Source organism: Silurus aristotelis (assembly GCF_946808225.1).
Source record: "Silurus aristotelis genome assembly, chromosome: 13".
Taxonomy (NCBI): Eukaryota; Metazoa; Chordata; class Actinopteri; order Siluriformes; family Siluridae; genus Silurus; species Silurus aristotelis.
Window position 1 is genome coordinate 19,418,146 of NC_139586.1, and position 72,089 is coordinate 19,490,234.

At 36.3% G+C, this 72,089-nt stretch overlaps 3 protein-coding genes across 4 annotated transcripts in view; 2 read left to right on the forward strand and 1 right to left on the reverse strand.

The window, feature by feature from the left end:
* Window positions 1-22,802: 22,802 nt before the first annotated feature.
* mrpl46 (mitochondrial ribosomal protein L46) lies at window positions 22,803-31,731 on the reverse strand. Its single transcript, XM_083559336.1, has 4 exons — window positions 31,420-31,731; window positions 30,261-30,462; window positions 26,677-26,847; window positions 22,803-23,414 (listed from the first exon to the last, which is right to left on the reverse strand). The coding sequence occupies exons 1-4, from the start codon at window positions 31,648-31,650 to the stop codon at window positions 23,167-23,169; spliced, it is 852 nt and encodes a 283-aa protein (XP_083415462.1). The 5' UTR covers window positions 31,651-31,731; the 3' UTR covers window positions 22,803-23,166.
* Window positions 31,732-32,067: 336 nt separating this feature from the next.
* mrps11 (mitochondrial ribosomal protein S11) lies at window positions 32,068-47,287 on the forward strand. Its single transcript, XM_083559462.1, has 6 exons — window positions 32,068-32,254; window positions 34,051-34,167; window positions 34,668-34,766; window positions 35,798-35,927; window positions 38,739-38,804; window positions 46,971-47,287. Exons 1-6 carry the CDS (start codon window positions 32,163-32,165, stop codon window positions 47,076-47,078), a joined length of 612 nt encoding a protein of 203 aa, XP_083415588.1. The 5' UTR covers window positions 32,068-32,162; the 3' UTR covers window positions 47,079-47,287.
* Window positions 47,288-67,475: 20,188 nt separating this feature from the next.
* The window catches only part of kif7 (kinesin family member 7), a 20,276-nt gene continuing 15,662 nt past the window's right edge, over window positions 67,476-72,089 (forward strand). For both annotated transcript variants that reach the window (XM_083559009.1, XM_083559010.1), the window contains exons 1-3: window positions 67,476-67,531; window positions 69,165-69,566; window positions 71,602-71,802. In XM_083559009.1, the coding sequence (XP_083415135.1) occupies window positions 69,236-69,566; window positions 71,602-71,802 (532 nt within the window). In that variant the 5' untranslated portion in view covers window positions 67,476-67,531; window positions 69,165-69,235. The remainder of the gene's footprint in view (window positions 67,532-69,164; window positions 69,567-71,601; window positions 71,803-72,089) is intronic.

Below are 72,089 nucleotides of genomic sequence, written 5' to 3' on the forward strand. Positions count from 1 at the left end.
AATATATGAGAGTAATAACAAATGTGACATAATCAATGGGGCACAGTCCTAAATACCACAGGGGATAAAACAAGAAGTAAGTAAGCTGTATGAGTTATATATATAAAAAAAATTAAATAAATCAGGGTGGGGTTAGAAAGGTAGGCTCTTTTAATTAGCAGTGTCTAGATTACCCCCAATTTTAAACCATTTAGATTTTTTATATTTCTGTGCTAAAATAACATTGCAAATGTTGGGGGTTGGGGGGGTCTTTGTCAAAATGAAAAATGCCGTTCCATTACTATGGTATAAAATTGCAGCCACCACTATTACTGTAGCTATAAAATAAACTTCTGCAATACAGTGTAATCCATAATTATCTTCCCAAAACACCAAAGAAGCTATACTTAACAGCAAAAACACACCTTAAATCTATTAAATCGGTTTGAACACATCATTTTATAGTAGAAATTAAATACACTTTTCCGTTTAAAAGCGGTTTCTATTTACTTAAGACTAATAAAGATTATTTTCAATAAAGGATAATTTGATGAATAATGTGTCATAATAAATCTCAAAACTAAATTAAGCTCCCTCTCCATTATCCTATTTTATTCTAATATTATTCTGCTATGTACTAAGTCTGAACTCCATTATTCAGCCCTTTAATCAGGATGTTTTCAATATGCAGGATAAAAGCATTATACAAATTCATCATTGTTATCGTGTTCCCTGCTTCATACACTCTGAGAAAAATATGGTATATCATGATAACCTAGTTAAATGTTTACAGCTTTTAAAAAAACATCATCCATAGCACTCCAGTGTAGACCTTTCATAGGTCAAACCAAAAAAGCCCATTACATTAAGAGCTCATTTTGACCTGTTACATTCCCCAAGAGTGTGTGTTTTAGTCTTGTCCTTTTATATTTCTTTATCCAGCACTTTCTGCTTTTAGTCATGTTTATATAATACCCAGTGTCACCATCCAGTAAAAAGTGTCTTGGGAGGGAGAAAATGTAACACAGAGGGGCCAAGTTAAATATTTCATTCTCATCAGAAATCATTCGCTTCTTATGTGGTCATTTTTTCCTTTATACACACTTCATAACGCTGCCTTTGAACATCACTTTGTCAGCACATTGGGGCAGATCTTTTACCTCCGTAGAATTTTGAGAGAGTCTGATGGTAGCTGGTGGTCTGGAGGCAGTAGTTTTAAAGATTTGTGTACTACCCATTATAGGCAATCCCTCAAATCTATTGATTCACAAAGCCTGTCTAATGAGTACAAGATTGGAGCGGGGAAGAGAGAGAAACAACAGTGGCAAATTCAATTGAGGACACAACAAGGAGAAAAGACAACGATTAGGTGTTAATTCTGCCCTAGAATTTACCCAGGGTGAACTCATTACTTCTACAACTACTACTACTAATGAAGTTGTAGCTCAGTGGTTAAGATGTTGGACTTCTGATCGTTATGAGTTCACTGCTTGGCCCTTGAACAAGGCCCTTTTTGCTCAATTGTATTATTGAGAAAATTGTAAGTAGCTTTGTATGAGGCATTTGTCTGCCAAATGCTATAAATGTAAATGTACTAGTACTACTACTAATAATATAAAAAATAATAATAATAGTCCTGACACTGTCCTTGAAAACGACCTTAACTACCATGTGTCATGACAAGTCTATAAGTCTAATAATGCAGTATATTATCCCACACCTTCAGAGCAGCAAAGTTCAATTTAGTCATCTTTGCCCACAGCCTCCAGTTTTGCATCATTAAAATGAATCCTCTCCCATGAAATATTGCAATATTGCACAGCTTAAGGTTAGAAACATTATGTGCTTTGATGTCTAATGATCCATGAAGTGCCCGTAATATCACCCTGCCCAGGAAAATGCATTAACATTTGTGAGCCTATGAAGGCTTTAAAGAAAAAAAAAACTTTTATTAATATCCACTGTCACACTGTTGATTATGTGATACCTTTGTTAATAGCCTACTCATTTGAACGGAGAATTAAATCATTATTTTATTCCTTTTTTTATCCTTTCTGAGGTTGTGAAAGACTGATGCTTGCCATAATGATTGTTTCTTCTCTTAAAAAACAAAAAAAAACAAAAAAAAAAAACAAAAAAAAGAGCATTTATTCGTTATACTGAGAAAGAACAAACAGATTGTGCTGACAGATGTGGGTATGTTTAATCAGTGCCATGGAGGAATGTTAAGAGGCAGAAGGAGAACCAGAGAAATGAAGGATTAGAGCTGAATCAGTCACAGCTCGAACCCACTGCCACTCAAACATAGAAGAATTTCTTTTAGTCAGATGCAAATAGAAGAGCAATATTTACTAGACTACTAGACTGTAGTGAACACTTATGCATCATCGATGGCAAAGTCGCATACATTTATAATTTTCATCTATATATATATATATATATATATATACAGTGAGGAAAATAAGTATTTAAACACCCTGCTATTTTGCAAGTTCTCCCACTTAGAAATCATGGAGGGGTCTGAAATTGTCATCGTAGGTGCATGTCCACTGTGTGAGACATAATCTAAAAAAAAAATCCAGAAATCACAATGTATATATTTTTAACTATTTATTTGTATGATACAGCTGCAAATAAGTATTTGAACACCTGTCTATCAGCTAGAATTCTGACCCTCAAAGACCTGTTAGTCTGCCTTTAAAATGTCCACCTCCACTACATTTATTATCCTAAATTAGATGCACCTGTTTAAGGTCGTTAGCTGCATAAAGACACCTGTCCACCCCATACAATCAGTAAGAATCCAACTACTAACATGGCCAAGACCAAAGAGCTGTCCAAAGACACTAGAGACAAAATTGTACACCTCCACAGGGCTGGAAAGGGCTACGGGGAAATTACCAAGCAGCTTGGTGAAAAAAGGTCCACTGTTGGAGCAATCATTAGAAAATGGAAGAAGCTAAACATGACTGTCAATCTCCCTCCGACTGGGGCTCCATGCAAGATCTCACCTCGTGGGGTCTCAATGATTCTAAGGAAGGTGAGAAATCAACCCAGAACTACACAGGAGGAGCTGGTCAATGACCTGAAAAGAGCTGGGACCACCGTTTTCAAGGTTACTGTTGGTAATACACTAAGACGTCATGGTTTGAAATCATGCATGGCACGGAAGGTTCCCCTGCTTAAACCAGCACATGTCCAGGCACGTCTTAAGTTTGCCATTGACCATTTGGATGATCCAGAGGAGTCATGGGAGAAAGTCATGTGGTCAGAGGAGACCAAAAAAGAACTTTTGGGTCATAATTCCACTAAACGTGTTTGGAGGAAGAAGAATGATGAGTACCATCCCAAGAACACCATCCCTACTGTGAAGCATGGGGGTGGTAGCATCATGCTTTGGGGGTGTTTTTCTGCACATGGGACAGGGCGACTGCACTGTATTAAGGAGAGGATGACCGGGGCCATGTATTGCAAGATTTTGGGGAACAACCTCCTTCCCTCAGTTAGAGCATTGAAGATGGGTCGAGGCTGGGTCTTCCAACATGACAATGACCCGAAGCACACAGCCAGGATAACCAAGGAGTGGCTCTGTAAGAAGCATATCAAGGTTCTGGTGTGGCCTAGCCAGTCTCCAGACCTAAACCCAATAGAGAGTCTTTGGAGGGAGCTCAAACTCCGTGTTTCTCAGCGACAGGCCAGAAACCTGACTGATCTAGAGAAGATCTGTGTGGAGGAGTGGGCCAAAATCCCTCCTGCAGTGTGTGCAAACCCGGTGAAAAAACTACAGGAAACGTTTGACCTCTGTAATTGCAAACAAAGGCTACTGTACCAAATATTAACATTGACTTTCTCAGGTGTTCAAATACTTATTTGCAGCTGTATCATACAAATAAATAGTTAAAAAATCATACATTGTGATTTCTGGATTTTCTTTTTTAGATTATGTCTCTCACAGTGGACATGCACCTACGATGACAATTTCAGACCACTCCATGATTTCTAAGTGGGAGAACTTGCAAAATAGAAGGGTGTTCAAATACTTATTTTCCTCACTGTATATATATATATATATATATATATATATATATATATATATATATATATATATATATATATATATATATGTATATATATATATATATATATATATATATATATATATATATATAGTTTTTGGCTGTATTTAATGATATATATGTTTTGCATATGTAGGGCTTCACATTTTGCAGTTTCTAAAAGGTTTTTTTATTTTTTATTTCTAATTAACTACAAGCAAAAGAAGAGACTGGTAAAGGAACAACAGTTTATAACTGCTATAATGTCGGGATCAGTTATTTTGTAGATGTTCTACATACAAGATTAAAAGTAAACACAAATAGTTAAAAACAGCATTTGCATTAATAAATAAAAAAAAAACTGTATCCTATAACACCAGTATGTGGTATTGGATACACTTCTAGGTGGCAACAGTAACACTTCCCTCATTTTACATTACAGAGTAATTATAGTTATATAATAGGACCTCCCTTAGAGCTTTATATCTAACATAAACAAATATAAAATTCCAATAAAGTAATGATGTATATATATAAACACAGTAGATTCAGTTTAATCAGACCAAGTGTGATGTAGCTTTTATACAAGGGTTTTATAAACAAAAATCAATATAATCAATATTAATAAGACCAAATGCTGTCAATCTTTGCTCCAAAATATCACATCTAGGAAAATGTGAATAGACCACAGTGTGTGCTTGCTGTGCTTCTGCTTCTTGCTTTCTGGCTAGCTTTCATATTGTAAGTGAAAAGTTATATTCATGAAAAATGTGTAGTGTTTGCAATTTCTGCTGATGTTGTCCTTAGCTCTAGTGTACTATAAGAATCGTTTCAGTTGGACTGTTGTAAGAACACATGTAGAGTGATGCACATAGTGAAGCCTCCCAGTGCACTTACTGTATATTAAATATCAGATTACTGAACCAGAACTAACTGTGGGGTAAAAAAAAAATATATATATTTTTTTTTAAATAGTCAATTTTTTTTTATTTGGCTAAATGTCCATTGTTTTCCATTAATTTCTATATTTTACAGTTATTAGATCATACTGTGTGTACTAAAACACACTATATTGACATATTGAAATATACTGTATTCCATATATTTGTTTGACCCAGACTAATAATTCTCAGTTAATTTAAGCACTTTGTGTTGGTAGAAAATTGTGTAGATTTTAATGTTCAGCAAATAATTTCTGTAAAACTGTAAAATATGACCTGTGTTTATGACGTGAACAGACTAGCGTCAGATAAACTATTATAAGAAAGTGTTTTGAATCAAACAATCTAATCCTATTTCAAACAATAGACCTTCAGACCTTTGTTCTCATCAATCATAATCCCACTGTAGTTCTTTGTGGCTGCCAGCTCAAAGATTGATGCCTAGACTCCCATCTTTCTGTGTTCACCAATAAAATCCGACCTCCCAGCACACTCTCAGGTCAGGTGGTCCTGGGGAAGGAGCTGCAAACAGGTGTGAATTTCACACACTATTTCATCTCCATGTTTTCAAGCATGGTGCGTGGTCCTCATTAATAATAACTGTCTCCATGGATGCTTGGCATCCCTCAGTTGGAGTGGCCCCGGGTGAGGAGATATACAGATGGCAGCAGGTGAAGAAGCCATGGATCATGAGGGATTCATGGCACAGTGCTGACATCTACATCAGTCACATCCCGATCCCACTCCCCACCGTGACTCACGCTGAGGACATTTTCTCACTGTCAGACGCTAAGGGAAGCGCAATGTATCATGCTTTTATATCAAGTAGCCTTTTGTTATGAAAAACAACATCCATGCTGGGCATAACACACATAAAACTAAACGTTATGTCCCTAATTGCCTACATTTTACACCAGAAAATTAAGGATTTGGGATGAGCGTCTCTCAAAGTTCTGTGCTATTTCTGGAATTAAAATTTGTAAAGGTCCAGTAACTTTAATTTTTCTGATTGATTTACTGTTTAGTGTCCAACAATATACACCTTATATACTGCGATAAATAAGACTGTTTAAACTTATGTGTAGGGATCATACCTTTGGACTACAATACTCAGCAGCCGCTGCACTTCCTTGTTTGTCACATGGCACTGATCACTCACACCTGTTCCTTGTCACCTTGATTAGAACTTGTTTATATAGCATCACCCATTCACAAGACTCATTGTCTCATGTTTTTTTTCTTTTTCTATGCTGATGTTTGTGCTCAGGTTTTTGGTTATTTTAGGTTTGTTTCTGTTGTATTTATGTTTTGGTGACGAAGATTTTGCACTTGCATCTGCCGAGCCTTGTGTTACATGACAGAATGTGAGACCCTATAAATTGGATGTAGCAGATTTTTTTTGCTAAACTGGAAACCCCTCCTTGAGAGGAACTACAGGCTTTAGGAGCTACAGGGAAGGGAAAGCATGAGTAAAGCCAGGAGGAGTGGCTCACTGCCATGCGGCTGCTCATGAATTATTTTTTTTTTTTTTGGGGGGGGGGGGGGGGGGGTTTACAGCTGACCCAGGTTTTTCTTTTTCAATACCATTTTAAAAAAATTTTGTTGTCAGTTTGCTAATCAAATTGCAGAAGTAAAATGGAAACCTTTTCTGACTAAAAGTGTCTACCCCCTTTTGTATCGTTTTAAGTCTGATGAGCTGCCTTTAGCAAAATAATTTGAATAAAAATGTGATCTTTTCAAATTGAAAATTATAATAATTTATTTTTCCATGCATTCATTGACTTGGCTAGAGAATTTTCCAAGTACTTCTTTCCTATCCTGTGAAATACTTTGCTGGGTCTGTATTCACAGTGCAGTCTGCTAGTTGATGACCCTTGCTCTAATAGTTGCAAAGGGATCAATGAAAGGGCGAGTGCTGTTGGGAACAAACAGTACATTCTCGCGAACAAAAAGGAGCATCCCCAAAGCCATTATAACTCATTGAAAACAGCTTTTCCAACACAGATCCTAAAACATGTCTAATTCCTCTTAGCCTCTACACCACTCAGAGATTTCAGCTTCTATGTAACCTGCTCCAGGTCAGCAAAGGGGCTCAGTCCCCTGGCCCCTCACCGTGGCACGCAATAAGTGTAATTATGATCGATGGGACAATTTCTGCTAGCCCTTTTTTTTGCCAAGCGCATCATACTCATCTTGCTTCCCTGCAGCTGTAATGGCTTTTTGATGGACTTTTTAACTCACAAAAGCACAGCAAGAGCAGAGAAGACCTGTGGGGCTTCTAATATAACAGGTAATAGCACCCAGTGACACTTCCAGCTTTGTCCTCAAGTAGTCAAGCCTGCTTTTGTTCGTATTTATTAATATATTTACTTCGAATGGTGCAACATGTTGCCTTAATGATTCTCTTTATAGCACTGACACCTTTGTGTAAGACAATAATATTGCTTCTGACATCAGTATACGAGCAGTACTGTCCTAATTATAGCTGTGCATAAAACAATAAAACCACAAGCTCACTTCTAAAACATAAAAAAAAAAACAAATGTGAAAATCAACCACGGGTTTTGTAAATATCTTACATGATGTGTGTAAAATAACTCTTCTTTGGATTCTAAGTATTAATGTTGTACAAACACTAGAAAACAATTGGACTTTAGAAATACAGATGCTGTGTAACATCCAAAAAAGGAAGAAAAGGGGGAAAAAATGAAAATGCACACCTTGACCACTGAAAGTCTGAGTTTGCAAAGTTATCATCTGTCTTCAGTACCCTTATGGTCTGTCTGATAGTCTCGCACTATTTGTAACCATAAATCCACAATAGAGACCAAACAAGTAATTCCACAAAGTCTTTGTTGAACGATCAGAAAAGCCTCATTGGGATAAAAGGGCAATGTTCTTAGACTGAGTCAATATATTTTTTAATATAGCACTCATTTGTCTTTTGGAAGAATTTCTAACCTTTAACAAAGGTTAACAATATGAAACTAGCACGTCTGTGCTAGTTTCCCTTTCCACATTTCCAGAGCTTTCATCAAATCCCTCTTTAGATGGCAGGTTGTCATTTCAACTAGTTGGTGCCATGTTGAAAGAAAAATATATATATAACAACCATGTGTTCCCAAATATCCTAGAGCTAAAAAGGTAAGGCTGAAAAATCTTTGCCTGAAACTTGTACAGCCTACTTCACAAGAGTTGTATATTTATTGACATATTAATGTAAGTGCAAATAATTCTGTAGCTGACTTTATTGAGGGAAAAAACATTATATGTTGCATTTTATCATACAATACTGAATTGTTTATAAAGCTATATAAGGATGAGTTAATCGAGACAGGTGTCAAGAACACAAAGCAATGAGCAATATTTTGAGTAAAGACACAAAATATTTTTCCGACACTACATAAGACCATAGCACTTTTCAATGACAATTTCCAAGAACAAAAAAATGTATATATGTGCATCTCTACATATAGAGTTATAGAGTTACATTTAGAGCACCTATACGGTTCAACTGAATATGTTTTAAAATACTCAGCAGGGGATCATGGTTCATGTTGTGTTTATAATCACATTGTTCTTAGACACAATTGCAATGAACGTAAGGATAAGTGTGGATTAGGTTACCAGTCAGCTAATTTCTGTAGTCTCTCAATAGCCCCCTTGATCTCATCCTGCTGATTTCAGCACCTGTGGTTTTAAAGTGCAGAATGGTGCATCCTCATAGCCCATTTATTACATTCCAGGCCCCATTTACTTTCCTCTTAAGACCTATAAGGCCTTGGTGTACCTCTCAATTATAACGTAAGCTTTCAGGGTTTATGTTTATGAGCTGAGGCTGTCATTGAATATAATTTGAAATGGGATTTAGGTCGAAGTACATAGTGCTTACATCTCTATCCCTGTACAGTTTTTGTCCACAGGGTGTTTTATATATATATATATATATATATATATATATATATATATATATATATATATATATATATATATATATATATATATATATATATATATATACAGTGGGTACGGAAAGTATTCAGACCCCCTTAAATTTTTCACTCTTTTTTATCTTGCAGCCATTTGCTAAAATCATTTAGGTTCATTTCTTTTCCTCATGAATGTACACACAGCACCCTATATTGACAGAAAAACACAGAATTGTTGACACTGTTGCAGATTTATTAAAAAAGAAAAACTAAAATATCACATGGTCCTAAGTATTCAGACCCTTTGCTCAGTATTTAGTAGAAGCCCCCTTTTGATCTAATACAGCCATGAGTCTTTTTGGGAAGGATGCAACAAGTTTTTCACACCTGGATTCAGGAAACCTCTGCCATTCCTCCTTGCAGATCCTCTCCAGTTCTGTCAGATTGGACGGTAAACGTTGGTGGACAGCTATTTTTAGGTCTCTCCAGGGATGCTCAATTGGGTTTAAGTCATTGCTCTGGCTGGGCCATTCCAGAACAGTCACAGAGTTGTTGTGAAGCCACTCCATCGTTATTTTAGCTGTGTGCTTAGGGTCATTGTCTTGTTGGAAGGTAAACCTTCAGCCCAGTCTGAGGTCCAAAGCACTCTGGAGAAGGTTTTCGTCCAGGATATACCTGTGCTTGGCCGCATTCATCTTTCCCTTGATTGCAACCAGTCGTCCTGTCCCTGCAGCTGAAAAACACCCCCACAGCATGATGCTGCCACCACCATGCTTCATTGTTGAGACTGTACTGGACAGGTGATGAGCAGTGCCTGGTTTTCTCCACACATACCGCTTAGAATTAAGGCCAAAAAGTTCTATCTTGGTCTCATCAGACCAGAGAATCTTATTTCTCACCTTCTTGGAGAACTCCATGCGGGTTTTCATGTGTCCTGCACTGAGGAGAGGCTTCCGTCGGGAAGCCTCTCCCATCTCCCGACTGCATCTCTGGAGCTCAGCCACAGTGATCTTTGGGTTCTTCTTTACCTCTTTCACCAAGGCTCTTCTCCCCCGATAGCTCAGTTTGGCCGGTCGGCCAGCTCTAGGAATGGTTCTGGTCGTCCCAAACGTCTTCCATTTGAGGATTATGGAGGCCACTGTGCTCTTAGGAACCTTAAGTGCAGCAAAAATTTTTTTGGAACCTTGGCCAGATCTGTGCCTTGCCACAATTCTGTCTCTGAGCTCTTCAGGCAGTTCCTTTGACCTTAATGATTCTCATTTGCTCTGACATGCATTGTGATCTGTAAGGTCTTATATAAACAGGTGTGTGGCTTTCCTAATCAAGTCCAATCAGTATAATCAAAAATTTCTGGACTCAAATGAAGGTGTAGAACCATCTCAAGGATGATCAGAAGAAATGGAGAGCACCTGAGTTAAATATATGAGTGTCACAGCAAAGGGTCTGAATACTTAGGACCATGTGATATTTCAGTTTTTCTTTTTTAATAAATCTGCAAAAAGGTCAACAATTCTGTGTTTTTCTGTCAGTATGGGGTGCTATGTGTACATTCATGAGGAAAAGAAATGAACTTAAATGATTTTAGCAAATGGCTGCAATATAACAAAGAGTGAAAAATTTAAAGGGGTCTGAATACTTTCCGTACCCACTGTATATATATATATATATATATATATATATATATATATATATATATATATATATATATATATATATATATATATATAAAACACACACACACACACACACACACACATTATATGGAAAAAAAAAGCATTGGAATACCTGACTTTTGGTTCCTTTCCAAACTGTTTGGAATGGGTTAAAAATTGTATCTCTCAGTTGAACTAGGAGACCCAAACCTGTTCTGGCATGACAGTGTCCCAGTGCAAAAAGCCAACTCCATAAAAATATGGTTTAAATGGAATTGAGTGAAAGTTAATGAGTGGCCTACTACATAGCTCTAAGCTTAACTCTATTGAACACCTGGGATGAATAAGAACCCCAGGCCTTCTCACTCTACATCAGTACCTGAATTTACAAACGCATTTGTGACTGAATGAACGCAAATCTCCACAACCATAAGATTTGTCATGTTTGAAATATATGCAAAGCTATTTTTGCATTTTGGAATACGTTTTGCTATATACAACTACGTATTAACAACTTGATTGATTTCATAGATTGATTTCATAGATCCACATTTGTAATTGACTGGCAGCCCATTAAAGGTGTATTTTCTTACAACTTAAACAGAGGGTTCCTGGGATATTCTTAAGATATTCTGTGCTGCTGATGTATATACAACATCTACTAAATTTACCTACAAAATTAGCTGTATGGTAACCCCAACCAGAACTAATTAGCTGGAAATTAAGTGTAATCTAGTTAATATCACTAAGTAATTCAATACTTTGAATTACACCAAATATGATTCTATCAAAGATCCTTACAAAGCATATAAGCACCACCAATAAATAGTGCATACCTTCCTAGGGCAGCAGTTTGTAAAGATAATAATCAATTGAAGAATTTATTTTAGTTGCATGCAAACCACAACAGAGATGCTTTGTCTCTACAAACCGAGAGGGGCCAGTCATAAACCTGCTGTGTGTAATGCTACAGCCATCTGTGACCAGGAAACCATGAGGGTACAGTTGGCTGTGGTCTTATTAGATGGAAAGGATGATTTCCTGTTGAGCAAAGACTGGACTGAGACATCCATTACTGGCCCAGTCTGGCCTATATAAAAGATATTGTTACCATTGTGTTTTTAAAGTGATATTTTGGTCAAGAAAAAAAAAATTATAACATTTTCCTTCAACAGAATCTGGCTGTTGATCCTCTTGGACATGAAGAATTTATTTTTTGCTATAGTTCTGACACTAATGTTGCTAGATTAAGGGAAGCTTACGTAAGCTATGAAAACAATTTCACTGACTAACAAAACAAGTTCATATTGAAATAAAATGTACAAATCAAATATAGAACCTAGATAATGTTGTTGGATTTTTACCCTATTTTCTCCAATTTTGACAGTTTTCATTTCACTGTTAGCTCTCCTCTATTACACAACAGATAACAAGGCGTGTGTGTGTGTGTGGGGGGGGGGGGGGGCTATGCTATGAACTAAGAGGCATGCTACATTACAGAACAGCTAAATACACTCAGAAGAAAGCTGTGACTGCCCGTTACTGCATATAATTGATCTCAAAGATCACATTTGACTTGTTTTGCTTTGTCAGGCAGGATATGGAACATAGCAAATTATAATTTGTGAACACCTGCCCATCACACATGTATGTGGATCTTCCACATACTGTTGCCACAATGTTAGGCACAAACGATTGCATAATATGTCTTTTTTATATGCTGTAACATTAAAAATTATGTCAGTTGGAAATAAGGCATCTAGTCCAAACATGTTCCAATGTGACAATACACAAAGAGGTGTAGAGATGGATGTTTACCATGGATAGAATGGAAGACTGTAATGGTTTGCACAGAGCTCTGACCTCAACCCCAGTGAAAATGTTTTGGATGAACTGGAATGCTAACTGCATCCTTGCCTGGTGTCAGTATCTGACTTTGCTTAATGCTCTTGTGGCTGAATAAGCACAAATCCCCACAACCACACTCCAGAATCTGGTGGAAAGCCTTACGATTAGATTTGACTTTATTACAACAAAAAAGGGGAACTAAATTTGGAACTAGAAAGCACATATAAGCGTGAAGTGTCCACAAACAGTGGCTATTACTATCACAGAAAAGAAACTATTTTATCCATGAAATTGCCATTTTGTGCACCACTATGTGAATAAAACCAGGAATGTTATATATATATATATATATATATATATATATATATATATATATATATATATATATATATATATATATATATATATATATATATATGATACAAACCACTTTATAGCTGGCTGTTCATCGAGTGTGGGTCTGATCTTAGGAAAAGATGAAGACAACCTCTGCAGTCAGTCACAGGGGTGTGGATTCAGTATCTTCTTTGAAGGCTAAAACTAAACCAAGGTTAAGGCTCTGACAGAATATTTTGCCTCTGTCCTAATGGGAGGTTACAGCCAAGTGTGAGGTGTTTTCAATCACCAAATCTCGCTTACATTATATGGATAGTGTACAAGACTAGCAGGCCATCCAGCCAGCTAGAGGGTAAAAAAAAAACAAGCAAATGCTTAGACCCTCAAGCAAGGACGAACTTTATTTACTTACAAATTATTGATGGAAACTTTCCTGTCACTGATGTTTGCTTTTTTTCCAATATAGCCACAATAAAGTCACAATTAAATACACATATCCACTATGTCAACTGGAGCACAAACTTGTTTGCTGAAATCCTTAAGCAAAAAATAAAAAATAATTATTGCAAATGTTTACACTGCAAAAGGTGAAAACTAAGTAAGATAAAATATTTAAAATTTAGGCAATATATACTTGAAAGTATATAAAGCTTGAAATATACTAATTTCAAGCTTTTATATCCTATATTATCTTGATAAGTTATTATCTGGTCAGTGAGATTTTATTACTAGTTCTGAGTATCTTAATGTTCGAAACAAGATTTAACATAATTATAAAGCTTTTTGATCAATAATGACAATTACAAAAACTGCTTTGTTTCTTATTTTAAGCATTTTCCTTTTCATCTCGTCACATATTAAAGACAGATGATCGCCAAACTGAATTAAAAACAGAACAAAGCAAAGCTGTGGCTTTAAAAACAGATGTTATGTGTTCAGGCTGGTAAATCTAAGCCTTTACAAATTTAAAGTAGGTAAACATTGTGTTAACATCTCGTTAGGAAATAAAGTTTGCCATTACATTTATCTGACCAGCACAATGTGGTAATAACTGTCATGATGTTGTACAAATGAATTCATAAATTTGATGTAATTTACATTTAAAAGCAACCTCAAAGAAATCGCATACAGACAGCCAAAAGAACCACCCAGTGCAATTACTAATGCACTACAAGCAAGTGCGGAACCAAATAATTCTACTACCCTGATTCTATCCTGAGTCGGCCCTTAACCAGCCAAAGGTTATAAGATTGCATTAAGAGCATTGACGCTAAAATGAAGAGGCCTATGAATATATTTGAATATATTTGTGTAACCTGATGAACTGAGGTACATTTTAAAATTATTATCAAATTATTATATGAATTGAATACCATCGCTCTCGTCAGTTAAACACATTTTTACAATGTTTATAACATGTACACCCCTCTTGGTGTAAATCTTACAATAGAAATTATCCGGGCATGGATCACGTATCAACTGGAGTTTTGAAAGGTAAGGTTAGTTTGTTTATACTGGTTTACTTTTCTCATTAGCAATTTAACTAGCAAATGTTAGCTAATATCAGTTTGAATTGGGAAGTTGGTATGCTAGTTTATTTAAACTAGTTTTAGCTAGCAAGGGGCAGGTTGATAGTATGTATGTTGTAGGTATGTAGTATGTTCATTACATCATCATAGTATTATGTTCATTTGTTGAAAAAAATTAATAAAATTTAAAATTTAAATAAATAGCTTTTTTTTGTTGTTGCCAGAAGTAGTGTTAATATGTAAATGTGCCCTTATGATTGCCATTGTCCATTAACTGATTCGATGTTTTGACATTGAGATAATGTTATATAACTAACATTTGCAATGCTTTTGGATAGCGAAACAAAAGAAATACCAAAAAAAGCAACCAACAGAGTAACATTTCTCAGGCAACAAGTTGTTTTACAATAGTTTACAGTTAAAAATGTTTCATTTTATTTATCACAATAAGTAACTCATATATTAGGTTAAGTGACTGTCTTAAAGCCGTGTTGAGCCAAGGGCAGATCGATTTAAAAAAGATAAATATTTTTATTTGTTATATATCAGTGGGCAGGTTTGTGGATTTGAAGGAAAGTACATTGCCTTGGAGTAGTGAGCAGAGGCAGAGGGGAACTGAGGAGCAGACTGTGTTAATATCAATATGACAATTTGTGAGTATAAACTGTTATTACTTGATAATTACTTAACTGTTTACCATATCGATTAATGTGTTTTTCAGCGAACCATTTGGAGACTTACTCATGAGGAAAATTAGGTAATGAAGGTTTGACGTTTGGGAGACATTTATTCTAACATTGCAGTGTTTTCTTTTATTAAAAAATAATTTCCTGGCTATCATACAATTAATTGGACAATTTAATTTTTCGGGGGGTGTTTTTGCCTTACACCTATTACTGAATATATGTACTTCATGTCTTAAACGGGGTCAAGAATCAGATCTGTGCAGACCTGGCACCTGCTCTGAAACCTGTGATTTCAACCCCACCCTCTTTTCTTCTTCCTCCAGCCCCCTCGCCTCTCTACCCACCCACCCCTCTCCATCTCCTGACCCTTTTCCAAACACAAGAGACCAACATAGTGCCACTAGGACCATACAGCTTGTCAGTTCACAGTATGTCATATACACAGACACAGAGTTAGAGCAATCAAGAACCTTTTTTTGAAAAACAGCATGCTGGACAAGAAGAAGTCTATATCCTTTCCAAGATCTTTGCTGTTGATCAATCAGAAATACAGTATACAAGCAAGCATGATTTCGATTAAACGAGCAGCAGAAGATGGCATCCAGTATGAACTTACAGTAATGGCACAGCATCTCATAGAGTACTACCCAATGCTGCCGGACAAATCTGCAGCCAATGTAGCTGAGTGGGTAAGTCACTAGTCAGGTATTCAATACATTTCCAAACACAGTACTGTTATTATGTTATATTGCAGCTAAGGTACAAACATCTAACACTCAGAATAGGAGAAATTAATCATCCAGATTAATTAAGGCAATGTGTCTGTTTGTATGATTTCATTTCTGGATCTAATTTAGTTTAATGTAATTAGTAACACAAACAATTCGTTGTGTGTCTTGTTAGGAATCTGTGAAAAAGCAGCTTTTGAAACGGTTTCAGAATGTGACAGCCCCAAAAAAGAAACAGGGCCCCTTCAAGGAAGAGGCCACAAAGCCATAGTTTTCAAAACATGCTGTAGACATCTACTGATGAGACTGATGAGTCCACTTCCTCAACTTTCATCTTGGAGAGATCACCACATTCTAGATGCAGTACCTCAGATGGTACAGAATCAAGTACAGAAATTCCAAAGGAAGATAGTGTTTATGTATAAATGTAGCTTTTGCTGCAACTCTAAAGTAGAGACTAGAAACAAAGTGACAGTTTCAACTGTTTCCTACAAAACGACAGGTTGCTAATGAGGGAATGATGTACATATCTCATCAGTCTCATCAGTTGCCATGGCTTGTTAATCAGAGATAAATACACATCGTTCACCTTAACTCTTAAATTCTGTAAAGCTGCTTTGAGACAATGTCCGTTGTGAAAGCGCTATAGAAATAAACTTGACTTGACTTGACATATCTGTCTCTTTAATAAGTTCACCAATATCATCATGCATTTTATTTATGTATTATTCATTTAACGCTTTGAAATTGGAAAAAAAAACACTTTAGAAGAGTAGTTTAGAAAAACATGTATATGTTTAATAATGCTTCAGGCAAAGTTTTTTTGTAGTGCCACAAAATTGTATGGAATTGTGTAAGTCCGATTTTTGGCATTTCTGCAAATATTTCACAATAAAAGTTTTGTTAGGAAATGAAATGCTAAAAGATGTTGAATTTAAAGAGTAGAAAAAGTTTTCAGTTTGTTTTAACGGTGCTGTGTTTGGATAGGTGGTCAGTACCTGATAAGTGACTTACCCATTCAACTCCGGTGGTTTTATCTTTCCCACCTAATGCTGTAACAAAACTTTACATCAAAATTACATCAGAAACTACTGAAAGACTACAGAATCAGGTGAGACATTCTAAAACTCTACAGAAAATGCACAAAACCAGAGCCAAGCGCAACAAGAAGGATGTTTTTAGCTCCTGGACCTTGAATTCAGAGCAAGACGGGCCTTCATTGACTCTGAAGCCAATAATGAGACAGGCCTACCAAGATGCTTCAAGCTTATCCCTCTTTCAGAGAACTAGATCATGTAAGAAAATATATTCATTTTAAGTATCCCTATGCCCAGTTAGTAATATATGGAATATCAAATGGGTCTCAGTATTAATGATTTATATATAAATGATGTCCAAAATGTTTTTGGGTTTTTTTTCTGCATAAAAATAAACATATAACGAGGTTCACAATGTAATAGAGATCCACAGAAAAATGTAAAATATAAATATATATATATATATATATATATATATATATATATATATATATATATATATATATATATATATATATATAAATATATATATATATATATATATATATATATATATATATATATATATATATATTTTTTTTTTTTTTTTTTTTTTTTTTTTTTGCAGTTTTCATTAAAAAAAAAAATACATTGACATTTATATACAGACTATTGAACCTACATTCACAAACAGCTTGTCATTTGTAAACTTCAGACTGCAGATATCCTTTTGTAAAAATGCTTTTTTAAATTACATTTTGTAAAGAAGAAGAAAAACATCAAACATCACACACAAATTCAGTGAAGGTCACATAGAAAATTCACAAAATCTATAACTCAAAAAGATGTACTTCTGTACTTATTCATAATATTGAGATTCATCTGAAACCAAATGAGTGTTAAAAGCCATAGCATCTACAAAGGTAAACTTCTATGGTTAAATGTAAAACAGTTGTGAGAATTCAGTCTCATATCAACCAGGATAATGCTTCCTAGGCCTCCAGCTAGGTTGTGTAAGATTTACAGACTCCATGATTGATGATGTCACTTTTCTGTTACCCCATTGCTCCTTTTCTCTGTTTCTCTCTCTCCTCTCTGGCTATCGGTATGTCTATTTTAGATCATAAATGAACTGCATCAGTTTCTTGATCGAGGGAACTCTCACTTCATACCTGACCTGATGACCCGCTGGGGGACCTTTTATGAGAATGCACAGTTTTATGAAGTGTTCAAATGGTCATGAAAGCACCACAGCAGGACAAAGGTAATTACTTGCTTTGTTGACAATAGAGAATCACATGAACATATTAATGTTTGTTTATATAACTCACTGCAAATTACATTCATTTTGTTTTTATCAGTGAAGCACTCAATTGCCTTGATAAAGGCTTCACCAAACATGTCCCCTTTACCTGTGGCTCCACCCAAGAAGTTAGGACATGCAAGTAACGCTACGCTATCATGTCCTTGAGGTGAATGCATTTGAGCATTAATGAGAAATATAATATTACTTACTTTACGATAAGATACAAGAAGTGTAAATTGTCTTTGTGGTAATATTTGTTTTTCTCTGGGTTTGTATCAGTCTGCAGAAGATCCAAACAGCTTTCTTCAGACGAGACCACTCTTCAGCCCTGTCGTGATTGTCTGCGAAACCAATTGCTTACTGGCTATTGGAACCATGCCTGTGGTGACCTTCCCGAAAGAGGACATCTATGCTAACGTGGCCAGAAATGACCTTGTGTTGTTTTGTTGCATTCTTTGTTTTGGCCATATGCAGCTCATGTAGGTCATAATAAAGAGGTGACAAAGATTTATTTACATTTATTAATTTATTTCTTTTTTATTATAAGCACAATATTTAGATTTTATTCGAAAGATTCTAGGTTATAAAGCTTTGTTTCAAGATAGTTGTAAACCATTTGATGATAAATATAGGCATATTTTTTTTACAAATTAAAAAAAAGTTATTGAAAACATTTCTTAGTATTTCGATTAATGTGCTTGTTTTAAGTCTAGCTTTACCGGTTTTAAAGATATAATTCCTACATGGTTCCTACATGCCTGAAGACTACAAGCATCATACCAGTGCCTAAGCATTCAGCTGTAGAATGCCTACAGCAAAATGATTTTTGCCCGGTTGCACTCACCCCTATTGTTATGAAGGGTGGCTGGGAATCTGCTCCTTCAATTGCAGATGGATTCTGGACTTTCTCTCTAACAGACCTTAGTCTGTTCATTCGGGCAAACAAACCCTCATTCTGAACACTGGCATCCCACAGGACTGTGTTCTGAACCCACTACTCTACTCAAGTTTAAAAAAATGTAACTCCTTGTTCACCCATAACTGTCTTCCTCTGCATAACTCCAACATCTTCATCGAGTATGCAGATGACACCACCGTGGATGGCCAGATCAGCAACAACGACGAATCGGCCTACAGGGAAGAGATCCAAAGACTGACAGCGTGGTGTGCCACTAACAACCTGACCCTCAACACCATGAAGACTAAAGAGCTCATTGTGGACTTTCGGAAATCTAACAGCAGGCGACACTTTCTTTATAATTAAACTTGCATGCCAGCCGTGTTCTGTATGCCTATGGAAAATACCTTTACTCTACAAGTCTTTGGCTAAAATCATGAGTTTTTGGTAGGAGTTATGAGTTCTTGTAGCTTGTTTAATGCCAATCATACCTGTAAATGTTTGATTAAATACAAAAATGCTGCAGTTTGGTAACTTATTTGGTGAATGACCAAGAAGGGAGATTAGCAGTTTAGGGTCCTTTTTAAAGCATCCAACAATTAAACTTAAAACCTCCCAGATGCTAGCACAGAACCATAATAGACTAGATATACTGTATACATGGGTGACAGATGAGTTCCTATTGGCTTAACATAGTAGACAATAGTGGGCCATCAGGAGCTTCACAAAAACTTCAGCTGATGATGTGCCTGACCTGTACCAGTCAATATTGACACTTTCACAGTGCTTAAATCCCCAGTCTTCTGATTAGTAACCCAGAGCCTCAATGTTTGAGCTAGCACTGCCCTTTTTAGTGAATGTAGTAATAGAATGCATTTTGGGAAGTACTAGCCAAACAAACTAGCAAACCTAACCTGTCTCCAGCTAACCACATGGGCAGAAAGATTTTTCCCTCACTGGCCACTGAGGCTGATTAAATTGGTGTTAAAGTGCACTGACATGGACAATTAGTGCTAGTGGTGTGGGACTCGCTATTGCAAAAACTGAGTGTGACAGTCAGCTTGGTGTGCCAAGGCCCCGGAGGGAAATCAAGTACAAAGTGAAACTGGAACATATCTTTTAAACTTTTGACATTTCACAAAGCCCAAGCCCTTAACGTCTGGGAAACAAAGTACCTTTAAACTCAACCTGGTGCTGGACATGCATAAAAAAGGAATAAATAAAAATAAATAAATAAATAAATAAAAAAAACATCATCTCAATTGTTTCACAGTGCTATTGGATTCAAGAAAAAAAAAAATTCTTATTTAATGTTACTGATAACAAAACACTTTGTACTACATGACTTTAAAGTCTACAATAGAAAAAGTGGAGAACCAAGGAAAAATAAATGCTTGCTTCTAGTGAGAAAGGAACAGATTTGTCCTAAACAAATGTTTAATATTGCATAGTGAATATTAAATTCCTGTAGAGAAACAAATGGCTAAAAGTATGAAAATGAATGAATGTGGTGAGTGAGTCATGGCTGCACATGGTGGTTATTTTTTGCTCTGGATTTAGAAAAACGCTGCGCAAATGTGCCAATAAAGCAGCAATTCATGCAAAATGCAGATGAGCCATCATTCACAAACATCTGCTAGATAAATGCTACCACATTCTGTTAATCTATAAATATATATAAAAGAAATTGGTTTAAGAATCGTGATCACTTCAAAGCCAAATAAATGTACTATTCCTATTTTTATCATGAATCGCTCAGCTCTCCCTACTCCTCATCCTCCTTCTCTTGAATTCTTATACTTGCCTGCAGTTGATTTTATTGAAGTAAGTCTTTGACCTTGGACTTTTTTTTATTTTATTTAATTCTTAAATATGGCTGCATTAAAGCCTGAGTGCACTCTGGTGTGTTTGTTTGCTGTCGACTATCGGCTCTGTAGTGGTTTTGGTAATTTATGAGTGGAAAACCTTGGTGGAAAATGGAGATATTGGAGTTGGGAATGATGTTTGTACACACAGGTGCTATATCAAACTTATCTGTCGCTTACACACGCGCACAAAAACACGCACATACGCAACAGCTGTCACAAATCATCTCCATACTGTTTTATTGTTTGTGTGTGGTTTTGAAAACATGCAGTTAATGTATACTAGAACGGCCTGTCCCGAAATGCAGAGTAAAATATGTCATGCTTCAATTTTCTGACACCTACACAATCGAATTGTCCAATAAGTCATAACTTCACTAATCCCCGTTTGTGCACATACAGCACAAAAGCCACCGGGTGTTTGATGCTTCGGAGTGAGCTATATTAAAAGTGCGTTCTCTGAGGTGTTTGATGACGGAGGAATTTACTGTCTGGCTGATAACCCATAATAGAATATCACTCATATGTCTGCAAACTACCGTTCCTCAATTCTGCAACTCACTACTGCCTCCCAGTGGAGTTTGGAGAATGATGTTGATGGCATGTTCATTTGGATGTCTTTCTTTGGTGTCTAGCTCAACCATTAGCAAAATGATAACATTTTAGATTCTGTTAAGCCCAGAAAATGAAAAGAGAAAATAACGCATTTAACGATTCTATACTGTCTATGGTGCAGGAGTGTTAATGACAATTTGACAGCCAGTATCTGATTTCCAACCAAATTGATTAGGCTTTTGCCTGGCAGATAGATAACTTGATCGATACTTTATTGTTTCCATGAGGGAAGTCGTTAAAGGTTTTCCATATCCAAGCTTTTTTAGTAACCTGGGGTCTGAGCACAGTTTCAGCCATGATACAAGGGAGCAGATAGGGTTAAAGCCCTTGCTCAAGTGCAGTTCAGAACCTCATTATCATAACCTAGAGCTTTAACCATGGGACCACCACTACTTTGGTCAGTGACTATTTTGCTGATTTTTTAAGCTGTCCGCCCAAATAAACTGGAGACCATGGTATGGTTTTTGGTGCTAGGTGTTGGTCTAAGGTATTTTTTTTTTTTATCTCCCAAGAATTTTCTCTCTGGTGTCTCAAGAGTTTACATAGAAATAGTCCCCCCAAAAAAAGACCCAACTGAGTTAGCGGTAAGGCTAAAGGAAATGTAACCTCTATTTACAACCATGCTGAACAGAAAAATAATCTCAATGCACCTTATATCAATAGGGACGGACAACAAAAGTAGAAGAGCATAGATTCCAGTCTGGTCAGTCAGGAACAGGAATCTGAGGTGGCAATCAACTCAACTGGGATCCTTGCAGGTCATTTAAAGTCTTTTACAGTTCCTGGCAATCTTCATAGACCTTGCTTTGCGATCAGGAGCATCGTCATGTAGGCACAGCAGTTCCAGCTAACAGAAATTGTAATGCTATACACCATACAAGTCAAACAATACAGTTGTGCGCGTTCACATTTTAGGTAATTTGGGAAAGCCTGATATATATGTGGGATGTCATGGTGTTTTTCACAAACATTATATATATTTTAAAATTTTACTAGAATTTCAACTACAGCGACATCAATCACGTTTAACAGGACAATTATTCAAGAAATCACATTTGCATTACAGAGGTGACGTTTAAAGTCAAAGTGGAACAAGGTGAAAAATGACAGTTATTTCAAGGAGATTGATTTGAGTCAGCATTACAGGACTTCTGTGTCCTATAATAGCATTAAAAGAACCTTGTCAAGCATGAAAGTGTTAAAGGGGCTCCATTTCCATCAGTATTATTAATACTGATGATCAGTGACAGAAAATGGCACAAGACATATTACTATAAAATATGAAATTATGGACTGTGTCATTCGTAGAGAACAACTCATGGTTGAGGGTCAACTTCATGTTTGGCTGTTTTTTAAAATGTGTTTTACTTTTCAAGACAAAGCAATACAACTGAAGAAAAATATGAAACACTAAAAATGTCCACATTAGTACGTTTAATGCACATGTACAATATAAACGGTTATTTGTGGTTGTGTAACTGGAACAGAATTCAATCAAGCTCACCATCCGACACACTCAGCTCATCACACCGGATTCATTTATTTAATCAACTCCTCTGGAAATCTGGATTTATTTTGTCATCTGTGTCACACTTGGTCACAGAGCCATAACTGATTATGGCGTGAAAATGGAGCACCCCCCCCCCAAATTGAACATTTTACTTCTGATCAGCAGAGACGAGGCATTTGATGTCTGACAATCCAACTACACAGAGTCAGAGAAAGTGTCTTACAGAAGTGTGTGTATATAACATTTCTACATGGGGTCCAGTGTCTCAGCATGTCACACATTCAAAATAAATCGCTTGACCTGTTTCAGGTATTCTGGTTTGAGATAATCCTGGAGCTCATCCTTTTTCACCCACACACAGGAGTTCTTCTCTAGTGGCAGACTGCCCCTACCAGAGAGCACAGCTTTGAAGAAAAACACCTTGGCTCCTATTCTGTTCTCGGTCCGGATGTTTTGGGGGAATTTGTATTTGTAAAATCCACAAGGAGCGTTCCCGAGGAAGGTCGCATCCAATTTTTCACCTAAGTGCAGAAACAAACAAAAACTTTAATATGTTGTATGTTTTTTTTTTCTAAATTTCCTATTATACTTACACAACTTATACTGCTAAACAATAAACACACACAATCGAATAACTCTGACAGGTAATTTGGACAGGTAAGCGCATGCTGCAGAATGAAGAATGGAGGAACGAGAAGAACACACAGAGGGGCGAGGAGAAGATTCAGGCCAAAGAAAACGCCCGAAAGTTTGGGATAATTTCAAACTAAATCATAGTAAACACCGAACAGTGCAGTTACTGTTTTTAAAGTGATTTAAATTGGTTTTTTATATTTTTCTTTATATACAGTACGGTCAAAATGTCTCTCTACAGTGGCCAGTAGTGTTATTGGAGCACGTTTATTTTAGCTGGAGATAAATACACAGATTTAGTTTGGGGAAAATTTCAAGCAGCTTTCTGGAGACAAGAAAACCTCATCACGATACTGTGCGAGATTTAATAAATAATAAATCAGTGAGAATAATTGAGTTTTTTTTTTAATGAAGTTTCCCATAACCTACCCTACGTGGCCACTGCAGAGAGACTTTTTGAAAGAAACAGCATTTGTATTTTGATGTAATATGGCCATTAAATACACTATATGGGTTTAATTTTCACTGATATTCTTGTATGCAATTACAGCAATAAAAATTAACATTTTTCTGAAAAGGAAACACATTAGAGTGGAACCCGGTTATGTCGATGTCCTAGGAAGTCGCCAAAAAGCATCGAGGTAACCGATGATCGAGATAAACGAAAATCAAAATGGCGGCAGTATATTAACGTTCTTGAAATTTCTTTATGTACATGATGTGCGTTAATAAATGAGAATGTGCATGCACGTGTTTTTGGAGTTTTTTTTTTCTTTTTTTACACAACAGCGTTGCCGCGATTTGTTTGATGAAGTCATGCTATAAAAATACATACAGTACATGTTTGTTAACTGTCAGGAATCCCCCTGCCACGCCCCCTTCGGCCCCCTTCAGCGTGTCAGGTGTTTTCTCGGCCGCTTTCTCTGAAGCTCCCGGCTTCAATCGCGCACATATGGTGCTCGTTTATCATCATCACCAGCTCCTATTTAAACTTCCACACTCTCACCGTCCGTTATTGTTGGTATATGTTGGTTCACGGCGGTCGTTGTTATCGCGCATGCGTATCCCGGTACGTGTCTTCCCACCGGCACTCTCTCAACGGCTGCTCTTTTCTTCCCAAAGCGCATCGCGGATTCCCCCCCGATCCTGCCGGTGTTCATTCTATGCTTTTGCTGCTCATCCCACGTTCCGCGCCGCCAAGCGCGGCTTTCGGCTCCCGTTCATCGCATAACATTTAACAACAAAAGGCATATGTGCACTAACTAACAGCAGAGATTCACCAGTATACAATACAACACCTGTAGCAGCTGTAAGGATTGATTTTTCCGCCACTTCCGCGAGTTCTTCTGCGGCTGCACCGCCCTGATCGAGAAAACTGACGTTAAATGGCAAATCCCCCCTGCTTAGAAAAAGCGAGAATTTGGCGGTTCCACTTCAAAAACGTCGACTTAATAGGGTTGTCGAGTTAACCGAGGGCGAGATAAGTGGGTTCCACTGTACTTGCTTATTTTAAGACACCAGTCTTATTTTCTCTCTCATTTAGTATTGTTCTTTTTTAAAGAACAAAAAAGAAAAGAAAAGAAAAAAAAAAAAGAAAAAAAAAATATATTCAAGAAAACAGAGGGAGAAAAAGAACGCTTGCCAGGCATGCATTTTGGAACCGAGACACGTAAGTCTTACTCTTCTCAAACACTTTTCCACTCTCTATCTATTCCTTAAGTCAGGGGCTACCTGTATGCATGCGTGCGTGCGTGTATATATATATATATATATATATATATATATATATATATATATATATATATATATATATATATATATATATATATATATATATATACATATATATATATATACACACACACACACATACATACATATATATATATATATATGTGTGTGTGTATATGTATATGTGTGTGTGTGTGTGTGTATATATATATATATATATATATATGTGTGTGTGTATATGTATATGTGTGTGTGTGTGTGTGTGTATATATATATATACACACACACACACACACACACACACACACACACACGCATGCATACAGGTAGCCCCTGACTTAAGGAATAGATAGAGAGTGGAAAAGTGTTTGAGAAGACATTGTTTAACCTTTATTTTTACAGGCATGTCATTAAGAACAGGTTCTTATTTACAATGGTGGCCTGACCTACCTGACATACACACCCACAGACACACCCACACGGTAAGGAGCATCATCAAGTCAGACTTCACGAGGAGAATTTGAATTACATAAATTATTACGGCCTGGGTCCAAATGGTTTAAAAAAAGAAAATCAGGGAAATATAAAGTGAATTCAGAATATAATTTTTTTTCCTCAAATCAACTATCTATTATTCTCTTATGTTAACCCTTAATTGTAGTTACAGGTTAACACACTGCACTAGTCCTTTGTCCATTTTTTATAACTTTAAAAAGAGCCACATAAATAAACTGAAACCTTTACATCTGTTTATCGCATGCTTGATAAACACATAGCAAAATAAAAACAGGAAAAAAAGAAGTAATAAATGAAATCAGGCATGTAATTAATTATCACACTAGTAAACGAAACAGTTTCCATGTGTAAGTGAATTTTCTCCTACACATCATCTGCTGCTGAGAGACAGACTACGGTTGGCCAACAGAAAGAAATTTACATAGCAGAAGAGTAAAATCCGCATATAAATATTGTGTAATTAGCAGGTAATTGTGCCAGTTATATAAAGCAACAGCACTGATTATTTTCTATAACCACATAATTTAGTCAGAATATATCCTGTGTGCATGGGAGTAAATTAACCTGGAAAATATGTAAATTGCTAAAGAAAATGTTAATAATTCATATATTACAAAATCAGAAAAAAACTGTTCTAGAACGTTTAAACCTCCAATCAGATCCCTTGTGCACCTCTTTAGTCTTCACAGTCATTATAAAGCAGCTGGAGTGCATCGGATTAACCCCCCCTTCTTTTCTTTAATCCAGCAGAAATGTTCATACTCTTGTCTGAATATTTTATCTGGATGTTCTTTCGCTCTTGGAATTAGTAAAATCCATTATAAAGTTCAAGTCAAAATGACAGGAGTTTAATCTTCCGCTTGGCGCGTGCACACATGGCGTAAAGGGAAGTGGGCACATTACCTGGCAGACTGGCGAGGGCACGCTCTGCGGTCTGCCTCAGCGTCTCTCCCGCCTCCCATGGCAACTGAGGCAGAAGCCAAACCTTCTGAGAGCCAACATCCTGCTTCACCAGCAGCACCACGCTGTCTCCCAGGCAGCGCTCAGCCGAGCTCACATCTGTGGTGTCAGAAGCTACAAAATGTTTGGAAATCACTGACTCAGTATGACACACTTAGCGAGAGTTAGTGTTCGCTAATATTTATCCTATGAATGGCTGCAGTGTGGGAAGATAAACAAAATCCATCTGTGGCCTGTGACATCACTGTTGTGTTTCGGATTATATCAAGAAGAAAACAATTACGCCACAGCTATTTTATCAAGAGACACGCTGTTCAAGTATTAAATAAGGCCTGGGCTGCACAGCAAGATGCTCCACAAATCTATTAATGGAGAAAAGCTGAACGAAAGCTTTTGCGATAGAATTTAATCGCCTCTGCATGATTTTAGACTGCAACATCATCAAAGTGATTATATTACCAGATCACCCAATCTTCATGCAATTTAATAGAAGCATCGCAATGTTACATCAAAGTGCACTGGTAAAAGTTATTATTAAGAAAAATACAAGTGTATTTCTTCTCTATAAAACAAAGTAAACATTAATCTGGATCGATTTGCACAAATACTACCACCTGGAAGCCCCACCACCTTCCTCTCAGCTCACATGATGGAGAGCAGTATTTTCTCCTCAGTAAAACTTGCGAGGCACCTGCACTTCCTGTCACTCACTATCTAACATATTGTCGACTTAAGTCAAGGACCTTGCATCAGTAAACTATTTTAACTTGGGGAAATAATATATATATCAAAAAAATTGTCATAAAAAGAAAAAAGGTTATACCACAACAAAGCGACTAAGTTATTGTTTTTAAGGGATTAAATACGCTATGTAAGATTCTTTTCTTTCAGAAAAATATATAAGCCTTATGGACATTAACTAATGTGTAAAAGGATTACACTGAAATGCAGATTACTTTAGAATCATCTAAAAAAATCCACCATCCAGCTGAGGTATTGGAACTGCCATCCAGTAATTCCTGACTTGTAATTGCTGGCCTGCAGCTAGTAAAATTCATCAAAAAGCAAGCCTCTATTTAAATCTAGAACACTGATTATAGTAATCACTGATTTAAAATCATTGTTTAAGTTATCGCTAATGTTTGCTGACTTTCTGGCTCACTACTGACTTCTGGATAGATTGTGTTAACATTATTTACTATTGTCCACTGTTGGTTCTATACAGCCAATTTTTTATCCAAAATGATGGCAAATGACATTGTCACAACCTGCAGACAATAGACAGTCAGGATCTCTTTGGGCCCAAAAAGATGAAACAGGCATACAGCTATGGTCCTGCGACAACCACATTGAAAATCATGGTCGTATGAACATGAGTTCATACGACCATGATTTGTAAATGGATTAATCTTAAAAATTAGGGGGTTTTATTTACACACTAATGAAGAATCCCTAAAAATCGACCATCCAGGCAAGTTTCTGTAAGTGTGTCATTTCCCAACCTCACAGCTGGCAATATTACATCTACCTTTACTCGTCTTACAACAGAAATAGTGGTAAAATAAAAAATTGGTCTGAAATTGTCTCCAGTCCAACACTGAAATATAAAAAAAAAATCTAACAAGTCCCTAATTAGCTTTAAAATATATTTAAATTAATTCCTTGTTAGGGTAAATCATGTCATGTTGGGCAAAAACGGGTTTGGACTGCTGGATAAGTATCTACTGCCAGATGAATGACAATTTTCTGTGTATATTAATTCAGTCAATCAGCCCAAAACTTCTTAGTTTTTGACCGGAATGATTTCTGATATTGTGGCATTCAACTAACTATACAAAGAGACAAATTTAAAGGTGGAATTTGATATACATGTTATTTATCCTATTGGTCTTTCAGCTTATGGTATTTTCTAAAATTGTTTCAGTACAAATCAAATTTGTGTGCCAAAAAACTCTTCTTTGTCACCAAAATAGTGTAATTATGTTCCCTAAGGCTGTTTAAAGTACAAAGTCACTTGCTGGCTATAAAGCCACCACTTGTATAAACACTTAATGAGCACTAAATCTACAAAAAAAAAAAAAGGTGTTGGGGGACTTGAATTGTACTCTACAATTTTTTAATAAAGGCCTTAACCAAACCCCGCAAGTGTACAATACAAAAAGAAATCAAACTTTAGACAAGAAAGTTCTTAGCTGTTCAAATATGTACAGAGTGAAAGGAACATTCAGTACTTTTTTATTTTGGGGCCAAATTGTTTTTTTAAGATCATCAGTAGCTGAAATAGAATAATAGTGTGCCTCAATTCATAGAAGGGGAGAAATCTCAAGAGGCTTGTGCTATTATTAAAGTAAGTAAGTAGATTAGTGTCAGATCTTGGCAGATATTTGCCATTATAGCAATCATTTCATTAAAAAAATGTAATCTATGCATGGTCCCCTCTTTTTCTTCCCCAGTACCTACTCTATTGGTAAAGTCATATCCACACAAGGGTTTTCCTACCACTGCTATGCTGATGACACTCAACTCATCTTTTCTTTCCCTCCCTCAGATACCACAGCTTCTGCTTGGATCTCGGCATGCTTAACAGAAATATCTTCATGGGTGAGTGCTCATCAATTAAAACTCAACTCCAGCAAAACAGGACTGCTGGTCATCCCAGGTGATTCATCTCCAGGTCAAGTTCTCCGAATAACACTTCATGACCCTCTGCTCTCCTCTTCAGCCACCTTGGAGTAAATATGGACAATCAACTGCCCTTCTCCTGACATGTTGCTAATGTGGTTCGTTCTTGTCCATTTCTTCTCTACAACATCTGAAGGATTTAACCATTTCTGTCCACACAGGCTGCCCAGGTGCTTGTTCAGTCTTTTGTCATTTCAAGACGGGACTACTGCAACTCTCTGCTGGCAGGTCTTCCTCTGAACGTTATAGGTCCACCGCAAATGATCCAAATTGCAGCTGCACGACTTGTGTTCAATCTGCCCAAGTTCTCCAACACCACCCCACTGCTGCGCTCCCTTCACTGGCTTCCAGTAGCTGCACGTAAGATTCAAAACACTGATGCTTGCCTACAAGACCTCAGAGGCCTCACCACACCTCGCACTGCACCATGCTGTCTGAGATCCTCCAGCACAGCTCGAATGGTACCACCTTCTCACAGAATTAGAGGTAAGTATACTTCATGGCTCTTCTCTGTTCTGGCACCGAGGTGGTGTAATGAACTTCCCCTAGATGTCCGTACAGAGTCTTTGACTATCTTCAAGCGACGATTGAAGACCAACCTTTACCTGAAACACTTAAATTAGCACTTCCCAAGTTTGCTTTGTAAGATTAAAGAGTTGTAGTCTGATTTATTTGAAGTGTGTAATCTGGCGTACCAGTGTAGATTTATTTATTGCTAGAGACTCAAAGCACTTTTGTACATCGCACTGGACAAGTGTGTCTGCTAAATGGCGCAAATGTAAATGTATCTCACTGCCACTCTGAATAAAATAAATCCCTTTCATTTCATTAGAGAGTTTCCGCACCTTTTGTTCTCGGAGCAGGTTGGAACAGCTTAAATTTCTGTTCCCATGTGTCCTCCAAATCATGTGCGGTGACAATCTCCTGACTTCCATAGGCTTCTTCGTCATCAGAGTCGTAATCGGCATCCTGTTTGCGGCTCATGCGCTCTGCGTCCTCCAGCAGCCGCAGCTCGTGGTCCGAGAGCATGCTCCTCTCCAGCTCCATCTACAAAAGCCACAGCACATGGTTAAAACTTTTTACAACAAAGAGCTACAAAGTCTGGACTATGAACTGCTACTGGAGGTCTCACTAACATGTATAAATACACACATGACAAATCTCTACATCAGGGGTCACCAACCTTTTAGAAACCAAGAGCTACTTCTTGGGTACCGATTAATGTGAAGGGCTACCAGTTTGATACACACAGTTTTCAGTTTGATCTGAAATAACAAATTTTCTCAATTTACCATTTATTATATGTTAATAATTAATTATATTCATCTACATGAAGACACTGCTCATGTTAATGATTTCACATAATAATCAACAATGATTTAACAAAGTAGGAAACAGCTATTTTTAGAAAAGGCTACTCAGGTGGTCCTTGCGGGCTACCTGGTGCCCTTGGGCACCACGTTGGTGACCCCTGCTCTAGAAAATATCCTTTTTAAATCAACTGCAGGTGGCATCATGTAAATCGTGAGCAGCATTTTTATGAACAATCTTGCCTCCAAAGTCTCTGGTGTTTTAGATAATTTGGCAACTGAAGTCCGTTATGTAACTTTTAAATAGATATTTTGCCTTCCCCAATTGTACCGGATATCTGAATTTAGTCACCATGGACAAAGTGTGCGCCCAGTATTCATTACACAGTGATGTTTTAATCAGGATTTAGGTGCTTGATATGAAAAGCTGCATCTCAATTGTGCGATTGCAATGACTATAACTTAATAAAATGACTTTTAGATCACATTGAGACCAAAAAAGGTCAAACACGAGTCACGTGGGACTCAGCATCCTTTTTGCTACATCACGGCACTACAGAATGGTTTGAATGAACCAGGTTAACGCCTATACAGAGCACTACAGTCGTGAAAAGACGCTATACGGGACGTTATCTTTGAAGATAACGTCAAGCTGCTAATCTTGTCACTCTTAGCGGGGTTTCGTGAAGATGACCTGGCGCATAAGCTCCATGAACTTCTCTTCAAGCGGGTTCAGGTCCTGAGAGATGACCGGAAGCCTCTGTAAGCACACGGCACCGTGTATAACCCAGGGCGACGGTGGATTAGCAGTCTTGGCTTTCTGAGCGATAGATGAAACATATCGCACTGCAGCTTTTATCCTCTCTGGTTTCGATGCAATTTGCCATACCGGTCGCCAAGCATACCTCCAACAGGGCGCCGACATTTTGAAAGTACCCACAATGCAACGGAGAACAAACGCTAAAAAAATGTGCCGTCTAACAATAATGGGGAAGGTGGGTAACTGATAATGGAGTGTACTTTTATTACAACCTATAAGGCACTTAACACTGTGTTCATAAAAAAACACAATATATAAAATAAAGATAAGGTCTACTTGCTGCGTGCATCTACTAAAAGTACGTGATCTGGCATAAGTACCACCCCTATGATTTTGTCGGATGGGACATTCCAGATGCACGCGACCCCGCAATGTCATGGCGTCCTCTTATTTTATTTCCAACCCATTTCCGACAAACGTCCATCTACTCAAATATCATTGGTTATTCTAGATAGAGTGCCGCTAAATTCCTGCTACTAGCCAATCAGAATCTGAATACTGGCGCGTTCTAGCTAATCATAAGCACGAAGGCGGGGTTTATCGGAAAACGGGTAGGGAAAAACTAAAGCGTTTTGTCAGTAGTAGCTAGTTTTGAGATCGTCAATAAATGCCATGAAATGTATAAAATGTCAAAAATAAATTTTGCAGCTTTCTTAAGAGTGGCATGTCGGCAGCTTTTTGAGCCGTTGAATTCATCCGGAACAACGACGTAAGTTTGTTCTTGTTTGGCTAACCGGCATCAGATAAGCTGCATGTGTTTTTGATAGTTGGATAATGTGCATGTGTAAGCCAGTGAAGAAACATGTAGTAGTGAAAATTACTTGAATGTAGAATATTATTTTACTTTAGTTAATAAAACTGTAAAATTATTATTTAAATGTCCATGTTATCATTGTGAACTCACAGCATATTCTACAGTATAATTTGCATATCTATATATCATTTGAATATACAGTGTAGCTAATTATACAATGTATATATCTTATATTATAAGGTGTATATACAATGACCAGGCATTACATTATGAGCGGTGAAGTGAATAACACTGATTATCTCTTCATCATGGCACCTGTTAGTTGGGGGAATATATTAGACAGCAAGTGAATATTGTTCCTCAAAGTTGACGTGTTAGAAGCAGGAGAAATGGGCAAGTGCAAGTCAAGTCAAGTTTATTTGTATAGCGCTTTTCACAACAGACATTGTCTCAAAGCAGCTTTACAGAAATCAACAGTGAAGGTGAGTGGTGTGTGTTTATCCCTGATGAGCAGCCGTGGCGACTGTGGCAAGGAAAAGCTCCCTTAGATGTAATGAGGAAGAAACCTTGAGAGGAACCAGACTCAAAAGGGGAACCCATCCTTATTTGGGTGACATCAAGAGTTTGATCATAAATCTTTCAACAATACAGAACACTGGGGAGTGAGAACTAACATGAGCACTGGAGTATAAGATTATAAGTAAATGTTCTTTCAACAGTCTTTGGTATAAAAGTAGGAGCTACTGAGCACTACATCAACACTTGTGATCATCACAGATCCAGCATAAGATTCTCCATGCCAGAGCCTTTAAACACTTCAGGAGGTCCAATGTCAAGATTTGAGTGAGTTTGATGGCTGACAAATTGTGGCTGCTAGACGACAGGGTCAGAACATCTTCAAATCTGCAGCTCTTGTGGGATAATCCGGTTCTGCAGTGGTCAGTATCTATCAAAAGTGCTCCAAGGAAGGAACAGTGGTGAACACGGCAACAGGGTCATGGGCGGCCGAGGATCATTGATGCACATGGGGAGCGAAGGCTGTACCAATTGGTTCGATCCAACAGATGAGTTTCTGTAGCGCTAATTGCTGAAAAAGTTAATGCTGTTTATGCTCAATGGGTCAGGAATGTTTTGGCAGCAAAAGGGGGGCCGACACTATTAGGCAGGTGGTCATAATGTTATGCTTGATCGGTGATCATAAAGTTATGCCTGGTTGGTGTGTAATTATATAATTGTGCCTTACATACCCCTTTCTTAAATTACATTTTCTTTAAATGTCCTTTTTCTCTTGTAGTTAATGTTATGTAGATTAATTCATAGTGTACTTGCTTCAGCAAGTAGCACATGCATGGTGAACATGTACTAGATATCACCAGATGATTTTGCATATTTATTAAAGTGTCTAGGTTTTGCCTTATCAAAAGATTTTATATAAAGAAGGAAGATTTTTCTTGAAGACAGGAACACTGGAACACCTATAACCCAGACCCCATTTTGAGGTTGAATGAGCACAAACTTCAACAGCCATGCTCTAAAATCTAGTGAAAAAAAACTTTCCTGGAGAAATGGTGGTTATTTTAACAGAAAGCGAGAATCTGTAGTGGGACACTCAAAAAGGACAATCGGGTGTGACGGCCAGGTGTCCAACAAACCTCTGGCTGTATCGCACATAAGCACAAATAATGCTGATTAGTGTCCAGATGTCCAAAAAATGTACACCAGTATTAATTGCCTGCCTTTTTGTAACGCAGAGGAGGAAATGTCCTGCGTACACTATACACAAGTTCTGTCCGTTTACAAGAAGTTGAAGCTCAACCACAAGAGCCCGTGTCCAGCACAACTGCTCCAAAAAGCTCCAAAGAGTTCAGGTAAGCCATCAAACCAAGGCAGAGTTTTTCTTCTTTGGCTGCTACTGCCGGTGACCCTGGTGACACCATTTTAGAAATAACAAATAGTGGAATGGCTCGAAGGATCCAAAAGCTTTTCTGGGGATATAAAATAGGCTAGAAGAAGGGGGGGATTGCACATGAACAATTATACGCAATACTAAATTTTGCAAATCTTCTTTTCAGTTTCTTTGGTTGCTAACTTATTTTAGCAACATTTGATGCAAGTTTGACAATTTTTTACTTACAGACTGCATGGAATATGTAGAGAAATTAAAGAAAAAATTTGCGAACATTTATTGAAAGAGCATGTTTAATTTAAATAATACTGTACAATATTTTTTTCCTGCATCCCTAACTAATTACAGTTCTATACTATTTATTCTCTCTCTCTCTCTCTCTCTCTCTCTCTCTCTCTCTCTCTCTCTCTCTCTCTCTCTCTCTCTCTCTCTTCTTTCCTTCTCTCTCTCCCCTACACACAGTCTTTATCCTCCCTTTCCTGGCCAGGACAGTGGTTTAAGATGGGGAGGCAAAACATTTGAAGAATTACCAATAGTTCATATCAAAGCCACCTATAACAAGTAAGTTACTGCATTTAATACAAACAGCATTAAAATAAGCGCTGTGATGTTTGAAGACGATGTGAAGTAAAAATTAGATATTTTTGTCCAACAGTGAGACATGCAGTAATTCTTTGGCTGGGAATAATGTAATATATCCGTCATTGTTTTATAAAGCCTCGATTGATGATGAAGAATTTGATCTTTCAGAGCTACAGGATGTACGATCTGTGTTGCCCGCTTGTCATGGAAATGCTCATTCAAGCTTCCTAAAGAACATTTAGTTTTTTGTGTTATCAACATATTTAGATGAAATTCATGGTTGTGTGCCAAATCACATAATGTATATTGAGTAGCATTGCTGAACCAGTAGCATTTTGTTTTATGCAATGTTGCATAATATGCCTTTATGTTTTTAAATAAGTTATAAGTACAGCATATGTTTGGCGCTCAGTTTAATAATAACTGGCTGTAAGTGGTGAATGCAGATCATCTGACTATGCAGGGTGAGAAGGTAATCTTTTTTTTTACATTTTAGGACGAAATGTGAGAAAACTGTGTGTAAACCTGTTGATTGTGGGATTGAGGACACAAGCATTAAAATCGAGCTCATAACCAGAAGTGTTTAAAAAGTTTAAAATCCAACGCTGTCAAAAAAGCTCCTTGAGCAAGACCCCAAATTACTTTGGGTGAAAACATCTGCTGAATTAACAAATATAAATCTAGAACGTGAATGTAGGTCCCCTGATGGTCTAATGGTTAGGATGTGGCGCTTTCACCGCTGCGGCCCGGGTTCGATACCCGGTCAGGGAACCAACCCCAGCCACTCTTGGAGCCGGTCCCAAGCCCGGATAAATGGGGAGGGTTGCGCTAGGAAGGGCATCCAGCATAAAAACATGTGCCAAATAAAACATGCGGATGATCTGCTGTGGCGACCCCTGATGGTAGAAGCCAAAAGAAAGAAATCTAGAAAGTGTATGATAGATTCTAAAAAATCAAAAACCTGAAGCCTGTAAGAGGACCTCTGATCAGATTCTCAATCTTTACTGCAGCACTCACATCCAGGTGACAGACAACGAGGGTCAGTCGATGGTCAGAACCTCATGTGGGACAGAGGGATTTCGTAACATAAAGAAGTCCACCCCCATCGCTGCCCAGACCACCGGCATCTCAGCTGCTGCGGTAAGATGTTTTCAGCCAATATTAAATCAAATGCAAGATCTCACGCAGGTCAGAGATCTTGTCAGGCTGATGAAGACGAGTGGAAACAGCTATTGCCCCAGTAGATTGATCCTGCAATGAAAAATTTATGCAGAAATAAAAAAATAAAATAAAAAAAATGAGCAATATCATCAGTATGGAATAGTAAATCAGCAGTATACACCGTGCCAATGACAATCAACAGGGCACAAACTTTTATTTAATTGTAACCTAAATCAACATTTGCTGTAAATTCACTGATAATACACATAAGTGCATGTATATTTAAATATGAAGTAATGTAATACCCCTTTCGCTGAAATGATTAAAAAGAACAGCAGATGAAGACGTTTGTGAGTTTGTGTAAATGTCTACTTGCTTATATTTAGCCGGGTTTGTTTGGTTTTATTGAATTAATTAGAAGGTTCTTCAAAAGAAGCTCAATATACAACCAGGAAAATGTTGCAGTTAATTCCCAAAAAGGATTTAAAAAAAAAAAAAAAAAAACATTATTTATGACGTCAGTGGCTTTAAATATGTATGCTGTCCACTGGATGGCACCACTGTTCCTTTTACTAATGTATCGAGGTCATGTGCTTTTTATAGTTTCAATAAAATAAAATAAAAAAACACACACGCATTTTATTTGAATTACTTGTTTATAGTTAGTTATTGGTCAAGAACTGCAATAGAATCCCAGAAGATGCATAATATTAAATCAAGGAGTATATATTGATTAATGTACAGCATGACAGGCACTATCTTCTTTGCACTATGCAAAGGGGAAAAAAAAAAAAAAAGAGTAAAGGTCAGGGTAAAGGGTGGGGGAGAGTCTAAACGAGATGAAAGAAAATGAGAGGTTGGAAAAGGGTGGGAAGGAAATGGGAAGAGGGAGAATAGAGAAAAGTAAAATATGAGAAATATTAGATAGAAATGGGTAAAAGAAATTCTGTGAAATAAGCAGGTAGGAAGAGAGAAAAAAAACTAAGTGAGAAAGAGAAAGAAGGTGGGTGAATAATGAAGAGGAGAGAATGGGTGAGAGAAGGGGTCCTACAGTGAGCTGTGTGTGAGTGTAAAGCAGAGCTGCTGATTGGTCAGACTTGGAGCTCATGTGGACATCACGCGTGGCAGCTGGAGTTCAAACGGACTGTTATTCAGTTCATTAATTTCAAAGGGAAACTCTCAAACTTTGTGTGTGTATGTGAATATGAAAATAACAATAATAATAATATATATATATATATATATATATATATATATATATATATATATATATATATATATATATATATATATATATTTTTTTTTTTTTTTTTTTTTTTTTATTGTTATTTTCATATTCACATACAAATATATATATAATTATTATTTTATATATATATATATATATATATGTATATATATATATATATATATATATGTATATATATATATATATCAAATTTTAATTACTTTTTCTATTTTTGCTGGAAATGTTTGGAATGAGCAATTGATATTTTAATATAAAGCCTGGCCTGAATATAAGTATTAAAAGCATCAGGAATAAAAGAGAAATTAATGTATTTTTCTATTGTGCTGCAAAAAGAACTAGTTTATTAAACATGAGTCTTTTGTTTGTTCATTTTGCAGGACATTTTTTAAAAAGTACTTCGTTCCTCTTCCATAATTTAAGGTTCAAGAATGAATCAATTTTGATAAAAAAAAATAAATTTTGAATTTTTAACAGTTCTGTGCCTTTGCTTTTAAAGTATTTGACAGACGCTCTAATCCAGTGCAGTGTATCTCATTTATACAACTGAGCAGTTGAGTGTTCAGGGCCTTGCTCAAGAGCCCAGCAGTAGCAGCTTTTTGGTGTTGGGATTTGAACTCACCCTCTGAACATAAGACTCCACCATGGAGCTACCAATTTCACCACATTCTTCACATTAAGTGCGATTTATTCTACTGTGCACCCCCTTAAATAACAGCCCACAAAAATTGCCTGGCAATGTGAAATCTAGCTGAATGGTTTACCTAGGTTGGAGTGGAAGATCTTTAGTGGCCTGCTATAGAGCTCTGTCACATGTTTTTCTTTTATTACATTTATGGGACTCATCTGCCTTGCAAGTCATTGAGAAAGTATGTTGATAAATACACAATAATATATTAATTGAGTATATGAATATAAATCAGTATTGTCAAAGCCAGTGTCGGTCAACACGTTTTGACCAATCAGAACTGAGAACCAAACAGTTTTGTGGTATAAATAACAATTACCCGACAATATCGTGCACAGCAAAGGCATTGGACTTTCTGATTAAGGCTCATTTTCCTTTTTTGCCCCCTTGTGAGAGGATGTGCTTCTCCATCTGTTATTGCCAGGTATAATTTTCTTTAGACAGAAATATCTCCGACAACTTTTTCAAACGCTCATGTTTTTCTTTTGTCGAGACATTTCTTGTACATTGAGTTTATTCACTCATAAACCAGACAATTAGGCCGATGGACAGAAATATAGTTGTTTTATATATCCCTCACCTTCGAAACCACCTCAGCGGTGTGATCATAATTTCATCAACGTCTGTGGTGGGGGAGTTAATGAGAGCCCCACACTGCAGCTCCACAGATAATAACTGCATGACTTTATTCTTACAGCCCTTCATTTACTGTGCAGACACAAGCAGCATTGTCTAAATCAGTCTTTTTTTCCCCCAAGCCCTCACAACACACCCCCCATGGTTTTGTTTTGCTCCTGTCATTTATTAGCCTTTAATAGAACAAGTGCCTTACTTTGTGATTGTTTCCTTGCAACAGAAGGCACAGGTGAAGGGGGTGACGTTTGTGCGCGTCGTAGTCAAAGGACTCGGTCCAGGTCGCTTGGTGAGTATTGCTAGTTTTGTGCTTTTGTGATGTGTACTGTATGTCCAGGTTAAACGTGTGTACGCACTTTTCACATAACTCAATAAATATAGCATCGTATACCAGACCATGGTAAAAGCTTACAGCAATTGTTTAAAAAAAAAATCATAATTATTCGCCACTGTAACTTCGTAACTAGCATTCCCATATGTGAATCCTTTTAACAATATGGGTGATGGCTTGAAGCATTCAAGAGGGTTGGGCATTGTTTGTTGTGGTAGTTATATGAATACATTCTGTCTTCCAAAGTAGCCTAGGTAACGTGATCATAAAAAAAAATCAAATCAACAACTATTTACAGTGTGATAATTTGCTGACCTGAGCACACAAAGCAGTATAAGTGAGCCTGGTCATGCAAAATGCGCCGTGCATTACGTGTGCACACAAGTATTTATCTAGTCGTGGAGCTTTGCAGAGAATCTGTCGAGCGTGAGCAGTTCAGTGATGCGAGCACTGAGGTGCGTGTGCCTAATTATCCTTTGTTCATGAGAGTGTATACTTTGCGTGCGAAGTTTTAAAAAGTAATTTAAGTAAGTATTTTAGTATTTTGACAATTTATTTTTTTAAATAGTTGAGTGAAAATTTTTTATTCAGCATGCTCGTTTGTGGGTTTTTTTTTTCTTTTTTTTTTTTCTTTTTTTTTTACTTCACTGTTACTGCTTCTATATGTGTGAACACTATGAAAATGGCAGTGCCATTAACAAGTGGGGGAAAAATTATAATCTTCAAGGGCCTGGAAATTTGAGCAACTAATGGACATACCCATTCTTAAGCAAATATGTTGAGCTGCAGTGTGAGAGAACATTCAGCTGTAAAGTTCAAGTTGTAAAGAATAAAGAATAAATATAGCTTATGTAATTTTGCAATTTTTCTCTATTTGGACTATTCGGACATGCTGTAGATTACTTTTTTTGGAAAGACACCAGAATATGAATTGAGTGTCGAAAAATAAATAGAACTGTCTATATATCTAACTTTAGCTTATATAACAAAAAACAATTGGATTTTTAAGGGGCTGAATCCAGGTGTAGAAATAAGCATCATACTGTCTAGCACACCAGTATGGTAGCAGTTGCTTGAGAATTGAAGGCCACAGTGAGTGAAAACTGGTTTCATTTGGTGTGTAGAGAAAGAAAAGAAACCATGCAGCATTCATAGCAACACATCAGATTTTGACATAGCTTGTGCATCGGCTGTGGTCTTGGAAATGTAAGGAGAGCTCTTTAGCAGTTGCATTCTTTACCTGAGTGGCAGAGATTTGTGAAAAGGTCGGGGTACGAGGTGTTTTGGGTTAAAAAAGGAATGATTAAGTGGAGAGATTGGAGAAGAAAGCAGCTAAATGTACATTATTTTATGTTCGCTTCGCAAATATTTAAACAATACTGCTCTCACTGGATCTGCAAAACGAGAATGATGCTTTAAAGACTCAAAGAAACCAGACTTCATAAAAAAAGTACTTGTGTTTTTATTGAATGAACCCTTTAGAAGCGTTTAGAAATTATTCATGTTCTTACGGCTCAGTCCAGTGCTGTTTTTATCAGTCAGGTGTGTTTTGCTGCGGTTGGCATTCACAGTGTGCATAAGTCAGTACTAACCACGAGCACATTTCTGTCTCTGCTGTTGATGTCCAACATCAGATAATGTTTGCGTATTTTGCTGCCCGTAACTCATTTCCATTAAAACGACTTTTTCAAAAACCTGCCAATTGCGAGGTCAAAAACATCATTATAATCGGAATAAATTCATTGCATAAAAAGTGGTAACAGGTTTTCAGAGCTGACTGTCCAAAGTGAAAGGATCCACCGAGGAAGGAAAGTTGGAATAATCCACTGGTTGACCTCAGTAATTAATCTTGTAAAGCTGAAGTCCTCAATTAGATTTGACCTGAGACAAATAATAATGTATTTTAAATGAGTACCAACAGTCAATTGAAGGTTAATACATTGTAGTTATTTATTTTTATTTTATAAAAAAATAATGCTCTCTGTGCTATAATCACATTATAGAAAAATGTATGGTGGTGTAAAAATGCATTGGTTTTTACACATCTTCTTGAGTAAGATTAAAAATATAATCCAAAAAGAAGCCACCAATGCTCAAAGCTGTTTTACAGAAAAATTTAGAACTGAGATCTGCATTAAACTATGATCAGCTTCTTCTTTTCACCAATTACCCCTCACTATTATTCTTTATACCATGCTGTTTTTTTAAGCATTGTATCTTCATATATCTGTATGTTCAGGATTCTTATTAGTGTAATAGAAGGAATAGTTTGTATGAATTATATGGAGTCATGGTACCACTTCACACTTACACTTTACAAAGCTATATCAGACACTTATTCTTCTATTATGGATCTGTTTTTTTTGTGTTTTTTTTTTTTTGCTGCCAGTGTTGCTACTATACATATTTTGCTGCTACACTACAAAACAGTTTACAGGCTATGTTCAGTATATTCATTGTTTTGTGTGTTATATTGACCAGAACTCATCTTAGTCTTGTTTATAGCACTTTATTTAGTCCCGCTACATAAAATGCTGTTCTGAGTTGCACCATTGTTCTGGAAAAATAACACTGACCATTTATACCAGCTATTGAGAGGAATGACAATCATTGAAGCCATCAGATGAACTGCCTACCTTTTGGAAGTGGGTCAAGGTCAGAGCAAGGGCAAATATTTGAAATAGTGTTTATTTAATTTTTTATTCTTTTCTCCTCCTACAATAACTTATATTAAGGGTTTTTAAACAAGTAGGATAAGATGTGGTCACCCCTTGTTACAATTATTTTTTTTTAATTTAATTATTATTATTATGATTTTTTTTTTTAAATCATCTTCCTAAATGTCAGTATAATAGCAAGATGGCAATAGTCAGTTCCAGTTTAATAGCTGTAGTTTTCAACAGTTGTAGTAGTTTTAACAATTGGAGAGAATGATAATTAAATTTGGCGCTTGTTTTTTTTTTTCTTATCATCATATGTCTATTCTTATATTTGTATTGAATTTACAATGTATTTTATTATTATTATTATTATTATTATTATTATTATTAAATTATTTTGTGTTTTTTTTTTTTTTTTTTTTTTTTTTATAAAATGTAACCACTATTAATAGAGGATGATGCTTAATTATTCAGTATCTAAGTGGTAGAGAAAAAACCCTTTAAAAGGTAATCCAATGCATCAGGAACTGAGCTGGTGCACTGCCAAATGGAAACATTTAATAAATCACAGCACCCAGAAACGTACGGATGAATTAGGATGATGGGGAAACTGAAGGTTTAAGGCAGACGGGGGGAAAAAAGTGAGTCCCCCTGATCCAAAGCTACCACCATCTGTGAACCATTGCTTGGGCATGTGTAGCTGCCAGTGGAGTTGGCTTGTGACAGTGACAGCAGGGTGAATTCTGTAGTGTATGGAAAAAAGCTTGTCTGCTCATGTAACAGGACTGCGATCCAAAAAGAGTTCCTGAAAAGGAACCAAAAGTGTGCATCACTGAGTAATGACGAATGTCATTACATCCTTCTACATACTGTAGATGCTCATTTTGGTTTCGATTTTTTTCATTTTGGCTTTAAATGAGTTGACTCTGTTGACATTTTAATTCATGTATCTAAAGATGTTTGTACATTGGTTGGGTTTTCAGCTGTTTAAAAATATTTGGGATGCATTAAATGCAGTGAGTGTGGGTTTTTGTTGGTGGCAATAGTGAAAAGATTTAACTGAAGATTAAGTGGTCTGGATGTCGAATGAGAAATTAGCATGATACAAAGGCACCTATTAGAGACAGGGTACTTATTATTGACATGTTTCTTGTGCTGACTGCTGTTTTCTGAGAATCAATTGGGGAAAAAAACAATTTAAGAATTTAATAAAAAATAATTCTTATTAAGCTCTTAAAAATCCACTGGCGATCGATGTGATAACTATACTAAGGTGTGACATAATAGAAGTATAATACTCCTGGTTAGCTAAAAAATTTTGTTATTTATGGGTCAGGGGTTCTGAATAAACCGTATGGCCACCACATGGCAATTAGTCCCAGGGGGGCAGAGCTTTTTTTCTGAAACTGCTGTAACTCGGGACTGGTTTGTGAAACTTGAAATGGGATTTTTATCGCAAGATTCTGAGCAGGTCTGCAATTTTTGGTCTGTGGACACCAATTGGAGGTGAACTATTGGTTTTAAATCTTTTTCACAGTAAATCTGCCTGAACATTTTCATTTCTGATTAGGAAAATCATCAAAATGCGAAATGAAAAAGTAACAAATAGAAAGAAAAAATTTAAAAGTATAAAATCAAGCTAATTAGAATGCAAGTAAATTCATTAAATTAGTGAAACTGCCATTTGAATTGATAAATTTGATTAAAACGGTGCAGATTTAATAAAATATGAGCTGTGATCATCATTTATCACCACTTTCATTTCATCAGCGTTTAGCATTCAAACTACAAAACCAGAAGTCGCACAGAAGGAAGGAAGTAATCTTTGATTTTGGAAAAAGAAAGGTGTTCATTGAATTATGACTCGATCATCATTTATCATTTGAGTTATTTTTTCATTATTTTATCCTATAAGTATCTGCCCCCTTTGTTAATCGATTTCCTCTGGTGATTTTGTTCTTACTTTGTTTATCAGTTGACCCTGGAGAATAATTTTTATATTCAGCAACATTGATGGTTCAACATCCAAGTCATACAATTATACAAAATGTTACTATTTAAAATAGTGTATAGATAAAAAAAAAAAAAAAAGTTTTAAAAGCATTAAACAATAAACAAGACAGAAGAAAATGATTATAGCATTGATGATATAAAATTAAACTGTTTTAATGAACATTTTAAAAATTGTTTTAATTCTGTGCCATGCATCCAGCCTAAAAGTTAGGGGTAGTTTTGACAAACATGATTTAACAAAGGGTTAAAATAATGAAGACAATGTTTTATACAATTTATACACTTATTCAGTCAAATTATTCTGATTTATCAAAATCAAATTGCACTCAAATGGCTGACTCAAACAATCAAATGGTTGTCTCCCCCTCCCTGTTCTCCCCTTGCATTTTGTTCATATTCATTTTTACTTTACATTTTAATCAACTAATCTTTGTTACTTTCACCCCCTTCTAAAATACAACTATAGTTTTAATATTGACACAGTTTGAGAGTAGGCTGAAATTGTCTAGAAAATTGCTTGGTGTAAAGACGGTTAAAGAAAATAGAACAAGCAGAATTGGTGATCAAGTAACTTTAGTGTATTTTGAATCATAAAAAACCTTGTGCAGTTATTGACAGTTGAATATTGTATGATTATACTTGCAAAAAAGAGACACACTTACTCAATTGTACCAGTTTCTCAATTCAACGTTTTGAAGCGTATACCCGATGCTAACGCTGTTCATCTAATATGTTCTATCAACCAAAATCTTGTTTTGTCTGCCATAATCTGTCCATGACATCAGTGCCTGTCTCTCTTTCTCTCCATTTTTTTTTTTTTTTTTTTTTTTTTAACCCTTGTGCCCTGTAAGGCAAAGCGGCTTTTTTATGAATGCTAATTTTCCAATAAATAATATGAGCCTGACCGTCGACCTGATTGCCCACAGCAGGTTCCCTGGCTGTCGAGTGTAAGCTGGGGGGGTGGACATTAAGGCAGGGCGAAAATATAATGAGCTCCTTCAGAGCCGCAGGCAACCACAGGCTTTTAAGACCTCCATGCCTCCCTTTTTTCACCCCAGAATATTCAAGAAGCAGCTAGAATCGTAATGTATTAAAGCTAATGTTAGCCTGGACATACCAGTGTGGGGCCTATGGTAATGGCTAATGTGTAGTCGAACCTTAGGGGGGTTTGGATAGTGTGTTGATAGTTATCTGGTAGGTAAAATGTAAAAAAGATGATGCTTGAGATCAACCAGTGTACGACCATAGTTTCATTCATCTTCAGAAATTGTTTTGCCAAAGTTAGGGTTGGGAACAAAGGTGTAAGGCACCATTTACACACTGGGCCAATTTAGAGTCGCCAATCCACAGGGAAGGTTTTTGGTTTGTTGGAGGGAACGCATACGGACATGGTGAGGACATGCAAAGCACAGGACAGAGAGTAACTGGAGCTCAGGATTAAGCCAGAGACCCTGTAGCAACTTTAACTAATGCACCAACATGCCAGCCACAAGAGAAAGTGTATGTCATGTGTACACTCATTACACTCCCTAAGTGTATCTCTGAGTAGCATTAGCTTACCTAATCAAGAGCTAATATATGATGATAATTTCTGATCAGGCAGTGGTGGTTCTACTGTTAATGTTATGGCTATTAACTAAAATACTGCGAATTTCATCCCTAGTGCCAGAAAATTGCTACTGTTGACCCCAAATCCTGTTCAGTCCAGTGTATTTAAGCAGACATTTTTCTTTTACTTTCTATTTGTGTGTGTAGCAGCCAGAGGCTTTTCAATGCCCTTTATCACCATAAAACAGATTTAAGGGCAAACGTTTTTTAATCATATTCATTTAGTTGCAACCTTTTTTTCTTTTTTTTTCCCCTGTAAGAACATTTTTCACTTATTAAAATTTGAAACACTGTGTATCATCTTACCATCTCTTGCTGGTTTACATTTTTAAAAATGACAGTTTGTGTAAAGTTGAGTGTTATCTTTTCTTGTTTTGAACCTTGTTTTTATGCATGACTTACTACTGGGTTAATTCAATAATAACCATAACAGCATTGATTCTAGTTAATGATAATGTCATGTGATTCACCCTTATACATCACAGACCCCTGGGGGTTCTTGGTGCCCGTATTTATAACAATGCACGTAACGGCCTTTGGGAACATTTTTCCTCTTTCTGTGATTCTAATGTAATTCTGCATTCAAAGAGAAATAATAGTGTTATGTTATTGTAATCCTGCTTTCAACAAAAGGGGTTTTCAAAGGTTTAATTTTCTCTGATGTCTGATTCAATTGGTGTTTAAAAGTGTGTTATGACACTTTTGTTTTGTTTATTTTTTATTGAATGGGAAATTTTCTATTAATTGGGGTAAATCCTATATGAAAATGTTTATAGGTTTGATACTTTTTATGTGAATAAAGCTGTTACCTTTCATTTTTTTATGTGATTAACATAAAAATATTTTGATTGGTTCAAATTTACAGGTATATTGTGGAAAAATTCAACTTTCTAATGTTTGCCCCATCCAAGTTCTTTGAGCAAATTTGTTACTGTTGCCCGAAAAGCAACAGTACAGATTTTTTAAAGATTTATTTTTGGGGTTTATTTTTTTTGTTTATTGTTAATTTCTACAGTTGCGCTAACAGTATATTGATGGTACAAATGATCTGAAATTGGTTTAGGAAATGTATTACTAAACTATTTCACAATAAACAAAAAACATTTATATTACAAATAGTTGGCTTACTTTCAGACTGGATCCTTTTTTAGTTGCTGTGCAACAATATCAATCAATCATTAAAATTTTTGTTACATACATACAGGGTACGACATGCAGTGAAATGCTTTTTACGACGGTCCAGCATGAGGGAATAGGATTAGGAGAAAAATAAACCAAGAAAAAGACGGCAGATAAATAAACTATAAACAATATAAAATATATATAGATATATATGAGAAAAACTGTCTATACATGGTATGCTTATGACAGTAAACAGTAAAAGTTTAAGGTGGTTAATGTGATTGTCCTTAAAGTGTCCGTGTGCGGTATGGTTTGGTATAAAGTATAAAGTGCACTGTGCTGTGCAAGTCCAGAGTCAATACAAAGTAAATTAGGGGAAAAATAACTAGTTACTAATGTATTTGTTCACCAAATCTGTCCAAGCTGATTACAAGAAACTGTTTTAATATTATTAAATATTAATAATAGTTGCTCTACAGTGAATTGGGTCACGTGTCTCAGAAGTTATGTGCATTCTCAATTACTGCATTTCGTAGGTAATGTGAGTAGGAGGGTAAAGACATAACTTCAAAAAATGCTGAACTAAAAAAAATCACAAAAATGTATCTAATATTCAACTAATTTGGGTTGTGATAATAGATAAAGTATCATTTTGTGTATTGTGTTATTTGTGATGTGGTTAAATCTTAAGTGGTTAAATCTTTTCTGCTTCTGTGTTCAGTCTGCTATTAAAGGGTTAACCATGGGAGGACTGGAGATTGTGTCCATCACTGACAACACTCCGGTTCCACACAATGGCTGTCGGCCTCGTAAAGCTCGGAGGATGTAAACCCTAGTAATCCAGTCCGTCTGTGCCGAAAGCATCAACAGCTGAGCCTGCAGTCTAAGTGGAGGAGCTGAACACATTGCTCATTTCCTTTGCACAGTATGACGTATCACACTTCATGTAACTATTTGGGGTGTTTCGGTAGATTTTTTGTGGCTTCTTTGTGTCTTTTTTATGTATTAAACCAATGGAATTAAAGAGTTAAAAAAAAATTTGTCTTCCCTTTTACAGTGTCGCATATCTTCAGCAGCTGGTATTTTGTGCATGATAAAGACAGTCATCACTGCCATATGAAGGTGCTAGTTATAGAAAATGGGTGAAAGGCACCTTTTGATGCTCGTTCAGTTCGAACAATGGTACCCATCAGTATAATGCACACTTAAGAATGTCAGTTTTATTTATTTATTTAATATTTTTTTTTGCCATCACTACTATTAGATATGTCAGATCCGCCTCTCAAGTCCATTTTTCCAGTTCTGAGTGAGAGGCACAGTACAGAATAGCTCTCTATAAATAAATGGACTGTTGTAAGGTTATTGCCCTTTCCTAGTGTTACATCAGGTGCTTCGTTGCCATAGCGACAGCAATTAGCAAAGACTCGGGCGGGCGGTTGAATACGAGCCTGTCCCTCGTACCCATGGCAACCAAGGTCAGACCCGCAACACACATCTGCTTTTCATTGCTAACCCGCTTTCAGCGTGCACTAAAGCTAGAGGGTTAAGGGAGCATTAGGCTGTGTGGGAGGCCATTTCCAAAATGTTGTGGCACAGCGAGGCTTATGGCTTTTATTTAGACCTCGATTAAAGCGGTAATTAGAAAACAAAGTGGTATTCTTACCATCATTGAAGGAAGAGTCTTAAGCACATACAGCCATCTTCAAATTATTAGCATTCTTAGGAAGGTAAGAACCAATTGCCAGTGACCTAATGAACCACTTAACCGATTCACTGTTGTTACAGACACTGTTGTTGATGTTTAACCTGTTGAATTCAATCTGCGATATTTTGGCTAAAGTTCATTGTACCCTGATCGTAAAAACAAGACAACCGCTAATTGCATTGATTGTCGGATTTTCTTTGTCTTTCAGAGGCTTTATTTAGGGCCTTTAGGGTTTTATAATACAGGTCGATATTATTTCACTTACATACTTCTGTAATCCTTAAATTAAGTATGATTATAGCAGAGCAACAGCTAAACAATAGTGACGTTATGTTAGTCCATGTTAAGTGCGCCTATATACAGTAGGTTTTTAACATTGGATTCATAAACGTGATGAGGTAATAGATGTAATCTATAAATAAAAGCAGTTGGTCCAAACATTGAGTATCATCTATTACCTAAGTAGCAAATTCCAGTTGTAATTTTTTCATGGGTAAATAACAGATTTACAGATGATTAGTCAAACTGAGCAATTAAATCATTATTTAAACATTTTTAATAGGCTGCTTTCTAACTTACTGTATAGGAACATGGCAAGAAACCGCATTATAGAACTCAAAGAAAAAAACTTTTACACAAGAGTGTTAAGGATACAAGTACATATGGCTTTATGAAACATCAATGACAACTAATAGTGTAATAATTGGTCTGTGTGGTCTTTTTTCCATTCTCAGTTGTTACTTTGTCTCCTATAAATGGTACTATATGAAATAAGCTAGAATCTGAATGCATTTACAAGCTGCTGCCTTCTTCAAATTAATCTTTTTTTATAAAAAGGCAATGACAAACAGTCAATACTCTTCATCACATTAAATGCAGTCATGTATTGCTTTCTGACAGCAGAATCAAAATCCTGATCTGGCTAATATGAATATCTCGCAACTCTGTGGGCGCTGGTTTGATTCTGTAGCTCACGTGTGTCTGCTCTGTACCTGATTAGTTACTGTAGATTCTCTGTTTTTCTTTACATCTGACAAAAACATTTGAGAGGTGGATTCGCTAGGCCAAATACTGCCCCTTGGTCTGAATGAGTGTGTGAATGTGTATGTGAACCTGTACTTTTCTCTGCAAAGGACTGGTGTCCTATTTAGGGTGTTTCTCCAGTCTCACACCCTGTGTTCCTATGATGAGTAAAGTATATTCACATTATTAAATAAATAATCAATCTCTGAGGAAGACTTTTAGTAATAATCGCTTAATCAGCCAGGATATTGTTTTTGTAGGTTTTTGTCAGGATATTGTCTTGCATTTTTTCCTTTCAGTGCTTGTTACAGGTTTTACTGAACATAAAGTAGGGAACGTGCCGATTTTCGAAAGCAATTAGGAGATCTTTAGATTAATAATGTTTATGAATTATAGTAGCTATACTACTGTGGACTAAACTATCACTTGGCTAATATTATTGGTTAGTTAGGTGTTATAGGTTTGCTTTTGTAAATGTGTGCTTGAATTGCCGTGCAGACTCTGAAGATCTCTGAACATGGCATAGTAATCAGTTTTAATGTAATTTTTGTTTGAATCTTATTTGAATGTTGGCACAAGCCATATATTGTGTACATTGTATTACTGTATTTTTCCTGGCAAGATAGGAGTATTGCATTTAGACACCAAGGAAATCTAGAAAATGTGTGTTAAGTATGACTTTTATCTACCCAGACTTAAAAAAAAAAAAAACAAGACTCTGACTGTAGACGGAATAAAGATGATGTGGGGTATTTTTTCTTCCCCTAGAGTATTTATGCACATGATTTTAATGTGTTTACCAAATCTAGAATATCAAACCATTATTTGAGCGTATTTGTAGCCCACAAATCCTGCATCCGGCATTGCTTCCATCCATTGGCGGCAGAATAGCGGTATTGTTATTAAGCAGAAGGCAGTTGTGTTCCTGCCGCTCATGTGGCATTCGACACTTAATGTCACTGTATTCTTCATTGTGATTCATTGAAAGCAGAAGTGTATCAGCACAGCTGCTGTGTCCTCGTCCTCATAATTACAGCTTTCACACACACACTAGTCTCTCTTTCAACCAACATGTAATGACCTTTTTTTTCTCCTCATAAACTTAGAAACTCTTCAATTCACTGCAGATTGCTGGATGACCTTATATTATTTCACTCTTTCAATTGGGTGTGAACATCAATATACACAAAAAATATATTATGTTTGCCTGTTAGATTTATGATCGTGATATCTTTGAATGAGACATTTTGAATTAAGATCTAGTGTGAAAGAATTATTAGCAAATTTATACAAGACATAAGGAGAGTTGAATCACAGGATATAGTCTGTATTGTGGTGTTTGGAGGAAAAGGAAATTAGTGCAGACAATATCATGTATTTCAGATTAGGTTTTAGAAATGTACACAAAGATTCCTGGTAACCATAACGACAATGAGAAAATATAGATTGCGAATGCAGAACACAGGAAAGCCGCAGAAACGCCGTGCTGCTGGTTCCAATGCATTCTAGCGCAAAGAAATTAAATTCATTAAACAGAATTACCCAGGAGGAAAAACCTTCCCCAAACTAAATTTCAGGCTGATAGGGCAGATTCCCAGTCACTGCTCTAAGGTCAGCCTCTTTATAACCTCATCTATTCGGGGCAGAAACAACAGAGCCGCTCTTCGTTCAGCATCCAGGAGCATCGAGTGTTTCACCCAGATGGCCAGGCATCTCAGATGTCCTCAGTTAGCCTTTTACATGCAGGGGCAGAACACAAGAGGAACCTGAGAATGCCTGCTGAGGTTTTGTGCTCTGCTTGATTAGAAAAATCCTTTAAAAAATACTGCAGAAGACAAATTTTTTTTAATTTATTTATACATTTAAAATGTATAGACAGAAAATATACACATTGTGTACTGTATATAATAGTATAATCTGTAATAACAATGCTTTCTGATTGCTTTTTTTTTTTTTTTTTTTTTTTTTACATTTATTAGTGCTACATCTAAAACTGGCTACGAATAAACCTTTTTTTTTCCATAAACTAATAAAAAAGGTGTAGTGACTTGAGTTTGGTTTAGGAAAAACAAATTCAAGAATGTGGAGAAAGACAGTTCTGAAAATAGCTGAACCTTTTGAAAGGCTATTTACGTAATTATGACTCCTCTTTTGTGCTGAAATTTTGTGCCTGCACGAATCTTCTTGGGGGGAGGCTAAGTGCACTGAAATTATAACTCCTTCACCCTTTTATAAAAATTTTTTTTTAATGGATTTAGTGGAATGGTAAAATCAATGGGACCAAGATGTGATTTATCCAGATGTCCAGGTTTCATGCAAACATGCCAGATTGTTTTCCCCCCAACAAAAGATCAGTCCACATCGCTACATCGGACTTGTAATCAGTATACCTCTTGTTGCCTTTTCATTCTGAAAACATGCAGTGTGACATTTCATTACAGGTTCACAGCCATCTCTCTGGGATCGTGTTTGTCGATCTCGCTTGCTGGAAAAGTCAAGGTTCTAAATGATTGCTGTAAATAATACTGATGCTCTGACTCTGGTAAGGACATTGAAACATGTTTTGACCTCGGACCTCAGTAATCCTTGGAGATATAATGAGAGCTGTTCAGGAATCCATTTGCACTATTATAATCAAACATATTCATGCCGTTAAGTACACCCTGCAGTGTTGAATATGGATTTTGCAACCATTATGAGCATTTTCTGTTTAATTGCATCTGCTTATTTAAAGAAGGTCATCATATGGAAGGCACATATTTTCCCCCAACCAAAAATTTCAGATTGCAAGTAATTCTTTGAGCAATTATGTGGTCTGTTTCTTTACGTTATGACATTTTGTTATTAATGTCACAACCTTATCCTCTGGTTCAGATGAGTTTGTTGGGTTTGGGGGATGGAAGGGTTCCGAATGATTGGTGTTTCTCTCATGAGACATGCTGCATGTTCTGGAAAAGCCTAACAAGTAATGATGAAGAGGTGGCTGTGGGGTGGCTGGAGCTGCTCCTGCAGCCTTTCTGCACATTGTTTCAGTGTTTTGTTTTGGGTTTTTTTGTTTTTTTTTTGTTGTTTTTTTTTTTCACAGCAAGCATGTTTTTTTTTTCTTTAAATTCAAAAAATAAAGGTAAAGAGCACAGAACTAACACATTAAAAGCAGGAAAGAAAGCTCTGTGTTTGGCCATGAGTGCTGGATAATGGCCTTCCAATTATCCCTGTTCGAAGAATCTAGACTTAGTTGTAATTTACTGTAATAGCAGGCTTGGAACATGGATGGGGAGCTGTAGTTTTACAAAAATGTGTGAGAAGACTAGGAGTTGTGCTAAGTGGATTCAGAGAATGTTTTCTGCTTGTTGTTTTTTTTTTTTTTAGCAGAATCCGCTTTGGTCCTTAATGTTCTGCCCTTTTGAAATCTGCCTATACCTGTCTCAAGCAGGAGGACCCTAAAGACAAGAGCTTCGCCTTTTTTGTTGTTGTTGCCTAATATTCCTCCTACTCCACGCCCAAGCTTTTAGCAGCTGCCAGCAAAGGGTACATTTTTAAAATGTAATGGGGGCAAAGACAGATAGACCAAGGTAGAAAATGAATGGAGAGATTTGAATGCTCATTGGCTATTCAGTCAAGAAGGCCAGAGCCCACTTGAGCTCCATTTGGATGCTCTTAACTGCCCTGCTGATTTCAATAGCACCTTTGTTCTAAACTAAGAGAAACTGGAAGGACTCGGATTCGCATTGACCAGCATGCCCAAGGCTTTTGAGATACAGTATAAGATGTTCGGAAGATATACAATAGCGTTATTAAAACCAGGAGCATAGACGGCTAATTGGTCATGCCCTTATCCTGGCATTACTGGGCACTTCTTTTTTTTTTTTTTTTTTTAAACCTTACATACTCTTAGTTCACTATGAATCAGTTTCAGGTTTTGATATATGATCTAGTTTTTTTTATAGCTGATCACAATATTTTATCAGATTTTTACATTCAAAATATTTGTAATAATTATCAAACAGGTCAAAAAGGTTTAGGTGGATACTGAGCTAAGGGTGGGAAAATTATATAAGTTTAAGTGTTCTTTTATTTTCCCTACATTATGTTCCTGTCAAAAACACATCATGACAGCGGACGTGTGTTACTGTTAATTGTTTATATCTAATGATAATATGGCATTTGATGGCATGACAAGCCTTTGCTGCACGTAGCACTCTATTGCATGTTTTACAGCAGGTTCTCCATGCTGAATACAGCACCAGTGCAGGCTTCCAACATGTGATTCAACATAATATACTATATAAATGAATTGCATGGATAATTTCAGTACAATTCTTAAAAATAGCATTATGACAGTTACATCACACCAATTACCATAAATGGTAAATATGACTATGTTGTGTCACGGGATAAAAATATTCATGGGAGATGATGATCGCATCTGACATCTGACTGTCTTAAGTTCTTTTATCAAAATGTTCTCAAATTTCAGGTCCATTGTTTAGAGGCACTCTGTATTATCACGGAACCCAAATTTTGCACGTAAAAGATGTGGAAAAAGATAAGCAACAGGCGTCACCTTAGATACAGAGAATCCCGGATATGAAAGACATGCAGGGAAACAAACAAACCTCTCTACAGAGGCATTTGGTTTGACTAAAAAGTCCAACAAGGGATTGCTTGGATGATTAGCCGTCATCGTGACAGGCCTCTGTTGCTTAGGAACATGACTATTCTGCCTTAATTGTCGCTTCACTTGGTCTGCGCTGCACGGCTTCAAATTGACAGCGGTTGTAATTTCCTCTCTAAATATGAACGTTTAATACGCCTCATCTTCTGTTTTCTCCATTTTTGTACCTGCAGCAATGTTAACCTTGTAAATGTTTGCTATTTATTTTTATTTTTTTATTTTATTACTTCATTTTTTTAAGGCCACAGCTTACATCCCTGTTTGCTTACACGGGATATCCTGACAGGCTCAGACAAAACATTTCCCTGTACTTATGACTCCCTGATACTCGTTGTCATGGTTACCGCACACTGCCAAAGGAGAGGGGGAAACAGGAAGTGGGGGCGGGTGGTCGAGGGGCAGCAGACGCCCACAGCAAGCAGGTGATTGTGTGTGCTAGCTGTGTGTAATTTAGTTAGTGAGTCAATGTAAATGGGGGGTTTTAGTCAGAGCTTGTGTGTGTGTGTGTGTGTGTGTGTGTGTGTGTGTGTGTGTGTGTGTGTGTGTATGTATGTTTGTATATATATATATATATATATATATATATATATATATATATATATATATATATATATATATACATGCATATGTACATGTATGTTTGGGGGTAAGAAGGGATGTATGACTGGTGGTGTGTTATGAATGTGTGAATTGTGTGAGGCCAAAGAGGTTAGGGCAAAGGTGAGATCTACACACAATGAATACATGTAATGTATTTTGGGTCCACAAGAGGGCAACGATTTGCCCCCAACTGTGTACCAGCCTCCTTCAGTAACAAAGGGCATTAAATAGCTCAGCCCACGTTCCGTGACTAAATTTAGTAAAAAACCTTTTGCACTGCAAATAATGTTTCCTTATGGTGACAATTTGCTTCATATCATGTACACATGAGGATAGCTACTATGAAATCAAATGCACATTATACTAATTATTCACTCAATGCTTGCTGTAGCTCTTTTATGTTAGCTACTAGAGAAATGTGCTACCAGTTTTTCCCAAATTAGTTTTCACGTTTAGTTTTCCCTAAATTATACAGCAAATCATCAAATCAGTTTTTTTTATGGTAATACAAAATAAAAAGAACAAACTGCTGTAATGTTTTGCAGTAGAATATTGCCACAAGATTGGACAATGAAGAATTGGACAGTACATTTACAATAAAATTGTAATTGTGTATATATATATATATATATAATAGTGGGATATGTAACATTTGAGGCAGGGATAAAAATGGCAAAGGATTCTTTAAATGTCTACTAAAAAAAATAGTGTTGTTTTTGTGCCTCTTTTTTTTTTAGCATTTTGGGCTAACATAACCCATTTTGATATATATACTAGTAAAAATTGTAGAAAATTTGTCATTAAGTACAAGTCGATTCCGTCGTAGAAGTGGCTGAATCAGTGCAAGGTGGTTAAAGGGAAGTGGTGGCTCAGTGATTAAGGTTTTGAGCTTTAGGTAAGCAAGTCATGAGCTCAAATCCCAGGACTGCTAAGCTGTCGTTGTTGAGTCTGTCAGCAACACACTGAATCGTCAACTGCTCAGTTCTAACTCGCCTCGAATGTAAGTCTTTTTGAATAAAGCAATCAGCCAAATGTACTAGATAAAATATTATATTATACATTTATTTTAATTTGAAAGTATATTACTAAAAACATGCAGTTAATCACAGTGCATTTAACTGTCTGTAAATATGTTATAATTGTTTTAGATGGTTATTTTGCTGTAATCATACAGTGCTTGACTGATACTTTACTCTGCTGCCTTATTAAAAAGTGTCAATTTAACAGTAAGTTTTTTATAGTGTAAGTTTCAATCTAGTAATTGGAAGATTTGTGAAGAGTCACTGTCGGGCTCTTGAGCAAGAGCTGCTTAGTATCTCTTTATAAATCTACCCAGAAAGACAGATGTTCAAATTAGCCATAATAATAAGTGTTTGTCTGTAACTAAAATACCTGAGGTTCCTTTTGCGCAATACATTTTATCTCATTACATGTATTTTGGAAGTTCAATGTTATGTAGATCTGATATCACAAATGATATTGTGTATTTCAATGTACAAGACGATTAGGTAGCCTTTTGTACCTTAACATTCAGACTTTTAAGGTGCTTGATCATTAAAACCGCTGCTGTATGAAGAGGAATGAAACAACATGGATGATGTGTGTCTCCTTTTTTTGATTTGTAATAAATGAATAATAAGAAAAAATGCAAGTGCTATCCACACCCCAATGCTAGCCTTAATTTTTGAAGACTAGATTTTCAAATTCGACACATTAAGCACTGCTTGACTCTATAGTATACCGTTCTGGAAAAGTAATGATTCATATTCACACTATCTGGTGCCTTCCTGGAGAGGATCTCAACTCACAAGGGAGTTTTTCTTTGCCACTGCTGCCTGGCTTGCACTTTCGAGCTAAATCTATATCTTAAATCTATATACGGATTTCTGTGAAGCTGCTGTGTGACAGTGTCCACTGTTGAAAGCAGTGTATAGATAAAATGTAACTGGGCTGTAATGAAGGGTTTTCAGTTCAATTTAGTTGGTTAAGCATTTCTACATCAGGTCTTGTCTAAAAGAAGCTTTGCAGAAATCTGAGGATTTTTATGGAGATTAGTAAATGAGTTTTGGGAAGGACAAAAATAGTGCATGGGTATACTATAATGCTTTTAACAGTGATTATTTTATTTTATTTTTTTGTGACGAGGTTTGAGTTTTTAGCTCATGCCAAACCCTTTTTCTCTCTTTCTTATCTTTCAATCACGCTCCCCACTGACCCACTGAGCACCTTCACCCCGCAGGGTCTCTCGTTATGAAGGTGCGCAGAGGTTTTTATTTCATTTATTTGTTTATTTTAATGGCGCCTGCGTCGCGATGACGTCACGCGGGGTGAAATTGCCAGGCCTTTAAGAAGCGGCGCCGCCGTGAAAGCCGGAGCTTTTTCATCTCACATGGTACCGGAGGAGGGGGCTTGTGCAAACGCAAGTGCGATCAGAGATTGTCGATAATTCGGAGAGGGAGAGAGAGAGAGAGAGAGAGAGAGAGAGAGAGAGAGAAATCAGCCTTTGTCGTGTGACGTGTGAACGCCAGGAAAGGCGAAAAAAGAGGACCTCGGTCAGACGTGTGTATCCCACCTTCTTCCTTCCTTCATGACGGGTTTGCTGACGGGTCCTGGTGTGGCTCTGTGCTCGCGCCCGCGTGTGTGTGTGTGTGTGTGTGTGTGTGTGTTTGCGAGCGCGCGCGTCAGTGGCTTCGATGCAACAGGTAGATTTTCATAATTCAAGGACGTTTTCAGTCGGAAATCCATATTTTCTTACTTGGTATGTTTGCTTTATTATTATTATTATTATTATTATTATTATTATTATTATTATTATTATTATTATTATTAATATTATTATTACTACGCCATACATCGTCATCATCAGCATAATTACTACTTATACTACAAACAACTGTTGATATGTATCTTTATATAGACGTTTTTTAGACGCAATACATTTTTTGCTAAGGATATTTTTACATACGTTTCTCCCTTTTATATACTTTATTATGACATGTATTTTGTTGTTGTTAGTGTTGTTTGTTTTAATATTAATTTACAGTTTTTATTTAAACCTGCTCTCGCACGTCTATTATTTAAAAATAATTTATCTGATTTATCTGTATAAACTTTATAGAATCTTTTATCTATTATCTTCTTTAGCTCAGAAGTCGTATGTAGATAGATAAGTTAATTAAATCCTCTATATCCTCTAATCTAAAAAGATTCATCTGATCAAAAGCAAATTAATGCTTTTGGTTTTGGTTTGAGTGAATATTAAACAGTAATGGAAAAAATTATGTGTTAAACAGCCTATCAAGCGTGTATTGTTGTACAGGGACATTTCCGTTCTTCCACCAGAATTCGTTTAGTCAGATCGTTGTATATGATTATCATTAGTGGTTATTCTGTTGGGATTAGGGTTACACGGGGGTCAGAAATGCAGACCTTTTTGGAAGATCTGTATAGGGGTGTTTCAGCACCGGGAGCCGGACAGCTCCCAGAACTAAAAGAAATTCAATCTTCTGATGATATACTCAGCAATCTATTAATGCTTTTATGGCTTCCTTTGTTTTTTTGTCTGATCTATTTTAAATGATTAATTCTATTTCATCTGGCAAACACATTGTACTGTGAAGCTTCTAATTTAAATATTTTTTTTAATATGTCCTTTAAATAAATTAACCTCTGAATAAATATCTAATTGATAAATGATGGCATGCACTATTTTTGCATGTTATAGTTTAAGAAACGTTTTCTGTATCGGAAAGCATGTAACTGCAAACGCACTAAAATACCCAGCATGTTGTGAAAGGTCAGGGTGGGGAGCAGATTCAGCTGATTAAAATGGTGACAAATTGACAGTAAATAAGCCAAAAAAAACAACCCTCTTGCTGGATGTGCGCCTGTGCTAACCTTTACCTCAAAAGGTTACATTAACAAATTGTATTCAATTACCAGATTGTGATTTGGTAATTGTACAGTTTAATCTAGATGTGAGCTACAGAAATACAGTTTCAAACCCCTCTTGAGCTTTATCTATAAAGACATCATGCATAGTTGATATTAAAGGGACTTATGATTCATATAGATTTATTTAGTGCTGTCTCTGGTGTACAGTGAATTGAAACTACCACCCCTGCTATATGTTTATTTTTGGGCATTTCCTGGTATACTGTAATTATAAGTGCATGACACACAGGCACGCAGCACTTACAGATTCAGCATGCTGCCAAACTGCACAATAAACATAGCCTGTGCAGATGGATGACTTTAGACATGGACATGCTACAGTTTTGCAGCCATCTTTAAAGAGGCCTATGGGCTTTTGAAAGGAGACTACTGGCTCTTTTGAAGCACTAGGACACTGGGGGAAAAACTGAGATCAAAACACGATAGAATGTGTGCAGAGGGACTCCATTTAAGGGCACATTTAATGCACTATTACAGTCTGTGGTGGAGCACTAGACTGGCAGAGATTGTGGTCCCGAGAGGCTGTGGGGGGCACAGACTGTTTTTGATGTGGTGTTATAAGGTGATTGGGAGGAGACTCCAAAGCTTTTCACTGAGTCAAGCAAATGCTTTAAGATGCGGATGCTGCCAAGTGACTTTTTCTGGTTTAGAAACAGCATCTAAAGACAACAGGTTGACAACCGATTAGTATGAACATGAAACCATTGTTAGAAATATTTCAGCAACAAATAAAAATTTGACATATTGCACTTTATACAACAATCATGGTTGTGGATCGTATAACGTATACATGATCCCTAATTAGCAAACTGTGTGTGTGACAGCGTCAGGAAAAATCTGAGGAAATGTGATCACCAAAATGAGTCGGCACCAAACATGGGGGTGTGGCACCATGCCCACAAAGAGTCTCTCTAAATATTGTGCTATGAAGTTAAGTGGCAACAAGAGTGGATGGCCAGTTTTGTTCTTACCTTGCTCTGAGTCAAGGTCTTTCACTTCGATATGACTGAAAAGAATATGAAAAAAATGCTGTTTTTAAAGTTATTCAAAGATTGTGGAGCACATGCTAGAACCATCTAATATAAAAGACTTTCATGCATTACTAATTTTCTTTGCCGTGGTTAATAATCTTTTAAATAAAGCTAACCAATATCTTCTTTCTTTGGATGCAAAGAAAGAAGATCAATAAAAATTTATATAAAAAATTAAAATAAAAAAAAATAAAAAAAATTATTGTTCAAGTAAATCAATAATGCAACTCCCAAGCATTTTGAATTAAAATGTATGGTAGGTTTTTCTTTTCAAATGATCATTGATTTTCACTACAAATTGCCATGGTTCTTCAAGTAATCCAGTTTTCAGCAATGTTCAATTAATGGACAGGAAGTTTACCCACTGTTTTTTCTCTCCAAGTTTATTCACTGTGATTATGTTTGTAGTCAGCACAACCATTTAAAAATGTTGTTCAGAAATGAAAACGCATAGTCTCTACAAGCACCAGATCACCCCTCTAACCAACGATACTATGGCACCAACTCAACTGATAAGAAATGCCACCATTATTTATATTGTCATCTTTCATTAGGGTTAATATGGAGCCTGCTTGGTGCATCTGATGGTGCCGGCATGGTGCTGCATCTTTCTCTTTCTGCCCGTACACAGACACAGAGGGAAGGGATGCTGCAGGTTGTCTAGGCTGATTGGTTTCTTCTAAACCTAATCTACCTCCTGTGTGTGAGGGGAAGCAGTCAGAGAGATGGAAAGAGAGAGAAGAGAGAGAGAGAGAGAGAGAGAGAGAGAGAGAGAGAGAGAGAGAGAGAGAGAGAGAGAGAGAGAGAAGGCAGAGAAAAAAAGAGATTGAGTGAGGTGCTTATTTTCATAAATCTATCTGCACACCAGAAACAAGAGAAAAAAAAAAATGAAAGATACATGAGAATAAAATAGCCATGTAAAATATTTTTGTCACTTTCCCCCAATAGAAAGCTTGTTTGATATGTCAGCATAATCAAATCATGTCATAAGGGGGAGGAAAGTGTTCTGCCTTAAAGGCACAATTTTTCAAAGTAAATGCTATTACATTATTTTGCCTCCCCAGCGAAATATTAATTTTACTTCATTATGGGTGCTGTTATCAATCTGAGCCATATGTCTTTATTTTTCTCTTTTTTTTTTTTTTTTACATTGTATTACCAATAACAATTCAATTTATCTGATGCAGAACTGCTACATGTAGAATTCTGTCCATATTTGCATGAAGCAAACTGCATAAAAATATCACATTTATAAATTGATTTGATTTATTCATTTGAATTCATTAGTTTTTTTTTACCATAATATCAGTCAATGTACTGACCCTTTATATGAAATTTATGTTAGCTGTTCTGGTTAGATGAGCACAAATATCACAGAAATGTGTTACATATTTGTTCTCATATTTATAATTATTGCTGACTGAATATGATAATGCCTGCATCAATACAAACATCTGCATGGTGACTTTAATAAGTCTCTAATGTATGTTTACTAAATGCATATGAAAACTTGAAAAGGATAATAAATCTCTCTTAATTTTTTTTTTTTCGATTAAAGATTGTGATTAAAGCACCCTTGACATTGCCACTCATCTTGACATTTTATTTCAGCTGAGTCCCATGTGGGCTAGTTGGTTTTCTTAAAATAATTTATTTCAATTTAAGCTTTTGTTTTTTTTTCTTTTTTTCTTTTAGAACTGTTCTCTGTAGCTCGCATTGTACTTCCCCTCTTACCCGAAGTGGTCATAAGAAAGATTGGCTGTGCTTTATAAGTCATACGTCTGCCAAATTGCATGAGCACTTATCGTGGTCATTAGTTTCCATTCAGATGGTGGAGGGACGTAACGCGCTGCTGTGCTTGGCCGTCTCTCCTTGCTGAGCCACATCAGCAGTCGAGCAGTCTGTAAGGCTTTCATTGCATCTAGGGATATAATTTCTCAGCTTTTAATAATGCAGTACTGTTCAGCATGGTAGCCATTATTGTCCCTCCAGGACCTTGGCTGTATAGTCTCAAGAGAACCATAGTTTAAATCAACAAGGCATATACCAGGATGTGAGGTGAAGTAAATTTCAAAGCTGCCTTACTTTGACATGGTGCTTTTAATTCCCTAGACTTTGAGCCCTTCACTGATTTTTACAAGTTCTCACTTGTGTGCTTTTTTTCACAATGTACTTTTTTTCTTTCTGCAGAGCTGTTCATGCAAATGTTATTTAAACAGATAAATAGCTGTGGATGAGCACATGCCCGGAAGGCCACAAGAATCCAAGAAAAAAAAACAACAGGTATGCAAAGAGAGAGACATCCATCCTTCCGAATTTGATTACAATTGTTCTGTGTGCTTATGATTTTCAAGCCACAGACATAATTACACACTTGCTGAAATCAAAAAGGCTTGGCACGAAACAATAAATTCATGTTATTCCACGTTAATTACCTTCTGTAAAATGATTCACTGGTCTGAAAAAGTAGAACAGACAAGAGACAAAGACGGATCTTTGACACAAAGGTGAATGTGAGACTGGACTGTACGGTTTGCAGAAATGGCATGTGGCTCAGTAGCATGACATTATTAACTGGAGATATTTTTTCAGGGCTGCGTAAGTCACCTTATAGTACAGAAGGCTCTCTCAGATCGCTCGTTTAAAGGTCATTCAGCTCTGAGTTGAAACATTTCCAGGTTCATGTGACTGGATTTCAACTGAAAATAAATCTGTGTGTAAAATCTGCCGTATATAAAAACATACTCATTAAATGTACCCAATCAAGTTTTTCAGAATAATGTGAAATATATATGATATGATACACATGTAAGCCGTGTATCACAGGTTTCAGTATGTCACTGATTTCAAAAAGACGATAGGAAAAAAATATAATTCTGGAGCTTCGCAAGGATTTTTTTAGTGATTTTTTTTTTAAACAGACATTAGTAGTTTATTAGTGGGTATTGGTTTAATGTATGTTCAAGTGATATATTGGACCTGAAAATATTCAATATCTCTGAATTTCTAGACTGCCGTACCATACCATATTATACAGAACCATAGCATTCAGTGATTCAGTTATTTAATATTTAAATCTAACACAATATTGTACTATAATACTTATAGCTAATGACAGTCTGTATATCATATTGTCTCCAAATTTATAATGAAATTATATTTTCTTTTTTTGTTCTTTTAATTAAATCCTTTAATATGTCTTTGCCCAGTTGAGGAGGTCAAAGCCTTCCTTCAATACACATGAAATGCCTGCATGTTTTTAAATGTTTACTTGTGTAACCTCACAGGGCCACCAGATGAATGAGGAGGAGATGCTAACCTCACAATTCTCAATACATGAGCTAAACAGATTGCATAATTTCATTCTCATCAATAATGAAAGGACAGAGGCCGTCCTTTCCACACAGTGAGCAGGCCAATTGTACTTTCTTGGATTCTTTTGCCTCACAAAGCTTGTCACTTGATATTCTTGTTTCCAGTAAATGTGGTGATATACATAATAACCAAAATCAACTTATGATTTCAATTTAGTTCTGGATATTGTGGAAGACTAGTGATTTTGTTGTTGAAAATATATCAGTGGCAACAACAAGTCATAGTCTACCTCAGTGACCAGGACACACTCCCACGGTAGTGTTTCATACACAACGAATATTAGCGACTGATATAATGATAATCATTACTAGCATTTTTATCAGGTCCTGGAGAATTTTTTAATATTCATCTTAGCAGGCTGTTAAGAGACAAAGAAATTCTTGACTTCTTTCATCTCATTATAGGTAATTATTCTTTCCTCCTTTTTTACAGACAAATTCTTTTATGTGCATGCTGAAAATTATTTTTTTTCCCCAACCTGTCAAATAAACACAATTCCCTGAGGTTTCTGTCTCATTATTGACCAAACAAACAAGAAGTGATTATAAATCAAAATAATTTCACACACAGTAGAATGGATCGTATTATTTATTTTGTCAGCCTCTATTATTATTCAGGCACAAAGTCTTCTAGACATTAAAACATAAATGTCTCTCTCATGGCTGTAACAATGCATGATAGGATGCCTTTATACAATACAATATCAGTCGGCATTCATCAGCCTTTAGATTGGTCATTAAATGGCAACAGTTTTATAAACACAATTCTTTTTTATTATATTTCAATGAAGCATTTATCACGGGAAAAAAATGAAAGAGGTTATAATACATATTCACACCATGTGTAGTCATGGATACTGTTCTGATTGGTGTGGTGAACCAAGAAAGACGTGTGTCCTTGGAAATTTTCAAGAATCCTTTACTGTTTGCACTTGATGTGGGTTTAAATTATAGTAACACCAATGGCTTTTAAAAGACAAAATGCCAACATATGCCATATCTGACAAACCAACAAACAAAGCTGTTGAAGGTTAAATAATTATTTGCTATTTTAAAATTAAAAAAATTATAAAATTATACCAGGTTAGTTCATTGAGCAAATTACTAAGAAATCACAAATGTGATTTATTTTTAGTGCATTTACATTCCCTCTTTTTCGCTCCAATTCTACTCTTATATAACAATTAGCATGATTGTGGGATTAGCCAGAGGTATATGTTCAGTCAGAGGCCTTGCTTTACAAATACTAGTATCTAAGGACAGCATAGTTTTTGATTTGCTGATAAATGTTTATTATTTCAACATTGTTATTTTTTCACATTCTTTAAAGAATGTAAAGTGAGTTGGGCAATCAGATTTAGGAACATGCACAAGCATGTAATGTTTAACAGGAGTGGAACTACTGAATATTTCTTCAACATTTATATAACATTTCATTTCACATTTTGTCACCATTGTTCACACTGGCCTTGTCTGTTCAGTAAGTTTAAAATATTCAGGGATTTTTTTTAAGGTGAATGTGTTTCTAAACCATCTACTGCAAAAATTATTATACTCACATGAAAAAAAAAAAAATTTGTATTGCATTTTATTCACTTGACATTTTCACAATGGAAACCAGGGTTTGGCACATTTCTTTTGTCTGTTTCTACTGTCAAACTCACTGTTCGCAATCTTTTAATGTCACTAAAATATAATAGTTACATTTTATTTGGAAATAGGAATTTACCATAGCTTAGCATAACATTACTCAAAGCACATACCTGTTTCTTACACCTGTGTGTCTACTAAAAATAAATCATTCTGACTTTGGCTTTGGTCCAGTTCTAAGTTGTGATCCAACACATCAATAGAAATAGCCACTGCTGGCTTCTGTACTCTCAACACATATAACATTTCTGAATATTATGAACAAAAATATACACTATTAGTATAAAAGATACATGCAATAAATAAGTAATCATTTATTTATTATTTTAAAACAAGGCAATCAGTCATATAAACATTATGCTAGTGAAATTACATTTTTGTGGACTTGCTAAAGCAGGTAACGTAAGAATGCATGTTTTGCTTAATAAATAACAAGAGCCATATCAAAAGTACAGTTCATTAATAATTATACAATGAAAAAAATATTTTATGAAAAAAAATGACATTTTTAAAATTTGCAGAACTTTTATGAGGGTGGCTCAGAAATGCTAAAAGAGGAGAACTGTGGGAAATTTAGTCACTCAGTCAGTCCCAATTATTTAAAAAGCACTTTAAAATACAATGACTGTTGTTGAAAGAGCTGAACAAATTATTAAATGTTTTGTTGTACAAACATATTTGATTGTTGTGTCCACTTTCAAGTACATAATTGGTACAGCAGGAACCTTACTATTAATAGCTTAATAGATTAAATGCAAGGCAACTATGTAAATTATATCCAATAAAAAATGTATTTAGCATTTACAAAACCATAAGGTTAAACATTAAACATGCTATTATATTGTGTTGAAATTTGCTAATTTAAAAAAAAAAAAAGTTTATAAACTAAACCCCCATAGTTCTGAAAACAGGGCCTTAGGACCCTCAGAGGCTTGTGAAACATAGGTGGGGTTTGGGGGATGTCTTGTTTTTTTGTTTGTTTTTTTATGATGGCACAATTATGTATATAAATACAATAATAATAAAACTCAGGAAGGGTCTACTTTTTCTACTGTGCATTTGAACACTATGCCAGCAGCAAATACTGTTGTATGATTACAGTATATTGCATTAGCATAATAATTTGTGTGTTTTATCCTATATAATGGGGTTCTTCATCAAACTGAAATAATCCAAGACACTGGAATGAAAAAGACATAAATCAGTGTTTCCAGTAAATACTATTGCCATCCACAACTCCTAAGCAGATGATTGACTCCTATGATTAATTGAACTTTATGACTGAAATTGAGTTTAGGACTATAAAGTCACAATAGTTGCTGTAAAATGATAACTGAAATGTATGGAAAGCAATGAAAAGGTTATTACTGAAACTGTATCATTAAAATTGAAAATATAAAGTTATAATTATAACTGAAAAGTCATAATTGCTGCAGTAAGGTTAACCAGATGTTGCATCGTATGCCTATAGCTGTAGGTTATAACTTAGACTATAGTGCATACCTGTAGCTATAGGTTAAAAATGACATTGTAGCTTACACCTGTAGTTGTAGATGAGAACTAATACTGTAGTGAATACCTGTAGCTATAGGTTATAACTTAACTAGACTGTCTTAACTAGTTGTAAAGTCAAGTCAAGTTTATTTCTATAGCTCAAAGCAGCTTTACAATATTTTAAGAGTTAAAGTGTATGGTGTGCATTTATCCCTGATGAGCAGCCTTGGCAACTGTGGTGAAGAAAAACTCCCTTAGATGTTATGAGGAAGAAACCTTAAGAGGAACCAGGCTCAACAGGGGAACCCATCCTTATCTGGGTGACATCAAGGGTGTGATCATAAATCTTTAAACAATACAGAACACTGGAGAGAGAGCTAACATGAGCACTGGAATGTAAGATTATGAGTAATGTCCTTTGTACAGTCTTTTACAGTCATTTGTGGTTATAAAACTAGGAGCTACTGAGCAACTCATAAATAGCTCAACATTTGCGATTATCATCATAGATCCAACACCAGCTTTTCAATGCCAGAGCCGTTAAACACTCAAGGAGGTCTAGTGTCCAAACTCCACATGAAGTGGGATCCAATTGGCACTGGTACGTCTCTAGATGGTTCTGGATGTTTGCGGGGTCGGCATTTACTTCTTTAAAGGTCCACAATCTACATTAGGTGGGACGTGACTGGGGCTGGAGCAACCTCAGGAGGCCTCTGGATTGTAGAGAAAGAGTGTGTAGCTGTAGGGTGTAGTGTGTAGCTGTAGTGTAATAAGTGACACTGTAGTGTATATATGTAGCTGTATTGTTATGACTAACACTAAAGTATATACCTGTAGCTGTAAGAAGGTTAAGACATGGTTATAAATGTCACTGTAAGCATATTATTGTCTTTATATTATTGTAATCTTATAATTACTATTGATGCTTCTGCTAGATGTATGTGGGTGGTGCTGTGACTGCAGGGAAAGGAGACTTGTTGAATTGTGTTAACAGGGTGTCTTGTTTTATTAATGCCATTCATTCTTGCTGTATGAGATACCTGTCTGTGATGCAGTGCTCTGAAATACTGCTTTTCTGTATAATATTAATGGTTTCTATAGCCGTGGTGTCATAATGATGGTATTAAGATTTGGAGTGATTTAAGCAGGACACCTCTGAACGCCTAGTTGTGAAATGCACTGGTAACTGTAAAATTGGTTGTACATTATTTATAGACTTACCAATTATATAATTAAAATGGTAATCAGGATACAAAGGTTAGTTATATTTATTAAGGATTTTTCTAAAAATGAAGCAATAATTCGTTTTTGGGCAGGACTTGTAACCAAAACAGCTTCATCAGCACCATTTGATTCCCGTATTGAATTGTAATTTAATACCATTCAGTCTAACCATGTTCATGTCTTTACACTGACCCGCTGGTCGCACTAATCATAACCCTAAAAATTTTTCATGGAAACCAAGCCAACAAGTGAGTGTGTGTTTGATGCACAGACTTCCGACATCCAGAAATGAAGCAGAGTTACAAACTCCTCCTCACCCCTTCACTGAGTCAAACACGACGGGATGTTTGGCGTTTCCCCCACTTGTATTCCACGAAATCCTGTATCCTGGTCTAGGATTGGTTTAAAATCATTTTTCATCAGCAGTCCACCAATAGTGGATAGGAACTAGGGATGCTCGCCAATCAGGGACTAGGAGGCGGGATGTTTTGAATACGGGTGGGGAGAAAACGCGTTTGTGCCTTTGGGGGGAAAAACATGGAGTCGGGAACAGTAAGTTTGGAAATGTATTAAAGGCTTTTACAAATAAGTGTTTAGCACATTTTTTTTACTTCAGTAGGTAAACGGGGTGCTGCTTCTTTTTTGAAAAGCGGAATGTTTTAGATGTTAAAAGATAAAAATGTAGCTAACATTTTGTTTGTTTTGTGTAACTTGTAGCTGGTTAGCGGGTCTTTCTTTTCTTGCTATCGTTTGTAGCATCAAAGCTAACAAAGTTTACTTAAAGTCTATAAAACTTGTAACAATGGCAGCACAATTTTTCTTGTTATTTTACAGTGCGTTTTTGTTACTTGTTAATAATCATAATATTAATAAAAGCTTTTTTTGTTACCTTAGTGCTTTCCAAAGCAGTGTTTTTATAAACGTATAACATTAATAGAAATAAATACAGCAGAAAACTGTGCTAGATAGCTGAGTTAGCAACAGCATCTATTACAAGACAATAATAATATTATTAACAAATTATTTAACTATATATATATATATATATATATATATATATATATATATATATATATATATGTATATTTATAGCATGTAATTTAGATTTATAGAGTAATATATGCAATGCATAATTGTTTTTATTATTTTATATAAAAAAAATTATAATAATATCGATTGCGATTGTATTTAACCTGCAACATTTAAAGTGATGTGAATTGTATGTAAAAATGCAGACTACAACATACTCGAAGCACAAAACTGGTTTCATATCCACAAAATTACATTTAGTTCCAGATTCACAATTTAAATAGATTTGATCAACTGTAAGGAATTTAAAATGAATTATAATGGATATAAGATATTCAGAATGACCAGACATGGCTTCTGTTTAATATCAATGTGTCTAGATTTAAACAATGAGACATTATTGCTATATGTAATTGGTGCAAAGAGTTAAAGGGTTACTGATCAGAAGATTGGTGGTTCAAGCCCCAGTATTGCCAAGCTGCCACACTTGGGCCCTTTAGCAAGGCTCTTAACCCTATATCATTACTTTACACGTTGACCTGAGCTTCCTAACATGACTGAGAAATATGCAAAGAAAAAAAAATCACTGTGTTGTAATGTATAGGTTATAAGTAAAAAAATAAAATCTTTACTTTTATGACAGAGATGCCAAAACTTTACCTTTAAAGCGCAAAAAACAAACCTGATTGAGGGCCATGGGCCGAACGAAAATGTTGAAAACTTTTTAAGTTTCCATGGTTTCTATCATTTATGATTTTATAATATATAAAACCAAAAAGAAAACATTACTTTGTAATCCACTTAACTAATGCAGTTTTATATTCAAATTTTTAGTTCAGTTAATCTTATAGTACAATAAGAAACAATCTAATTTATTGTACAATACAATTCAATGCCTAATACAGCTATTCTGTCAACTCTAATGTGAGGCATAAAACTGGTTCTTATTTGTCAATGTTTTTTTTGTGATTTTGGAGTCCTTGTAAGGAACCCCCTCTTCTCATACATTAGTTTGTTATAAGTATGCCATATTATTTACAATCACCACAGTGATTTTTTCTCTGATGGACAGTCAAAATAATAGTTCATTTAGTAGCTCCTAAATAAATATTTTAGCTTTGAATGTCATCAATCTTAGTATGTACATTTCTTGTAGTGATCTTCTGCAGAAAAAGAAAAATGGATGCAGGATCCTGAGCACTGTTGTGCTGGAGTTCTACAGAGGTCATGTCTCCCAAAGTGGCTCACCAGCAAGGCAAGGCAGAGGACACAGCAGTGCAGGTGGCAGTGCGAGTACGTCCACTGCTCCCTAAAGAAATCCTGCACAACCATGAGAGCTGCATCACTGCAAGGCCAGAAGAAAAACGGGTTACTCTGGGCCACGATCGCCACTTCCACTTTGACTTTGTTTTCGAGGAAAGCTCTGTCCAGGATGATGTATATGCAGTCTGTGTACAGCCCCTCATTGAAGCGTTTTTTCAGGGTTTTAATGCCACTGTATTTGCTTATGGTCAAACAGGCTCAGGCAAAACTTACACGATCGGGGAGGCAAATATATGTAAGTGATACTTTTTTCTGCATTACCTTTGCAGTTTGCCCCAGTGTTTTAGAACGCTGATAAGTCTTCTTCTTCTTCCAGCTTCTCCCATTAGGGGTTGCCACAGCGGATCATCCTTCTCCATACCCCCCTGTCCTGTACATCTGCCTCTTTCACCCCAACCACCTGCATATCTTCCCTCACCACATCAATAAAGCTACTCTTTGGCCTTCCTCTTTTCCTCCTTCCTGGTGGCTCCATCCTCAGCATTCTCCTACTAATATACCCCAGGTCCCTCCTATGCACATGTCCAAACCAACTCAATCGAGCCTCCCTCACCTTGTCTCCAAAACATCCTACATGCGCTGTCCCTCTAATAAACTCATTTCTAATTCTGTCCATCCTCGTCACTCCCAATGAAAACCTCAACATCTTCAGCTCTGCTACCTCCAGCTCCACCTCCTGTCTTTTACACAATGTCACTGTCTCTAAACCATACAACATCTCGGGTCTCACCACAGTCCTATAAACTTTCCCTTTCACTCTTGCAGATACCCTTCTATCACGAATCACTCATGCCACTCTTTTACACCCACTCCACCCTGCCTGCACGCATTTCTTCACTTCTCTAACACACTCCCCATTACTTTGCACTGTTGACCCCAGGTACCTGAACTCCTCCACTTTCTCCACCTCTTCTCTCTGCAACTGCACCCCTCCACTGCCCTCCCTCTCATTCACACATATGCCCTCTGTCTTTTAGTTGTTAAGTAATATTACAAATTACCTGATCATGGCTTGTTTGTCATCTTACACTGAAGTGCTGTTGTGATCTCAATTCTTAATAAGGAGTTGTTGATTATTTTTCTAACAGCTTGGCTTGAAAAGAAGACAAATTTTAGATTTTATAATTTTGTGAGAATTTCTGTAAGATGTTTATTTAGATTTGGTGAGTCTCTAGTGTCAGTGCTTTGTAATAGTCAAATGTAAAGCTTTTCCTATTGGTTTTTAGACACTGTTTTTTTTTTTTAAATGGATGGCTTTATTCTTTCTGGCAAAATTATAAACTGCTTTTTAACTCAAAAAGAGGAAAAAGAGGCTAGTGGAAAAAACTTTAGCTGTTATAAGTGATTTTCACAACATAGCTGAATATGGTTTGTAGAAGCATTGGCGAATGCTGTGCAATAAGTCAAGAAAGAGAATTTGGGCATGGTTATGAGGCTTTGCAACACTCAATTGTTGAATATTATTAAAGCTTGTCTTCTGTTATTACTTTAATATTTAATTAAAATATACACTAGGGCTGTAGTTACCATATAAGGTGCAATTTATAGGTATACATTACTGTCTGTAGATCATCCATCAGGTTAAAAGGATCGCTATTGAGTAGGAATCCTTATGGGCGAGGATTATTCTAAGCACAGGACAGTCTGTTTACTTTATTGCCACATCTAGCGTGTTGGTGCATGTTGTAGGAGTCCAAGAGCTGTTGTTAGCAGGATATTTTGGTTAATGATACGCAGCACAGGATTGAAACCGACTGAGAATTTTTTTATAGTAGTGGTCCTGTAGGCGTGACTTTCACAGCCTAAATGAGGTTTAATTACGCTGGCACACTGTACAGTAACAGATGTGCTACAGACAACAAATGTACAAACTATATGTTTGGTGTACATGATCGGCAAATCTGTGCACACAGTATAAAATGTAATTTCACCATCATATATTTACTTAGAAAAGAAATTGTGGGACATTGATAGATCTTAATGTATTTTAAGGTATTTGAACTAGTCTTCACTTAAAAAGTGTTTCTCATGACAGCTATAGAGTTTCTCTGTTTTATCAAGGCCAGTGATTTTCAGGGTTTGAAGATGGTTGCATGCTTCTTGTTAAAATCTTCCTCTGAGTTCACACACATTTGGGATGCCAACAACACTTCCCCCGGCGCAGCTGTCACTGCTCGAAAGCACAGCCCCACTTGCCATCTGAGATCTTGCTTTTAGGCATTTGGCTGTAGAGAGCGATTATGAACCCACTGCTGTTTATTTGGCCGCAGGTTCCGTCAGTGATGACGAGCAAGGAATCATTCCCAGAGCAGTGGCTGAGATCTTCAAGCTCCTGGACGAGAATGACCTTAGCGACTTCTCTGTCAGAGTGTCCTACCTGGAGGTTTACAAGGAAATCTTCAGAGACCTTTTGGAAGTGGAGACAGCGAGTAAGGACATTCATATCCGGGAGGATGACAAGGGCAGTATAGGTGAGGAGCTTAAGTTAGCTCAGGGTTTCCTGTGGAATCTATGAAATGTCATATTCTTCATTACCATGTACGAATTGCACAGCTATTCAAATATCCATTTATCTGCTGGTGATATTTATATTTGAGTGTGCACCCAATAAATATATAAGCTAGAAGATATTTTTGTTAATAAATAGCAATATTGGTATATACTTATAAACTGTATATTAGTTTGTATCAACAATTGTCCATAACTCAGAAATGGTAGGTAAAGTAAATATCCACATTGCTTAAAGTATAACCAGATT

Bases quoted from the DNA above. Each gene is read 5' to 3' on its own strand.
- mrps11 (XM_083559462.1), top strand. From the start codon at position 32,163: ATGTATAAAATGTCAAAAATAAATTTTGCAGCTTTCTTAAGAGTGGCA. The intron at 35,928-38,738 runs GTAAGATGTTTT...TCCTTGCAACAG, and splicing joins CCGGCATCTCAGCTGCTGCG to AAGGCACAGGTGAAGGGGGT. The intron at 38,805-46,970 runs GTGAGTATTGCT...TTCTGTGTTCAG, and splicing joins GACTCGGTCCAGGTCGCTTG to TCTGCTATTAAAGGGTTAAC.
- mrpl46 (XM_083559336.1), bottom strand. From the start codon at position 31,650: ATGTCGGCGCCCTGTTGGAGGTATGCTTGGCGACCGGTATGGCAAATT. The intron at 30,463-31,419 runs GTCATCTTCACG...TGGCTTTTGTAG, and splicing joins TCATGGAGCTTATGCGCCAG to ATGGAGCTGGAGAGGAGCAT. The intron at 23,415-26,676 runs GTAATGTGCCCA...TTCTGCACTTAG, and splicing joins TGCCCTCGCCAGTCTGCCAG to GTGAAAAATTGGATGCGACC.